Source organism: Sphaerodactylus townsendi, linkage group LG15, assembly GCF_021028975.2.
Source record: "Sphaerodactylus townsendi isolate TG3544 linkage group LG15, MPM_Stown_v2.3, whole genome shotgun sequence".
In the NCBI taxonomy this organism is placed as follows: Eukaryota; Metazoa; Chordata; class Lepidosauria; order Squamata; family Sphaerodactylidae; genus Sphaerodactylus; species Sphaerodactylus townsendi.
This window is the reverse complement of record NC_059439.1, coordinates 9093884-9165972: the sequence shown is the minus strand read 5'-3', so window position 1 is coordinate 9165972 and position 72089 is coordinate 9093884. Positions and strand designations below refer to the sequence as shown.

At 45.7% G+C, this 72089-nt stretch overlaps 1 protein-coding gene across 1 annotated transcript; it reads left to right on the top strand.

Annotated features, from left to right (window-relative positions):
• Positions 1-30072: 30072 nt before the first annotated feature.
• Positions 30073-52168, top strand: LOC125443999 (keratin, type I cuticular Ha6-like). The gene is made up of 13 exons (XM_048516438.1): positions 30073-30525; positions 31728-31810; positions 31899-32055; positions 32435-32596; positions 32753-32848; positions 33413-33479; positions 43357-43676; positions 47010-47092; positions 47995-48151; positions 49616-49777; positions 49867-49992; positions 50387-50607; positions 51860-52168. Exons 1-13 carry the CDS (start codon positions 30073-30075, stop codon positions 52146-52148), a joined length of 2376 nt encoding a protein of 791 aa, XP_048372395.1. The 3' UTR covers positions 52149-52168.
• Positions 52169-72089: the final 19921 nt, after the last annotated feature.

Sequence of the window (72089 nt, the reverse complement as noted above, 5' to 3'; positions counted from 1 at the left end):
GCTGCGTGCGTAAAGAGCCCCACAGGAATATTACGGTTCGCCTGGAAGCGCTGCGGAAGCCGCATGTCGCCACGCTCCGTTGCGGCTGCGCATTCACAAATCCGCGCAGGCCCGACGTCATGGCGGCGCATCAGCGCGATTGGCTGACGTGACTGCCCTGATGTTTTTCCCGCCCCCATCTGTCATTGCCTCCCCTCCCAGCTACTGTCAGTCCCAGTTTATGTCACCTGTGACACCAGAGCTTGTATGGGCAGCCACCATCTGCATAGGCGACATGGATCTGGGAAAGGTGCTTGACCATGCAGTGAAATCACCAGAGACGAACTTGTAGGGGGGGAGGCGACCAAACTTCTCAAAGCTCCAAAGGTGTGGCCATGCTGCCCACTACCCTGGGCCAGCTCCTAAAAAGCATCACTCTGCTGTCAGGAAAGGGAGACTCCCCTGCCCTGCCCCTCCCCCTGGCAGCTGCTGTGTTGCTGCAGCCCACCCTCAAACAGCATCACTGACAATGGTGTGTCAACTGGAGAGTCCAAACTCCTCCACTAAGACCACCTGACAGGCAAAATCCCATGTCCCCAGGTAGAACAACATGGACATTGATGCTGCTTGGGGATGCATTATCCCCCACCCTGAAACAGCATCAATGGCAAAGTGATGTTGTGTTTGACTGAGCTGCACATGCGTATCTGGGAAATTCAGCTTCGGCTGAGCACTCCCACGCATGCCAGCTGGGTGACCTTGGGCTATACACAGCCTCTCTGAGTTCTCTCAGCAACACCTTCCTCACTTGGGGTTTGGTGTGAGGGGGGAAGGGCAAGGAGATTGTAAGCCCCTTTGAGTCTCCTACAGGAGAGAAAGGGGGGATATAAATCCAAACTCCTCCTCCTCCTCCTCTTCTTCTTCTAATTCCTACCGTGATACATTCTCAACTGTGATGGAGATGCATTCTCAACTGTCTCTGGGTCAGACCCGAGAATGTGGACTTCCGGCAGGGCTCCGAGATGGCACGCCGCACCCGAGAGAGGCTGCGGTCCCAACCCTTGTTTATCTACAGTTCTCGAGGTTGTTGACGAGACCCGAGAAAACCTCTGAAGCAGTGCAAGCAGAGGGAAAGAAGGCGAAAAATCGCTGCGGTACCCCAGCGCCCCAACTACCTAGAAGGAACCAGGAAAGGTTTCTATCGGGGGAAAGGGAAGACGCTGGAGAGAAGCGCCATTTGCAAGGCGAGGGAACGGTGCACACAGAAAAAAAAGCCGAGGGGAGCCAACGCTCTTTTTCTCTTTTGAGAGCGGGGATATAGCCAGAAGAGAAACGGAGAAGCGGAGTACGAGTAGAACTAAACGTTACCCATAGCGAGAACTAAACGCAAACCGCAACTGGCAGGAAAAGTCGGGAAAGAACGAAAGGAGCTGCTAAGGCGAAGCCCAAAGATTAAATTCGTTGCGGTGGATCTAACTAATCCGGAAAGGGGTGAGTGAACAAACTTTTAAGTTCAAACAAATAACTAAACGGACGAAATTTGGTGAATGTACTTACCAGATTGAGTAAACAAAGGGGTTAAACTGAAAGAAGATACCCGGAAGCAGTCGGTGTAGAAGGGGAGGAAGTCCATTGCGGTTACTAAGATTGAGCTTTGTTTTGTTTCCGGTTTTGTGACTAAGTAAACGGAATGAGACCATAGAGTTTAAACAGACTAGAGTGGCCAACAAAAAAAGAGGGGAAGAGACTTAAAGGGAAGAGAGGACATAAACGGAATTGAACGAAAATGGCGACTAGAGCCAAGAATGGTAATAATGGAAATAATGGAAAGACCCCAGAAAGGAACAACACTGAAATGAATACAAGATTGGACCAGTTAACAGACCTGATAGTCTCCTTTCAAGAAGATGTGAACGGGAAGTTGAGTAAACTAGACAAATTAGACCAAAGGTTTGAATCATTTGAAAAAGAGATATTAGAGATAAAAAAAGGACATGAACCAGGTCAAAAAAATAGAAACTTCAATGGTGGAACTTACAAAAGAAGTGGGAAATATAAGAAATGAAGTGACAGTGACTGACAGTAAAGTTGAAATAATGAAGAATCAACAAGAACAATTACTAGACCAAATGGCCCTAATGGAATTAAAATTAAAAGAGAATCAACTAAGAATAAGAGGATGTAAGGAAGAAGGAAAGGAAGATGTAAGGAGGAAGTTGATCAACGCATTAGGAGAATTCCTGGAAATGGAGGAGGAGGATTTGGACCAAGATATAGAAAAGATCTTCAGAGCAAATTCCAGATTTGCTAGGAATAATCATACTCCCAGGGATATAGTAATAATTTTTGAAAGGAAAAGAACAAGAGATGAAGTCTTAATGAAACATTCTAAAGAAAGACTGAAAATCCAGGGACAAGAGGTAATAGTACTAAAAGAAGTCCCGAATCACATCTTAAGGAAAAGAAAGGATTATACCCCTTTAAAAAACTGGCTAAAGGAAAATAACATTGTCTTCAGATGGGGATGGTGGAAGGTATGAGCTTTATATGGAACTCTGAAAGAATTTCAATAGAAACAATACAACAGGCACAAGAATTCCTGAAAGAGAAAGTAGGAAATAAGAAAATAGAAGGGAGGAAAAAAAATGTAAGTGATGGAATTATGGTGTGTAGAGAATAGCTTGATCTTTCGCAATTTCCTGTGATTAATTGTATTTTCTGTATTTTATTAATTCAATATGAATAGTTAAAGGGACTATTATTAGTCATGAAAAAATATATGTGTGTGTGTGTGTTGCCTGGGAGAGGGTTCTTTTTCCTTTTGGGAAATTAGAGTCATGACTATTACTTTTACTATTTTATTTTATTTATTTTTTTCAAAGGAAGAAGGGAGGAAAAAAACACTAATTAATTAAAAGTAAAATTAGTTATTTAAGGTCAAGTCTCAAGAGAAAAACATTAAGACTGTAGGCCACTCTATAAATGAACTAATACATTATGTCAACAGACTTGTTATCCATTAATGTAAATGGACTGAATAGTCCTAATAAGAGGAGGAAAATATTTAGTTATTTGTATCAACTTAAACACGAAGTAATTTGTGTTCAAGAAACACACATAAGAAGAATAGACAGGAAGATCATAGAATGTAAAAAATTAGGAGTTTTGTTTCAAGCAACAAATGATAAAAAGAAAAAGGGAGTGGCAGTGTATGTCAAAGAAAGGTTAGATCCAAGATTAGTTTTTGAAGATCAGACAGGAAGGTACATAGGGGTAGAGGTGAGAATAAACAATTTAAAAACGCTGATAGTAGGGGTTTATGCACCCAACAAAAATAAATCACAGTTCTTTAAGGATATACTAAAAGAAACAACACAATTTATGTACGAAAATATAGTCATAATGGGAGACTTTAACGGAATAGTAAATAATGCATTGGATAGAAAAGGAAAGAAAGGTACAACCGGTGGCGTATTACCATTGTCTTTTTTCGACTTAATGAATATTTTAAATTTGAAGGATATATGGCGAGAGAAGGAAGGGGACTCAAAAGAGTTCACTTTCTTCTCAAATAGGCACGCGAGTCATACACGAATCGATATGATCTGGTCTACAGAGTTATTGAAGTTTAAGACAAAAAAAATAAAAATTTTACCCAGATTGGTATCAGATCATAACCCAATTAGTTGGCAGATTATAAATAAAAAGACAGAAAGGAGAGGATATACTATAAAAAATTGGCTATTACAAAACAAACAGGTATTTGAAATAAATGAGGCAAAGATGAAAGAATTTTTTCAAGTAAACAATGGATCAGTAGAGGATAAAAAGATAATCTGGGAGACGAGCAAAGCTTATACCAGAGGCATATTTATAGAACAGGAAGCTAGAATTAAGAAAGAAAAAAACCAAGAACAAAAAGAGATAACAGAAGAATTAGAGAGATTAGAAAAGGATTTAATTAAGAGACCAGAAAATAAGAAGATTAAGAAGAAAATACAGAATTTAAAACAAAAATTAGATCAAAAATACCAAATTGAGATGGTAAAGGCTTTAAAATTCTTGAAACAGAGAGAATTTGAGTGGGGTAATAAACCCGGGAAATGGTTGTCGCAAAAATTAAGGAAAGAAAAAGAATCTAGGATGATAACGCAAATTAGAGACAAAAAGGAGGTTATTACGGAAGAAAAGAAAATAGAAAAAGTGTTTCTAGAATACTACGAGAAATTAAATAAAGGAGGTAAATCTACAAAGTTAATAGAGCAATATTTAAAAGATACGGAAACTCCGAAAATAAGTGAAGAAGATTTGGAAGAATTAAATAAAAACATAACAAAAGAAGAGATTATAAGTGTCATCAATGCCCTACAGGAGGATAAGGCTCCGGGACCGGACGGCCTGACTCCAAAGTATTTTTTAAAAATGAAGGAAATAATATTGCCGAATATGTTAGATTTATTCAATGAGGTACTTGAAGGGAAAGGAATCCCCAAGACATGGGAGGAAGCGTTCATAACGTTGATACCAAAAGTACAACAAAAGGTACTGGAAGTATCAGGCCTATATCCCTTCTCAATGTAGACTATAAGATCTTCACAAAAGTTTTAGCAGAGAGATTGAAAAAGAAATTCATGAGAGAATATATTGGAGAGGATCAAGTAGGATTTATGCCCGGAAGAAATAGTAGGGAGAATATAAGGATAGTAGTCGATATGATAGAATACTTGGGCCTTAAACCAGGGAAGAAAGCAGCTCTAGTTTTTCTAGACGCTGAAAAAGCCTTCGATAACGTTAGTTGGCAATTTATGAAAGACGTCTTAGGAAAAATAGGCATAGAAGGAAAATTTAAGAAGGCGATTGAAGCAATCTATAAAAATCAATGGGCATCTATATTAATAAATGGGAACCCAACAAAACAATTTAGGATAAATAAAGGCACAAGACAGGGTTGTCCACTCTCGCCAATATTATTTATTTTACAATTAGAAATTCTGGGACGTAAAATAAATAATGACAAAACTTGGAAGGGAATTAGAGTAAAAGATTGTGAATACAAATATAGGGCATTTGCAGATGACATAGTTTTATTTGTGGAAGAACCAGAAGAAAATATGCCAATAATACAAAACAAATTAAATGATTTCGGGAAAGTATCAGGATTCAAAGTTAACAACGAGAAAACAAAAATCTTGCCAAAAAATCTGACAATCGAGGAAAAGGAAAAACTTTAGAAATATACTGGATATAAGGTAGAAAAGAAAGTGAAATATTTAGGCATAATATTAGAAAATCAGAATAATGCATTATATGAAAATAACTATAAAAAGAAGTGGACAGAAATTGAACAAGATATAGAAAGATGGAATAAATTAAATCTATCCCTTCTAGGGAGAATAGCAGTGATAAAAAATAATATCATGCCCAAACTGATGTACATTTTACAGAATGTGCCAGTAACGATGTCTTCAAAAACGATAGAAAATTGGAAAAGAAAATTAGTAAAATTTATCTGGAATGGGAAAAGATCAAGGATAAATTATTTAACACTAATAGATGAAAAAGAAAGAGGAGGGTTAAAATTATCAGACATACAAACATATTATGAAACAAATCTGCTGGTTTGGATTACGGACTGGATATTCCTAAAAAACCGTAAGATACTGACGCTGGAAGGATATGGCTTAGTTAAAGGCTGGCATGGATATCTATGGCCAGTAGGAGAAGGGAGTGATAACAAGTCCTTTCAAAATCACTATGTGAGAAAAATACTATGGAATATCTGGGTTAAATATAAAAGAAGATTGTACCAGAAAATACCTAGATGGGTTTCGAGGGCAGAAACACTACAGATAAAAGAATATAATAAGGATTGGAATTGGCCAACATATGAGGATACGCTAAAAATTACGAACAGAGGAATTGAATTAAAAGATAGAGAAGAAATCGTTAATAAAGAAAATATTTGTCACTGGTACACATACCATCAAATCTATGAGACATTTAAAAAAGATAGAGAAAAACTGGACACTCAAGATGAGAAGAATGAATTTGACGACCTGATAAATAAAGGAAATAAAAAATTAATTAGTAGGATATATAGAATGCTGTTAAGGTTTAAAACAGAACAGAATGAAGTTAAGGAGGTGATGTTAAAATGGTCATTTGATTTAAAGAGAAATATAACATTAGATGAGTGGGGAAAAATTTGGAAACGACAAAATACATTTACATTATCAACAAATCTAAAAGAAAACTTTATAAAAGTATACAACAGGTGGTATTATACACCAGTACAACTATCACGGATGGATAGTAAAAAAGAAAATCTATGCTGGAAGTGTAGGAAAAAGAAAGGTTCTTTTATCCATATGTGGTGGAGTTGTAAATGTATAAAAAAATATTGGAAGAAAATAGTAACCCGGATGCGAAAGATACTAAAAACGAAGATAAAGTTAAAACCAGAAATCCTTTTATTGGGACTGACTAAAGATAAGAAAATATTAAGGAATGATATTCTTTTTCTTTATATGATAACGCTGGCCAGAATTGAAATTGCAAAGTGTTGGAAAAAGAAAGAAATACCATCTGTGAGAAAATGGGAAGAAAGACTGTAAGAAATAAGGGATGTGGACTTATTAACTTGGAGATTGAAAGACAACATCAAAAGATTTGAAGAAATCTGGAAGCCATTCAAACAATATTATAAATTTTAGTATTTGTTTAGAAATTAAGAATTAGGAATTAGAATGTTTGAAGCTATGGGAACAGGAGTATAAAAACTCTTGGGGAAAAGGCTTTATTTTTCTGCAACGTGATTCCATGTTTTTTTTTGCCTTTAAGTGAGGAGGAATAGAAATATGATAAAGATTAGAAGAAAGTTTAATTTATTTTATGTAGAAATGGAAAGAAATATAAAAACATGGAAGGAGAAATTTTGTTTAGCAGTTCTTTACGAAAAACAGTACAGAATATTAACCTTTTGAAATTAATTAATCTATAAGATGAAATAGGTTTCGTGATAACTATTGATTCATGTATAATTTGTTTGCTTATTTGTTTTTAAAAATTGTATTTCAAACTCTTAATAAACTATTTTAAAAAAAAAGACCCGAGAATGCCACCTCAATTGTGGCGGCGTGTGTGGTGCTGCACAACCTGTGCGAGAGCCGCGGCCACATAGCTCCGGATCCTCCCCCCAATGAGTGTGCCGCTCCATCCCTAGCTGAAGAAGCAGTGCAGCAGCAGGAAGATGCGGCTGTGCCACCACGTGAGCATCCATACAACCCCCAGAATGACACCCACAGGCGAGAGGGGCAGGCTGTCAGAGATGCCCTAGCCGGGTATCTCTTCAGAGCTGACCCACGGCGACGAAGGGGGAGGGCTGCTGCCATCCCATGAATGGCATTGGGCCAGCCTGATCTCTGCCTGCTGCTCAGCATGCGAGTCAGAGAGTAGGGCCTGGTGGTGCTGTGATCTGTGGGGCGCGCACACCCTGGGCTGTACTGAGTGCAAATAAAAGTTCCTTCAAAGTGCTTCCAGCGTTGTGTGTGTTTCATTGTTTTCGGGAAACAGGGGTGCGTCCGAGCCGAGAGGACCTGTGCGCCTCCGCAGCTGCGCGGCGGAGTAGGGTCGCAGGGTCGTGACTGCATCTCCGCAATGTGGCGAAAATTAGAAAAGGCGTCTCTCTGAGACGCCGTCGCCGCGCACGTCCGTTGGGTTCAAATGGGCCAATTGCTGCAGGTCCAGATCTACTTTTGTAGGTCTCCCTTTCTGCTCCCCAGCCATTTCCCATGCAGCCATGAGTCCACCCAGGCGTGGGGTCTACTGGCAAGCGGAGGAGGTCACCATCCTCCTCCGTACAGTCAGGGATCGTGGCTACGCTTGGCTGCTTATGGCCAGCACGGGATTGCCCAACAGAAGGGCATTCCGGGCGGTGGCAAGGGCCATCCAGCTGGCGGGCTTCCACAGAATGGAGGTGCAGGCCTGCACCAAGTGGAAGGCCCTGAAAAGGGACTTCTTCTCTGCCATGGAGGCCTATGGAGGACACCCTCGCCACTCCGCCTGGCCCCCGCATTTTGCTGTCATGCGCCAGCTGTGGCGGCTGGCTGGTGAGCCCCGTTGGGTGGACCGTCGGCCGGAAGGTGAATGCGCGTTTACCCGAGCTCGCGGCCGTGCGCACATGCGAATGTGTGTAGCCGGTTTCCCCGTGTAGGATCTCATCTTTGATTGCTTGTCGTTTGCTCCCTACAGGCGCCGCCGCTCGACGCCGCGCCCTGGCACCGCCACGAGAGCGGCTTGAAGGCCCCGTTCAGGGCCAGGAGGGAGAAACCTCCTCTGGTGGGGACTCCGTCTCGCCAGCCGAGGAGAGAGGCGAGGCCGCGGCCCCACACCAGAGCTCTTCTGCATCAATGGAAGAGCTTCCAGCGGAGCCCAGCCATGAAGCAGGTAAGCAGGGCGCTTGCGGGGGGATGCGACGTCGTGAGTGTGCGTGTGTGCAGGTGCGGTGATATGCAGCGTCGCACATGCGCACCTTCAGCTTGTGAACTTAGGTAAGGGGGGGGGTTCACGGGTTTGAACCCTCCCCCCTTCATGTCTGGAGCCAGCCTCTCCATTTGGAGGTTTGTGCACCATTAGGGTGCTTTTCTGAAGTGCAGTCTGCAGGGGGCGCATTGTTTGAACCAGCTGCACTAAACTTTCAGGGATTTTTTGGGGGACCCTCCCGATGATGCCAGCCAGATTTGGTGAGGTTTGGTTCAGAGGGTCCACAGTTACTGACTCCCAAAAGGGGTGCCATCGACCTCCATTGTTTCCAATGGGAGCTAATGGAGGATGGTGACAACACCTTTGGGAGTCCATACCTGTGCACCCCCTGAACCAAACTTCACAAAACCTGGGTGGTATCATTAGAAGAGCCCCTCACATATAACCTGGCAGTTTGGTGCTTCTAGCTGACCAATTGCACCCCTGAAAGCAGGCACCCCCCAAATTCACAAGGATTACCTTTGTGCAGACACTCCCATTCCCATGGATTGAAAGTGACAAACCGAGGTCCTCAGTGTACAAGCACAATATTAGTTTGGAGTGACATCCCCCCTTTCTTTCCTTGCCCTTGCTCCCTCACACCACACACCCTGTGAGATGGGTGTGGATGAGAGAACTCCCAGAAGCTGTGACTAGCCCAAGGTCACCCAGCTGGCGTGTGTGGGAGTGCACTGGCTAATGTGCATTCCCCAGATGAGCCTCCACAGCTCAGGCACCAGAGCAGGGAAACAAACCCAGATCCTGCAGCTCAGAGTGCACCTGCCCTTCACCACTACTCCACAGTAGCAATGACTCCCCAGTTGCACAAGCATTGAAAGTGATGCTGTTTGGGGGTGGATGCCAGCCTCACAGTGGCTATCTGGGGGGGGGGGAATGTGCACCAGCTTCCAGCTTCCATCTGTGCTGCTGCCCAGAGGGGAGGGACAGAGGAGGGTAGGGCAAGGGAGTGTGCCATGACTGAGCTCATTGAGCTTCTCATATACCTACTATGGCCAAAACAGGGCTAGGGGAGGTGCAGCCATGACCTAAGGGCAGGTGGGGTTGTGCCCCCTCCCCCAAGCATGGGTACAACCGCATCCCTTCTTCAGCCAGTTGCAGAGGCCATGGCATGGAGGATCTAGTCCCCCCACCCCCCATTTACAAGTACTGCTGGCCACTGAATGTGACATTCAACTTTCTCCCCTCCAGGGCCATCTGGAATGGCAGCACCAGGTCACCAACCTCAGCAGCAGCACTGCAACTGCTTCCATCTGCGTAAGTACAGATTACCTAGATTCCCTCCAACTGCTCTGCTGCAGCCTGCTCTGGGTGTGGCACAGTGATGGCAGTCACATGGGGAAGTGGGGATGACTGTAGGCAATGCCAGCTGGCCAGGACAAGGGCAGCTGGGGAGAGCGGCTGCAGCTAATTATGCTCCTCTTTTGCAGTGGCTCGCATGGATCGGCGGCTGGCACGCATGGATCGGCGGCTGGCAGCAGTAGAGCGGCGGCAGGTGGCAGGGGATCGTTCCCGTCCAGCCACAACAGAGCCACCGATGGTCCTGAGCTCAGGACCAGGCAGTGGGACACACCAGGCTGCCTTGTCCTCCACCAGCTCCTGCGCCCCCCATGTGCCCTCTGACCTGGAGGAGGCCAGCACATTGGGGGCCAGTCCACCCTCCTCTGCTCCAGGGGCGCCGCCAGAGGCCCCACTGAGGGGTGGTACTGCCCCGCACCTGGCAGGTCTGCCATCAAGTTCTGAGGACACCCCATGATGGCTCGCCATCTGGGGTTTTGGACAGAGGGGCATTGGTGCAAGGTCAGGGTTGGAAAGTTCTGGACATTATACAACAGTTGTGGGCAAGTGCTTGTTGTGGGTTAGGGTGTTGTTGTTGCGGGTTGGGGGATGTTGTGGGGGGCATTGTGTGTTGAGGGGATCTTGTTGTGGGCAGGGGGAGGGTGTGAGGGCTTGTTGGGAAAGTTATTTTGTTTCAGTTCCATTTGTTTAATAAAACTTTTGCATCATTCATCTTTTCCTTGTCTTTGTGACCCTGCACTTCATTGGCCCTGCACCCACTCACATGCCCCACAATCAAGTCACGTTTGGAGGGGAAGGAAAGCACAGTAGCCAGGGTGGGGTTTCCAATACAAAACTTTATTTCAGGTTATCTGACCTCACAGGGCTTCTATGCCCACTGCCACACACACCCCTTTAGGAAGTCTAGGAAGTTTAGGAAGATACCCTGAAAGTTTGGTGTAGCTAGCATAAAAATTGCACTCATGACACCAGGCAGCCTCCACATTTCCTTGGATCCTCTTCGTGCATCCACCCCCTGCAGCATGGATGTTAAGTGAGAATCTGAGATCCCAAGTGGAGAAGAAGAAGAAGAGTATGGAGTAACATCACCCCTTTCTCTCCTGTAGGGGACTCAAAGGGGTTTGTCATCTCCTTGCCCTCCCCCCTCGCAACAAACACCCTGTGAGGTGTGTGGGGATGAGAGAGCTCCCAGAAGCTGAGACTAGCCAAAGGTCACCCAGCTGACATCTGTGGAAGTGCACAGGACAATTTGCGTTCCCCAGATCAGCCATCACAGCGCAGGCAGCGGAGCTGGGAATTGAACCTAGTTTTTCTGGATCAGAATGCAACTGCTCTTCACCACTACTCCACATTGACAGTACTGCTGTTTCAGGGTGGGGGAGACTCCACTCCAAAATAGCATCACTGGCAATGCTGTTTGCCTAGGGACCCCCGATTCTCCCTATGAGGTGGATTCCATAGGAGAATTTGGACTCCCTAGTTCAAACACCATTGGAAGTGATGCTGTTTGGGGGTGGATTCCTGCATCACAGTGGCTGGCCAGTGGGGAGAGAGAAGGGAAGGGCAGGGCAGGGGAGTCTGCCATCCCAGACCTTGGTGAGCTGCATGCACACATGCTGGGCCAGGGGCAGGCCTTGGGGTGACTGTGTCCTGAGGGCAGGCGGGCCTGTGCCCCCCCATAACGTTTCCATACCTCCATCCCTGCTCCAGCAAGTTGCCAAGGAAATGGAATGCAGGAATCACCCCCCCCCCCATGCTCCATTGCTGCTGGTCACTGGATGTGACATTTTGCTCTCTCTCCTCCAGGGCCATCTGGTTTGCCATCACCAGCCCAGCCACCTCAGCATCCGCACTGCAGCTGCATCCATGTGCGTGAGTAAAGATTCCCCAGTTCCTCTCAGGCTGCTCTGCTGCAACCTAATCTGGGAGTGGCGCAGCAAGGCCAGTCACGTGGGGAGGTGTGACTAACCATGGGCACTTGCTGCTTTCCAGGACCTGGGGGGCTAGGGGAAGTGCCAGCAGCTAATTTTGTCCTTCTCTTGCAGTGGCTCGGGTGGATCGGTGCCTGGGCCGCATAGAGCGGCGTCTGGCAGCAGTGGAGCGTCGCCAGATGGCAGGGGAACGCCCCCGCCTAGCCACAGCGGATCCCCCAATGGTGCTGAGCTCGGGGACTGCCAGTGCAACACAGCAGGCTGCCTCCTCCTCCTCCAGCAGCTCCAGCACTCCCCATGCGCCCCCACCCTCGAAGAGACCAGCAAATGGGCTCGCAGCCCACCCACCCCTGCTCCAGGGGCACCACCAGAAGGCCCTCTGTGGGGTGGACCTGCCCCACAGCAGGCAGGTCTGCCCTCGAGCTCAGAGGACACCCCCTGATGGCTGGCCATCACTAACTCTGGACTGGAGGGGGTTGGTACTAACTGAGGGATGGGTGGATTGTTCTCTGTTGGAGGGAGTTGTGGATCTGTGTTTGTTGTGGGTTAGGGGGGTCTTGTTGTGGGTTGGGGGTTGTTGAGGGTTAGGGTGGGCTGTTGTGGGCTAGGTGGGACTTGTTGTGGGTTAGGGGGGTCTTGCTGTAGGCTTGGGGGAGGGTATCAGGGATTGTTGGGGGAGTTGTGTTTTTTCCACTCTTTTTTCTAAATAAAACTTTTGTACCCTTTGCATTCGCCTCATCTGTGTGTTCCTGCATCTCATCAGCCCCTGCACACACTCACAAGCCCCACATCCACTCAAGTGGTGGGTGGGGGGAGGGAAAGAACCACATTAGTCAGGGAGGGGGTCCCATACAGTACTTTATTTCAGGATAGGTGCCCTCACAGGTATTCCCTGGTCACCACCACACACACCCCCTCCCTCAGTGATTCATCCCAGCACCCTGGCCTTTGCACCCTGGGCACAGTTGGAGGGTGTTTCCCCAGTTCATCTAGTTTTGTTTGTTGCTGTTTAATAAAGTTTCATTGTTCAAATACATTGTCATGTGTTAGTTGTGTTTTTCGGAGTAGGGAGTGAGTGTGCCGCATCATTGCTACCGAGTTTCCTTCTGTCCGCTGTGCCCCATCAACACAACCCGCGCTCCATGGAACCAGGACAGTGGGAGTAGGTGGTAACACATACATTATCTGGTTCTCACAAACACTCATACGCACAAGTAGGGACGTAGGTATAGATTGCACATGGGCTGGTTTTGGGGGGGGAGCACGCCCCCACCCTCCCCCAGTCCCTGGGTACACCTCCCCAACGACCGTCCCTAACCTAGCACTTATAAAGGCAGCTGTCTGAAGGCAGGGATGTCAAACGCCCCTGTCCGGCCCTTCCCAGCCCCTTTCCTCTGGCCAGAGGCAGAGAGGGGAACAGGAGCCAGGTGCAAAATATGAGTTTGCCCCCCCTTCCCCAACAACCACCCACAAACATCATCACTGCCACTGGAGTGACAAGTGGAGAGGCCAAAAATCTCCTTCAACATCCACCTTGACAGGAGCAGCTAGGGTTCCCACTTCAAAAGCAGTGAATGTGATGCTGTTTTGCGGTGGATTTCCCCCACGAATACACATCATCATTTTCCATGTCACACAGTGGTGAAGAGCTGGTGCATTCTAACCTGGAGGATCTGGGTTTGATTCACTGCTCTGCCGCTTGAGCTGTGGAGGCTTATCTGGGGAATTCACAATAGTCCATGCACTCCCATGCGTGCCAGCTGGGTGACCTTGGACTAGTCACAGCTTCTGGGAGCTCTCCTAGCCCCACCCACCTCACAGGGTGTTGGTTGTGAGGGAGCAAGGGCAAGGAGGTTGTCTGCCCTTTTGGGTCTCCTACATGGAAGATAGAGGGGATGTAAATCCAATCGCTTCGTCTGCAACACTGAGGACCTTACATTCTACCTTTAAATCCATGCCTGGATTTAAAAGGAGAATCTGGAGAAAGTCGGAGTGTGCCTGCTGTCAGGGGCACAGTCGTTCAGCTGAAAGCACCAAGCTATCAGAACATCACCAGGAGACCCCGAAGTGGGGTCGCGCATATGAGGCCACGCAGGCATGCAATTATGCGGTGGTTTGCCCTTGCAGGGGACCCCTGAACACCCCACTTTTGGGGGATCTCAGCCTAGACTGTGCACTCCCACACATGCCAGCTGGGGGACCTTGGGCTAGTCACAGTTCCTCGGAGCTCTCCCAGTCCCACCCACCTCACAGGGTGTTTATTGCTAGGGGGGCAGGGCAAGGAGATTGTAAGCCCCACTGAATCTCCCACAGGAGAGAAAGGGGGGTACATAAATCCTAGCTCATATTCTTCTACAATGAGGACCTCAGATTATCCCTTTAAATTCGTGCCTGGATTTAATAGGGGAAGCGGGAGAAAGTTGGAGTGTGCATGCTATCAGGTGTGCAATTGTTAGGCTAGCAACACCAAACGCTCAGGGTATCCATCTGAGACTCTCTGTATGATACAATCCAGGGTTGGGGACGTTTGATTTAGGGTATCCGAAGTTATGGACTCTCATCCCCCATCTTCTATTAGCTCCCATTGGAAACAATGGAAGATGGGGCCAACACCTTTGGGAGTGCATAACTTCGGATACCCTAAATCAAACCTCACCAAACGCAGGTCGTATTATCAGGAGGGTCCCCCAAACAATCACTAGAAGTTTGGTGCTGCTTGGTCAAAAAACGCGCTGCGGGAGTGGCGTGTCGTTTTGCCCTGTCGGAGCTGCACATTCGCGAAGCCGCTTCAGCCAGACGTCACGGCCGTTCAGCAGCATGATTGGCCGAGGGGAGTGTCCTGCTGGCTCGACTGCTCCCCCGATCTGTCATCCGCTCTCCCCACAGCTGTTTTCCGTCCCTGGTCATGTGGCCATTGGCACCAGGGATCGTATGGGCAGTTGCCATCCGGATGGGCGACATGAATCTGGGAGAGGTGCTCGAGCAGCCAGGGATCGCAGGCGTGCAGGAGCAGGATGAAGTGCAGGTGGCCATGGACACCTTCATGGCACACAGCGGCCAGCTGATGAGCCTTATGTGGGGGAGGCTGCACCGCCTCTCTGTCGGAGGGGCGGTCACCTGATCCTCCCCCGCTGCGTGCCGGAGACCATGCAGGCGCACAATATTGTGCTGGTTCACTCTTGCAAGTGCCCCCAGCACCCCCCGCTATTGGGTGGGTGCCCAGAGCAGGACCTGGTGGGAAGTGCTCGTCCTGACAGTCTGGACAGATGAGGAGTGGGTGCGAAACTTCAGGATGACCAAGGCAATGGTCATGTACCTTGCAGAAGCCCTGCGTCCACACTTGAATGCCAAGACACCAACATGCGCCCTGCCATTCCCATGGTGATGCGTGTGGCCATGGCCTTGTGGTACCTAGCGAGTGCCAACAGCTACCGTGAAGTGGCCCAACAGTTTGGAGTGGGATTGGCCACCGTGGCAGACAGTGTCCTGGAGTTTTCCATGGCTGTGGAAGTGCACCTATACTCAAGACTGGTGTGCTGCCAGAGGCCGATGGACCAGGTGAGTGCACTGTTGGCAAGGGGGACAGTGTGTGTGTGTGTGTGTGTGTGTGTGTGTGTGCATGATTACCTGGATTCCCTACAGCACCTGCAGAGCCCCCCTCCCCCCCACATAACTGCCCTACCTCCTCAACCCATCTGTCAACTTCTGTCTCCCTGCAGGTGATGGCTGGTTTTGCTGCCCTTGGCTTTCCACACTGCATCGGGGCCGTAGATGGGTGTCATATCCGGATCTGTCACCCGGGCGGAGCACCAGGGCAGCACATTAATCGTAAAAACGTGTCCTCCAAACTCCTGCTGGCAACCTGTGACGACACGGGAATGTTCATCAACGCTGAAACAGGCTACTCTGGTCGTCACAATGATGCATATGTGTTTCATGAAACACACTTCTGCCAAGCCATGGACATGGGCATTTACTTGTCCGACAGCCCCATGCTGATGATCGATGGCGTGTCCATACCCCCTGTGGTATTGGGGGATGGTGCTTTCCCAACGCACAAGTGGCTGATCACACCTTACCGGGTTCCTGTCAATGCAATGGTGGAGCGAGCTTTCGGCCGCCTGAAGGCGCGATGGAGATGCATTCTCAACTGTCTCTGGGTCAGGCCCGAGAATGCCACATCAATTGTGGCGGCGTGTGTGGTGCTGCACAACCTGTGCGAGAGCCGCGGCCACATAGCTCCGGATCTCCCCCCCCAATGAGTGCGCCGCTCCATCCCTAGCTGAAGAAGCAGGGCAGCAGCAGGAAGAAGGGGCTGTGCCACCACGTGGGCGCCCGTACAACCCCCAGGATGACACCCACAGGCGAGAGGGGCAGGCTGTCAGAGATGCCCTAGCTGGGTATCTCTTCAGAGCTGGCCCACGGTGCCGAAGGGGGAGGGCTGCTGCCATCCCATGAATGGCATTGGGCCAGCCTGATCTCTGCCTGCTCAGCATGCGAGTCAGAGAGTAGGGCCTGGTGGTGCTTTGATCTGTGGGGCAAACAAAAGTTTCTTCAAAGTGCTTGTAGCGTTGTGTGTGTTTCTTTGTGTTTGGGAAAAAGGGGTGCATCTGAGCCAAGATGACATGTGCGCCTCCGCAGCTGCGTGGTGGAGTAGAGTCGCAGGGTCGCGACCGCGTCCCCGCGCCGGTGTGAAAATTGGAAAAGGGGTCCCTCTGAGGCGCCGTTGCTGCGCACGTCCGTTAGGTTCAAATGGGCCAATTGCTACAGGGCCAGATCTACTTTTATAGAGGGCCCCTTCCTTTTCCCAGCCATTTCTCCTGCCAACATGGGCCCACCAAGGCGTGGAGTGTATTGGCAGGCGGAGGAAGTCACCATTCTCCTCTGCACAATCCGGGACCGCGGGCATGCCTTGCTGCTCATGGTCAGCATGGGCTTGCCCAATAAACGGGCATACCGGGCGGTGGCAAGGGCCCTCCAACAAGCGGGCTTCCATCGCAATGAGGTCCAGGCCTGCACCAAATGGAAGGCCCTGAAGAGAGATTTCTTCGCGGCAATGGAGGCAAGCGGAGGGCACCCTTGACGCTCTGCGTGGCCTCCACACTTTGCAGCCATGCGCCAGCTGTGGCGCTTGGCTGGAGAGCCTCGATGGGTGGACCATCACCCGGAAGGTGAGTGCACGTTTTCCTGAGGTTGCGCCCGTGCGCACATGCGAGTGTGTGCAGCCAATGTCCCCGTGTAGGGTCTCATAGGTGGCTGGTTTTCGTTTTGTCATGACAGGCGCAGCTGCTCGTTGCCGCTCCCTCGCACCGCCGAGGGAGCAGCTGGACGAGCCGGTAGAGGGACGGGGAGGGGACACCGGCGGAGAGGAGAGCCGGCCCTGCGGGCCCACTTCAGAGCTCCTCCACTTCCTCCATGGAGGGTGCACCAGGGCAGCCTCCAGTCCATGGCGTGCCCACCCAGGAAGCAGGTAAGCTGCGTGCACATGGGGGCCAGTGGTTTGCTGTGGATTTGCGTGTGGCAGTGCAGAGCACTGGTATGTACTGCTGCACATGGGCACCTCTAACCAGTTGTACAGGCTGTGCCTGGACGACTGAAGCCCCCCTTTCATTTCTGCAAGTTGCTGTATATGACAGTCTGCTTTCTCTTCCCCAGGACCATCTGGAATGGCAGCCGTGCAGCAGCTGCCACCGCATCCCCATTGCAACTGCCACCGAATGTGTAAGTATAGATCAGGGGTGGGTAACCTGCACAGTCAAAGCGTCAGTTAGACCCACTCTCTATGCAGGAAGAAACAGTTGGAGCTTCAAATAATTGCTGCCATTGAAGATACCAATAACACGTATTTATTTGCCTTTGGTATCTTTCACTCCACTTATTCTGAGCAGCGCATGGATGCAACCGCCCTGCTGCCTGCAGGGCGCCCAAGAATGGGGCCAGCAGCTCGGCCATGCTGGTTGCCAGGAAAGCACCTGCCCCACTCGAACAAGCCAGGTGAGAAGGGAAGTTGCCAGTGTGGGCCAGGCGGCTGTGGGCATTTGTTGCACCCGCTGTTCTGCCTGCAGGGCAGGCACAGCTGAAGCTGCCAGCTCAGCCTTGCCTGCCTCCAGGAAAGCGCCTGCCTTTCTCCAACAGGGCAAGCGAGACGGGAAGCCTGTAGCGTGGGCCAGCCGGCTGCAGGCAATTGGCTTACCTGTCCTGCTGCCTGCAGGGTGGGCAAGGATGAAGCTGGCTGCTCGCCTCTCGCAGCCACAATGCAAGGGCAGACGAACTGCATGCGACCCTCGAGCTGCAGGTTCCCTACCCCTGGTGTAGATGGAGGTGGTATGCTCCCATGATGCCACTGCAGCCTGCTCTGTGGGTGGCCATACAAGGGCAGCCACATGGGGTGGTGGGAGTGACCATGTTCAGTAGCTGCTGCCAGGGGCATTGGTACCCTTGGGGAGTGGATGCAAATGATCCTGCTCTTCTCTTGCAGGGGCTCGCATCGAATGGCGGCTTCTCACAATGGAGCGGCGGCTCACAGCACTTGAGCGACGGCAGGGGGCAGAAGGACACCCCCGCCCAACTACCACTGAGCTGACGGTGATCCTCAGCTCTGGCACGGCCAGTGCCACCCAGCACCCTGGCACCTCCTCATCCAGCTCCAGTTCCCCCCCTTGATGTCTGAGCTGGAGGCAGCAAGCACCTTGGCTGCCAGTCCGCCCTCACCAGCACCAGGTGCACCTCCGGAGGCACTTGTGTGGGGTGGCCCTGCCCCACACCTTGCAGGTCTGCCCTCCAGCTCGGAGGACACACCCTGACGGCTGGCCTGGGGCAACTCCAGACTGAAGGGGGCTGGTGGCAGCAATGCAATGGGCAGGTTCTTGGCCCAATGGCACTGTTGCAGGCAGTGCCTTGTTGGGGGAGGGGAGCATTGCTGGGGAACTGTTGATGCGGGTCGTGGGGGAGGGTGTGGGGCTTGTTGGGGTTGGGGATTTCTTGGGGGGGGGGGTTGTTGTGGGCCAGGGGGGAGGGGTTGGGGCTTGTTGGGGGAGTTTTGTATTTTTTTACTATTTACAGAATAAAATTTATCAAGCATTCACAGGTGCCTCATCTTTGTGTCCCTGCACCACACCAGCCCCAGTGCTCACTCACATGGCCCACATCCAGTCTTTTGATGGGGGGAAGGAAACCACAGTAGACAGGGTGGGGCATCCCATAGACACCTTTCTCCCAGGTCCACTGCCCTCACAGGAATCCTATGCCCACTGTCACACCCACCCTCTCCTTAAGGAACTTGTCCCCTGACCCTAGACTGTGGCCTGCCTGGCCCAGCGTCCAGCCTTCCCACGAGAAACCAGCCCATTAAGAGTGGTGGGGTGGTCCGGGCCCACTTGGGGGGTGGGGACTGGCCCTCCCTCCCCTCCATTGCATGCTGCCCCTTTCAAGAAGGTTTGGGCCCAAGACACATTGAAATCATAACACCTTTGATGGCTTACAAGCACCACACAGAAGCCTTACCAAATGTGCCCTCTGGAAAGGGGCAAATTGGCCAATGTGACATGATCAAGGGGATATCAATGCAAGGACCCCCAATCTCGACCCTCCTGGATCTGAGATTGCAAGTGCCTCAGCAGACCAGGTACTTGGGAGCAGCAGCAGCAGCAGCAGCAGCACCAGCACCAGCACCAGCACCAGCACCACCACCAGCAGCCCATGGATTTCACAGTCTTCATGTGCGCTTCCAAATGCATCAGGTGGCCCACTGCAAGCAGCTGAGAACTGGATCAAAAGGACTGTGGTCTGATACAGTAGACTCTTTGTTACGTCCTTGCCCTCAACAGTGTTTCACCTTTCGAACACCATTGCAGAACATGGGCTTCAAAGGAAGCATCTCTGTGTCACATTGCACTGTTCAGACAGGGTTCCAGCCCTGGACTGTCAGAATCATCTGGAGATGCAACACAGCATGAGTGATAGACTAGTCCACCTTACCCTGCTCCAGGGGCATCAGCGGAAGGCCCTCTGTGGGGTGGTCCTGCCCCACACCTGGCAGATATGCCCTCGAGCTCTGAGGCCAGCCCATGATCTCAGACCATCTGGGAGTATGGACTGAGAGGAAGTGGTGCTTGGTGAGGGTTGGGGGGTTGTGGACATTGCACTGCAGTTGTGGCCAAAGATTTCTGTGGGTTAGGGGGTTGTTGTTGTGGGTTGGAGGATGGTGTGGGTTAGGGGGGCCCTGTTGTGCATTGAGTGGATCTTGATGTGGGCAGGGGGGATGCTGTGAGGCCTTGTTGGGGGAGTTGTGTTGTTACCATTCCTTGTGTTTCATGGAACTTTGTCACCATTTGTAGGTGCCTCATCTGACTATCCCTGCACTTCACTGGCTCCTGCAGCCATTCACATGCCCCACATCAATTCACATTGTGGTGTGACAGTAACCACAGTAGCCAGGGTGGGGGTTCTGTAGAAAACTTTATTTCAGTTTCAGTGCCCTCACTGGGATTTTCTGGCCACTGCCACAACCCCCCTCTTCACATACTCATCCCATCACCCTGGCCTTTGGGCCGACTGCCCCGGCGGGCAGCCTTGCCACGGGCAGAGCCCCTAGTGAGGGGTGGGGTGCTCCATGCTTGCTTGGGGGGTGGGGAGCGGGTCCATGGTTCCTCTGGTTTCCCTGTCACTAGGGGCAGCTGAGTAGAAGGGCAGCTACCTCATGGGACTGGCTGCGCCGAGCCCGCACTGGGGGAGGTGGCGTGGCTGCCTTCATGAGCTGGCTGCTGGTAACCAGGACAGGGGATGGCGGCTGGACTGCCTCCTGCAGCTGACTGTGGGTGGGCAGCAAGGAGGGAGCTGGCCCAGCTGCTCCCCCTGTCTGGGCATGCCTGCCGCGCGTGGGGGGAGGGGGTGTGGCAGGGTCCTGGAACAAGCTGCAGGTGAGGAGCGCAGGGGAAGTGGCCCGAGCAGCCTCCTTCAGCTGGCTGTGGGTGCACAGCGTGGAGGAAGCAGACCCGGGCGCCCCATCCTCTGAGCGCGCTTGCCTCGCACAGGGGGTGGGGCAGCAGGCAGCTCCAGGGGCTGGCTGCAGGTGAGTAGCTCAGGGGAAGTAGGCTGAGCTGCCTCCAGGAGGTGGCTGTGGGCTGCCTGCATGAGCTGGCTGTGGGTGGCCACTGCAGAGAAAGCAGGTCCAGCTGCCCCCCCTCCTCTGAGCATGTCTGCCTCGCACAGGGGGTGGGGGACTGACTGGCACCAGGAGCTGGCTGCAAGTGAGGAGATCAGTTGAAGGGGGCCCCACTGCTCCTTGGCATCGCACACACACAGGGCTTTCTGGGAGATTGCCCAGCTGGGGTGGCACATCCGGCAAGGCACCTTGCCGCTGGATTCTGAGGTCAGTCTCCTCACGACTTCTGTGTGCTCAGCCATGAGCTCGTGGGTGCGGGATGCAAAAGTGATGAACGCCTCTCGATCCAGGCGCATTTGCTCAGAAATGTCCCGCCGCCACTCCTGCTCTGCTTCCTGAGCCAGCCTCTGGTTCTCGGCTTCAGCTGCACATTGCTCGAGCAAACTTCGCCCAGATCTGCCATGACAGTAGCACTCCTTTCTCGGATTCCCGAACAAATCTAATTCTTTGGGGCCAAGCTGCCTTCTGGGGAGTCTTCCCTTGGTGGTGGTGATTGCGATTGCTGCCGCCTAGGACGGCCTATGGATGAGACACACAGGGCTGTTGGTTGGCTCCTCCCCCCCTGTATTCGGACCCACCGATGCTGACATCTGTGGAGATTTACCTCGCTGAGGGGGCCGTCTGAATGGCCCTTCCCCAGAATCATCATCTCCCTCCTCATCTCTCTGTAGCTCCTCCCCCTCCTGGTCTCTGTCCTCCACCTGGGTGGGTGACTCTGACGCAGTTGCTGACAGATGAAGGGAAAAAGTGCATCTGACCCCCTTGGAGTACTTACAGGCACACGCCAGCAGCCCATCACCCCTCCTCAGCTACAGCCAGGTGGGGTGGTCACTTACCTGAGGCAGCTGAGAGTGGCCGTGGAGCTGGTCCTTCACCAGGGTCTGTGTCTTGGGTGGCAGTAATGTCTGTGGGACACAATGGTTGTCTTTCATACATGGGGGTTGGTGGAGGGATGGAGTGCCGCACCTCTGTGTGGCACAGCCTGGCGGCTTGCCAGTGGCCTTGATGCTGACCCTGATGTGCTCCGTTCCTCCCTGTTTCCCTGCACATATTTGCACTTATCAGCTGGCCCAGCTGTGTTGTGGGGGAGCAGCACTGACTGGATCTCAGTGTGGCTTCTGCTTCCCACGATTTATGCATTAGAGGGGAGGGATGGGTAGGCAGCCATTTCAGGATGCCAGTTTGTGTTTAACAAGGTGGAGGGATCAACCTCCTATCTCACCTGAGTATGAGGGGCTGCTGGGTGCTGGAGTGCCTGTGGCGCCTGAGGGTTCCTCCTCTGAATTGTCCTCTTGCGCTGTGGCGCTGGAGTGGTGGCTTGGTGCGCCTCTGCCCACCCGTGGGGCTGGCATGGTGTAGGTTCTGGCCACTTGCCCTGGCTGAATGCTCACATCCACTCTCAGTATACGCTGCAACTCATCAAAGTAGGGACAAGTGGCTCTCTCGTTACCTGTCCCTCGGTTGTGCTGTTGCACACACTTGAATTCATACCGCATGGCTTTTGTTTTTGTGCGGCATTCAACGGCTGTCCGGTGGTGACCCTGAGCTGTCATCTGCCGGGCTATCCGCTGAAAGACATCTATGTTGCGAGGGCATGCTGCACCTGTGGGTCTCCCCATATGTCCAACAGGTCACAGGTCTCCCTGTCTCTCCAAGCGACTCCTCTCCCAGGCTGCCGCCCTGCAGCTTCCCTGTCATTGGGCATTGCTGCGGTGGCCACACACACAGAGCCACCAGCCAACTCCACCTGATGCTGTGGTGTCACATGTGAGTCTCCAACAGTGTCTAATGGGTCAGATTTCTGCACTTCCTTCCCACCGGCAGCCTGCCCTCACTTGACAGTGGGATGGGCGGCTGCTTTCCCCCCTCCCCATTGGTCACAGAGAAACTGCCTCAGAAGGGCTCCACCATTGTGTCCTGTTATGGGCGATCGCAATCATTTCAGCTGTACTGTCTGCACGGTCGATGCCTCGCTGCCCTGCAGGCACAAGGTTGTGTAGGTGTGAAACAATGCAGCTGCACAGCTGCGAGAGTGCGTGACTCTCAACGCCACACAGGCGGACTTCAAGCGGAGCTATGTCAAAATTTCGCTGCTGACCTCGCCATCATGGCCGCTATAGCAGTTCTCCCTCCCCAATATGGCCGCTGCTAGTGAGGGCGGCCTTATGGCAGTCGCCGTTTTTGAGAACGGCGCTGTGGCGGCGGTTCGCACGAGTGCGGCATCGGTGCGTCGCATGTGGAAAAACAGCAGTTCGGAGCGTTTTTTGAATACGGCGTCTTCGCGCCGATTCAGTGTTTTCGCGACGGCGCAACTGCGCACCTCCGCCGCTGCGTGTGCGAACGCTCTCGCTGTGACGTTTCTATTTCCGTTTCCATGACGTCATTATTCGTCCGTGCGGAAATGGCCTCAGTGTGTTTGTTGTGGAGGGGGGAAGGGAAAAGAGATTTTAAGCCACTAAGTTTCCTTACAGGAGAGAAAGGGGGAAATGTAAATCCAACTCCTCCTCCTCCTCCTCCTCCTCCTCCTCCACTACTTCTTCTTCTTCTTCTTCTTCTTCTTCTTCTTCTTCTTCTTCTTCTTCTTCTTCTTCTTCTTCTTCTTCTTCTTCTTCTTCTTCTTCTTCTTCTTCTTCTTCTTCTTCTTCTTCTTCTTCTTCTTCTTCTTCTTCTTCTTCTTCTTCTTCTTCTTCTTCTTCCTCTTCCTCTTCCTCTTGTCTTGTGCATGTGTCATTTTTCTTTTTTGTTTTTAGGAGGCTGTCTGCAAAGCTATGGAAAACCAAATATGTACATATTGCAGCTTCTCTATGTACATATTGCAGTTGTGTCCCTGTAGTTTCGCAGACAACCCCCTCAAAACAAAACAAAAAAGGAAAAACAACATGTGCACAGAATCACTTGGCAAAACAAATTTCATCTACTTTTTATAGCGGAATAGCAAATGGATGAGCATCAAGCAGAGGAAACCTCCATGAGGAATCTGCACTGAGAATTTGCTGCAGCACACAAAATGATGGGTGCCAGTGATGGAAGAGGCTTGGGTGGGAGAAATAAAGCGTGTTCTGCCTGCTGTAGTTGGTTCTGCAGGCAGAAATCATCCCCTACAAGGGTTGGGGGAAAGATTTCTAGTTTAGCGATTTAAAAAAAACGGTTGAGAGAAATAAAATGAACTGAACTCGTTTTGAGGAACTCGTTCTGCAAAGTTCTCCCCCAAAACACTTTTTATAACATCCTAAAGATGTTATATTTGTGGTGTGTGGAATTACTGTTGGTTTCTGAAGCCAGAGGTTTCTGAAGCAGAACCATACCACACTCATAATCTACTAGGTTCCATAAACAAACATGAGGTCTTAATTAAACATAATTAAAGTCTGCAGTGGATTAGACTATGGGATTACATGCAGTCCAGTTTTTTTTCTTTTCAGTAGTTGAAACAGATCATTTAAAAAAATTAAGACATTGAATGACAATAAAAAGTCAACATCCTAAAAAAAGAAAGCAAATCACATTACAAAAAACATGAAAAGAAAATCACACACCAATTTCATCAGAGCCAAGTTCAGCCACATTTAAAATGTTTACAATTTGTTCCTTACTTACAGTCAAAATAGGATTTAACACATAACATATATTTTAAAACAATTAATACTTTTCTATCTTATATCCTTTCCCCTGATTTTCTACTTCTGTTACCTCCCAAGAAAATAGCCAAAATATTTTCTTGGTCAAGTTACATGACTACACTGGTTCCATGTCATGACGCAGAGACTTGTGTAGTTCAGGAGCCTCCACGAGGCTCACAAGGAACGTATATATGTGATTGTGCCGATGTTATATGATTTCCCTCTGCCCTTTTTGGATATAATGAAAGCCCCTTTTGTGTTGAATTTATGATTTGCTTGCTGTTTAGGATTATAGTTTTAGGTTTAATGTTTTGGTATTGTCAATTTAGGAGATTCTTATGTGTTTGTACTGTATTGAAGGCTCTCTAAGGTTTTCCCTAATGTTTAAGTTTAGAAATGTTATTTTTTATATTTGTGTTTGTTAATAAAAACAGTAGCATGTAGAAGTTGATATTAAGGGACAAGGAAGTTAGCCCTGGAATTCAGCTTAGACCAACACCCAGCCGACTCCTTAGCAAAGACCCTCTTTGGTTTTGCAAATTAAATCTGATAGCAGCACCCAGAGGTTCCAGCCATTGGAGAACGTGTCGGAACCACCATTGGAAAGTTTGAACTCTCCTTTGTTGTGGAGCTGGCGCGGAAGCCTCAGGTCATAACTGAAGGGAACAGCCATCTGATAACGCAGATAGCTGGGTGCGGTAGCAAGCCCACCCAGATTCTCTGAATGGACCTTCTCTGCTCTCCTTTCAGCACCATTGCGAAATCTCGCAGGAAGACGCTTGACAGCGGGATTTCGTGATCCCATTCACAAAAGCTGTAATTGTATCTTCCTTTTGTATTGTTTCCTTATTGGTGTTCGGTGAGGGACTTGCCCCCTTACCTGCCCCCTTTACCTGCCCCTTTGCCCCTTTGATGCTTGTGTATAAAAGTTATTGTGCTTGGTTGCAAGGGCGCGATTCTCCTGCCCGAGCTGTGACCATCACCTCCGCATAAAATACTTTGCTTTGAAGAACATCGGCTTCCTGCGCTTCAATACGTTGCTGAGCTGAAATCACTTATTGTTACCCGAGCAGCAGCGGTAACACTTCTGAAAACCACTATTCATTTTTTCTGTTCTACACAAAAAGTCTATCAAGTGTTTCCAATTATCAGTGCATTTGAGGTTTTTTTCTCTAATGAAAAAGGTAAATTTCGCTATCTTGGCCAGCTCCAACAAAGCCAATATTCTTGTAGGAACAGATGAAGTTTCCCACTTTTTGCACACATAATATTCTCATAGCTAATGCCATACATAAAAACAAAGTTCCTTCCCGCCCCCCCCATAGGTCATAAAACCCAAAAGACAGAACCAAACAACTTTGATTAGGAATTCTGTAAAACTTCTGATTTCTCCCTGAAAGTGGAGAGCATTTGCATTTCCAGAGTGTGTGCCCACATTTTATTATACTCTCCCAGTGCTCCCAGTGAATGGTAAAATATCAGTGTGTGTTGAAAAATTGGAAATCTAGTGTACAGGGAACAATGGGTTGGATGCTACCAAATTTTCTGCTTGATCTTTCCTTTTTTCACTTCTGACTGTCTTTTTGTCAGGCTGGAGCCTGGCAACTAGCAGAGAGGCCCGGGGGGGGGGGGGGGGGGAAGCTCCGCAGAATTGCCCAACACAGTTTCCTGAGAAGAGGCTCTCACAGATAAAGACTTTATCTCATTCTTCTGACCTTGGGTTCATCCTGCATTCCTGCTTTTCGTGCCTTCTATAGTGTGGGATAGTTTTATGGGCTAGGGATGGGAGAGGGATGGGAGAGAGGTAACAGGGTTTGAAGGTTCTGGCAGAACCAGCTTTTTCCCTCTTACCCATGTATCTACCAATAAAGGCTTCTTAATCTTCAAGTTACAAAGTCTGATTTGGATCATAGATCTAGGGTTTGACACTTTTCTCCATATGCATGATTACGATCCAGTGGTTAAAACTGGCCTCCTTTCCCCTTTTCACAAGTGGAAAAGCAGTCAGGGAATACTGTTGCATACACAACAGGGAATGGCTGACAAATATCCGAATTCAAAAAGCAACTAATTCAGCTGAGCTGAAGCTACATCTGACATGGTGATCCCAGCATGGGTCTTCCAAGGCTAGCTAGAAGCAGAGGTGAATTGCCATTGTCTTCCTTGGTAGACCCTTCCTTGGTGGTCTTCCATCCAAGTATTGACCCTGTTTCCAAGATCCAAGGAGACTGGCCTATACCATATCATTCCTCATCCCTTCTCAAATGTCCAAGTATTTAAATTCATGATTATTGCCACTTTCATTGGAATGGAATGTTTTGTTCTTCCAGTTACTGATGTATAAAGAAGTTATTACATCCTGTTATTTTTAGGTAACTTAAAAACTATAATTAAATGTTAGGATTCACATCCATTCCATATTCCAGGAGCGGTTCATTCATATCAGAAATATTCATGAAAACAAAACAAATGCACCATAATGCACCATAATGAAATATTTGTACTGTAGTGACACATGTAAGCAATCAATTTTCTTATTTTCAAGGTGCCAACTCACCTTGGCATATTCCAAAATAAGAAGACATTTGTTGGGAGGTAATGAAAATTAATGGCATGCCCTCCATCTTCAATTCCAGCTCATACAAGGTGATTACTAAGATACATCTTCATAGCTATCAAAGTACTTGGTTTAACCTCCCTGACTCAGCACAGACTGTCCACTGCAAATTATCCTTCATGAAGATAATAAAGCACTTCACCAATCTAAATTGACAGCAAGTCAAGTGACCTATAATAGCAAGTGAACAGCTACAACAATCATAAAAAAATAATACAGTGACGGGCAAGAAAGAAAAAGGGGAAGAGCATAGCCTCTTAGATTTTAAGAGGCAGATGTCTGACTATAAACAGAGATTACTTAGTTGTTGGAAGTCAAGGAAGCCAACTTTTATAACAGTCCAACAAAAGAAAAAATAGCAACAGATGAAGAATACTATGGGCTAGTGGAATTATCACTGAATTTTCAGCGCAAAAGGTTTTGATTGATTCAAAAGACTGCAGACCTATTACTTGCCTTGAGTATGATCCAGTTGCCTTTCTTCATATATAAAAGAAGGTTGGTGAGGTACTGTTTTTAAAGAAGTCTGATGAATTGTTTGAAAATGCCATCAATGTTGGATGGTCATCTGTTGGGAGTGCTTTGATTGTGGGTTCCTGCATTGCAGGGGGTTGGATTTGATGGCTCTTGGGGTCTCTTCCAATTCTATATCAAATAATCAACATGAAAAGAAAATTGTGGTGGGATAATACTTTTTTTGGGAATTTATTTCAGCTGAGCATGCTGAAAATGCTGACAGTCACCCTGTGGGTACCACTGGAGAAGACCATTTTCATTATTTTTCCTGCCCTTTTATCACAATATAACCACTGTGGAGTATATCTGTGGACACTGGAAAGCTGGAAGTGATCAAATGTACCTAAAACGAAGTTCCTGCAGAATGTTAAATGGAAGAAAGCCTGAAGAATGTTGAATGGAAGTTTGAATTTATTTGGTAACACAATAACAGGTAAGTGAAAATTTTGAACAGGATTCATGTTGAATACATTCAGGGCCTGGATTGAACCACCCACTGTACCAGAATGTTCATTGCTAGGCTCTTTTTTTATGTGATAAACTTATGCCTGGATTCTACTGCATAAAAATGCCAGCGAAGGTTGCATTAAATATTCCCCTATTTTAAAACATCATAACAGAAACTGGTCAGAGACAAGCACATCTTCTTGATACCTGTTTTTCTTTGTGATTTTTTTTGTATGCATGTACTTGCATTCTATCACTTGAGCCTCAAGCAGCCTGATGGACTGCCCAATCACAGGCTCACCGTTTCGGTGAGAATTATTTAGAAGACTGGTTAATTCAACAAATCTGTCCCTATAGGGAATCACAGCAAAAATACAAGAGTGTTCAATGGCAAACTGCTTTGAAGATTTAGGTGTCCATCAATCAAGGTATTTCCCCCCCAATTCCTTTGATTTTGGTTCTCAGTGTTTTTTTCAACAGACAACAAGAAATGAATTTGCACATTTGCAATGCAAGGGTGAAGCGTATAAAGATTCAATTAAATGAGAAGCACATAAAACACTTATAAAAGCAGCATTTCACTACCATTGGTCCCATCTCTCCTTGCCTTTGTTAGTTGACAATGCCAGAATCCCCAAAAACATTTTATTAACCGTGTTTTTAAATAGTCCAGGTTTTGTAAATAAGCCTCCATTGGTTTCTTTTGCTGCCTGACAGAAGTGACTAACTACCCTTCCACATGTTAAACCATAATTAATAAAACGGAAACCTAGTTTTGTGTGGTAAAATAGGTTGTCCATAGGTTGTTATTAACATATTGGTTCAAGGTGCAGCATGTGGGTCTGATCTGTTGCTGGGCTGTCCGTGCAATCCCCTAGCAACCTAAATTTTCCTCCAGCCTGCCTGCTGAAGTTACTTTATTGCAAAGGCATGGCATATTTGTTAAGTAGACTTATGTTTATACAATACACATCTGAGTTGCATATCTATGGCTTCTTTTGGTGTGGTCATGTATTGACATTCAAGACTTCTTGCGCAGTTAAACAAAGCACCACACGAAACTATAAACCCTGACTCCCCAAGGCCTCGTCCCAAAGCCTCCTGGAGAAATGTGCAGATCTTATGCTTCTCTTGTTTCCTTTTAATCTGTTAATGTCCTAGTTGCAAAGAAACAAAACCCCCACAATAAGTCTTTTGACTCAAAGGAAGCATAAATTGCTCCTTTCTCCCCTTTGGAGAAGACTCACCAAATTGACATTTGCAAGCTTCCAACTAGGACTGCTGCAGGTCCTTTCCAAAGTCTGTTATTCTATCCAGGTTGCCCTTCCTGCACAAGGCTAGTCCATGCCTGCTAAGTTCAGTGGAAATGCAGGTTTTGCACCTGAAATGGCTTCAAACCAATGCAAGCTGCCTATTTTACCTCCATAATGAAGTATTGGGGGTGGAAAATATGGCTCTGATAATGTCTACTTAACAAACATGCCATGAAACACAGTAGGACTTACTTCTTTGCAAAAATACTTAAAGCTTTTAGCGTAACCTAGACACATCTAGACAACACACAAGCAGACATACAGAGGTGTGCAATTGTTAATTCCAGTTCCCCAAGCCCTGTTCAAAAAACCTGTTGCTTTATTACGAAGCAAGTCCCTTTGATGGTACTATGAAATGAATGTTATAGGTGGCGAAGAATAACTAAAGATGAGTCTCAACTTATCTAAGCTTTTAATTTTTTTATGAGGACATAGCCCTCTGATGGGTAATTAAAGAACAACCGATGAGCTGCCCAAAGGAAAGCGGGCATAAACTTTCCCAAGAGAAACAGCCAAGGTAATCTGCCCACACCCAGAGAGTGGCGTATAAAAACGGTGTAGCGGGGAACGACAGGTTTACTCCACAATAATTTGGCCTTCACCAGTCGTTTTGGAAACCTGCTGAAGTAAAGTGTTATCATCTGGCACTATGGCTTCTAAGTACTATGCTCATACAATCTCTTCTAGCTCCGTCAAGGGGTTGAGTGTCCCCAGTAGGGGTTATGCTCAAATTTCTTCCGTCCATTCTGGTGGCTCATGCAGAGCTCCCAGCCACTCCTTTGGCAGCAGAAGTGTGTCATCTTCCATTAAGCTGGGATCTGGAAGCTGCATGCCCAGCATTTGCCAACCAAGCAGTACTTTTAGGCCTGTGTTTGCTGAAAGCTATGGATGGCATGATGAAAGGATCCTCAGTTGCAATGAAAAAGAATTGATGCAGTGTCTAAATGACCGCCTGGCGAGCTACCTGGAAAGAGTGCACTGCCTGGAGCAGGAAAATGCCAATCTGGAATGCAAGATCCGGGAGTGGTACGAATGCCAGGTCCCCTATGTATGCATTGACTTCCAGTCTTACTACAAGATAATTGAGGAGCACCAGCACCAGGTAATAATTTTTTCTTTTCCTTAGAAAGCACAAATAAGCCACATCATATTTTCTACAACATCAACAACCAACATAGATGCTTAATCTAACTGTATGAAATGTCATAGTGAAGAACACATAGAAAAGGAAGCTAACAAAGAATGAACATGAGCAAGCATACCTACTCGTATCAATCAGTCAATCAATCAATCAGACCTTTATTAGGCATCAAAAATACAGACAAAATAACTTCAGAACATTTGTGCTCCAATAGTTAGCTAAAAGTATGGTTAAAATTCAGCTATTCTCCACTGATCGATTATCCAGCAGAAAGTATACCCATATGGTTGGAATATATTGGAAAAATCAGGTCTATAATAAGCATTTTTAGGACAAGAGTATAAAATATGTTCCACAGTTTCAACAGCATTAGTAGGGGAACATCCACTCTTAGGAGGGTATCCTTAAAAATCGCCCATAAGGAGAGCAGAGGGAAAGGAATTGCCACTTGCCCTGGCATAAGCCCTTCTTTGTTTCAAATTTATCAACACTTTCAGAAACCTACATTACAGGTCCAGTTGGGGCAGGGTTATAAGTGCTTCACTGAAACATTGAGGTTTATTTCTCTTGAAAGTATTTATGACTATCTTTTTGATTTGCTTCACCCTTTCATATCTTTGTCACCTTGAACCTTTTGATTTGCTGGACCATTTCAACTCTTCATTTTTTTAATCAGCCTCTTTTGTATCATCTTCCACATCTTGCTTTTGCATGCTACTTTCTGAGCACATCACAAACTGGCTATCCATCAATTATCCTATTTCTCTTAAAACACTCTTTCTGTTGCTGCTTTCTCACTGAAGGTGGCTGCACATGTGAAGGGGCTCAGGAATGATAGAGTTACACCCTAATCAGAATTCTGAAATCTATTGATGCCAGTGGGTTTACCAGGGTACAACTCTGCTCAGGGCTGCGCAGCAAATTTTGAACAATGCATTGTGCAATGGACTTACTGGGTAATGATGGGCAAGGTACTCAGCATTATTTGCTGCTGCCAGGAAGTGATGCTTCATTTCAGAGGTATTATGCCACATCTAGCTTAGCAATCTTCCTTGAACTTTAGGAAAGGACATCTAACATTTAAAAAGTTGATGTCTAGCTTTGTAATATGTTTTCCCCACCACGCTTAAAACCATTTCACAGCTCTGTGGTCTCTTATCCAGATCCTGTGTGCTAAGACAGACAATGCCAGGCTGGTCTTGGAAATTGACAATGCTCGTCTGGCTGCTGATGACTTCAGGACTAAGTAAGGCCATCTTAGAGTGATAACTCTGGTGATGGTTTCTTCACCCAAAAGCAGCTTCTTATTGATTTATCCTTTTCTGTCCCTAAAGGTATGAGACAGAACTTGCTCTCCGTCAAAGCGTTGAGGCTGATATCAATGGGCTGCGTAGAATTCTGGATGAACTGACATTATGCAGGTCTGACCTGGAAGCTCAGCTAGAATCCCTCAAGGAGGAACTTATTTGCCTCAAGAAGAACCATGAGGAGGTAAGAACAATATTCAAAATTTTGCAGCTGTTGCATTTGAAAAGATGCATATGCTCCAAGTAGAGGAGTACCTTCACCATTTCTCCATGAATATCCTGTTTGCCTTTGCAAGATACAGGTACACAAATCACCTACACATGTATTTTTCATCTCTTCCTGTAAAGTGTAAGGCTGCCTGCATTCTCTCTGATCATTTCACACAGCTCAAGACTTAAGCTCTTACTTGAAAAGGTTGCTGTTTTGGACCCTCATTCAAATCAAGCCTATATGGATCTGTAGTAATCGATCATAAGTCTTGGGAATAAGGCTTCAAAACTAACAAACACAGCCAAACCCACAAATCAATCTGCATTGTGCCACATGGGTTCTCTTCCTGCAGGAAGCAAATGGTCTGCGTTCAAAACTTGGAGCCAGAGTTAATGTGGAGATGGATGCTGCCCCATCATGTGACCTCAACAAGATCCTGGATGAGATCAGAAGCCAATATGAATGCCTGGCTGAAAAAAATCGCAAAGATGTTGAGACTTGGTTCACTTCCAAGGTGACACTTCCAAGAATATTGAAAGGCCATCTTCAGGTGGCCACACAAATAATTCCTCTGAAAATGTGGGTGCTTGGTCTCATTACTTCTGTTTACCTCTCTCTCTCTCTCTCTCTCTCTCTCTCTCTCTCTCTCTCTCTCTCTGCTGTAATTCAGATGGAAGAACTGAACCAACAAGTAGTCTCCAGTGGTGAAGAGAGAGCGCAGTCTTGTTTGTCCCAGATCATAGAGTTTGGCCACACTGTTCTGGCAGTCTCTTGTCTAGACCCTGGTTTTCCACACATAACATGGTATATGACAAAACAGTACTTCTTAGAGGGATATCATATCAAAATAACTTTCATTATGGTCTCAGTCCTATCTAAAGAGCCCTCATAGTCCATACAGTCTTTTTGGGGAGGAATTGTCCATTGAAAAATTTTGTATTACATCTGTTGAGTTTTGTAAAGATGGGTTGGGGGGGGGAAGTCCTATAATATTTTAATGCAATTCTGACCCTCCTAAACCCACATTTCAGGCCCTATCTACTTAAATCACATTGTCCAAATGAGACCTGAGGTCCTGGTTCTGCAGGCTTCTAGCCCTAAGCTTTTAATGAACATTGCCTGTGTTCTCGCCAACAACTCTCCAAACATGCCTATTTCTCAGCGAAGTGCCTCGGGAAGGCACCTGTAAAGAAACCATGCCCGCTATGTCTTAGTCAGTTAGCACAACTCCAGTGTGTGACCAAAGCAAAGGAACAACAGTCTAGTTTTGATCCTTCCATGTGAAATGGAACGTCAAAGCCTAAACCACAAGATCCCTCCTGATGTCAAGATCCGGCTTCTGGAATCCCGAGATTGCCAGCACCGCATCGCCTTCTGCTGGAGGGAGAAGATTGCAAGTATGTATAACCTCAAATGAGCACTGGGTGAATCCTAGCTTAGTATTAAAAACCCTAGTTGTCAGTGAGCTGGTGAACATGTGTCTGGAATGCCTCATTTAAGGCTCACAACGTCTAATGCTCCATCACCATTGTTTCCTTTCCTCAGTCTTGAGCAGTGTCTTCCCAACAGCTGGTTTGCCACCCTTCCAGACAATATTATATTGCCCCTCTCTGCCTCAGGATGGAGAAGAAACCCCAATCCTTGGCTAAAGGGAAGCAGGCCTTTTTAGCCCAGGATTGGGGTTTCAACAAACTCCGCCCCCATTTATATTAAAAATTAGATGTCAGGAAGAAGAAATCGAGCCTAGGCTTTCTCCTGACATCTATATGCTGGATGTATGTCTATGTTTTTATGTAAGCGTATTTAATCATGTTAAACCCCAACCTGAGAAGGGGTTGCCAACATTTTTGAAGCTGTGGAATTCTCAGTGGATGATGGGCACAAGCAAAAAATGGCTGCCACAAAAGTCTGAGCCAGCTACAAAATCTTAGGAGGTGATCTTCAGTCATACAGTGATAACCATGGTGCTGAACCAACGTAAAAACTCTGAAAAAACCAATCAGGCCTCTAAGGACTGCTGGACAAAATTCCCACTTGGCTCCACCCACTTTCTAAAAGCACTTGGCAGGAGCCAGGAAATTTATCCGTGAATACCATGGCACCCACAGGCACCATGTTGGGGAACCCTGGTCTAGAGAGGTACAATCCAAATACATGTTTAACAGAGAAACCTAGATGCTACTGAATTTCACCTATTTCAAAGAAAATTTCATATTTCTTGCTCACGCGCACACACAGACAAAAGCTTTAGTGTGATTAGTGAAATTTTCTGCAGGAAAATTTTCTGCAGATAAATATCCCTGAACATCCCTGGGAACACAGATAACATTAATGCAGTATGTATCTGCTTCTCAACGATGAGATGGATTAACTCTTTTAAGCACGCCAGTTTGCAAGAACATGAGCAAGGCTGCTAATGATAGGACGTTTTGGAGGACATAGATTCATACAGTTGCCATGAGTTGGAAGCATCTTGACAGCAGTGCACACATCTGCCTCTTATCCCAAGATGCCCCACTGAAAAGGGTTTCTCCATAGTACAGCAACAGAAGTTACCAAAAGTGAAACCTTTAGATGAATTTGAAGGTCCCTGCTTGGGAGAAGAGCTCTGACTAAATCAAGAAGAATTTTTTCTAATATTAGAAAATATATTGAGGGTATTCTAATTTAGTCTCACCTTAGTGCAGTGTGAAAAAAGCAAGATACGAAGCCATGCATTTAGACTATACATTGTAGTAATTGGTGTACAGGTCTCCTGGGGAATGGTCACCTTTAAAAAATGGATACCCAGGAGAATCCATTTGTGTTAGACACACCTTGGTTTTGCAAGATCTGTTTCTTGAATGTAATGGAACATTTGGGACCTGTGTGTGTGTGGAGAGAATGAACATGTGTGTGTGTGGAGAGAATGAAGGCTAGTTACTGGGCTAATCTACTGGGCTAATCTACAATATCACCCCAAATTACTTTGTACCTTTAGGTATCCCAGGACTCCATGTGTACCAGAATGTCCCTCTCCAGTCTCCCAGATCAGTAAAAAAATTCGCACCATCACAGAGGAGATTAAGGATGGAAAGGTCATTTCCTCTCGAGAACAAGTCCAGCATTTAGCCCTCTAAAAATCTGCAGCACTGAAATATCGAAACAAAAAACCCATCCAGCATGACAGAAAAAAGAAATCAACATTCAGCTGTACTGTTACAAATACTACTGGGATCTTGCAGTCATAGTATGGTGGCTTTGACCAGTTTCAGTTCTTGAGCATTTTCAACTTTTAAATGGCCTTATAATAATAATAAAAAAATAAAGTTCTTTGGACAGCATTCTCAATAAAGACTTCTTTTGTTTATTTCCAATCGCATGGAGAAAATTAGGTTTGTGCTGCAGTTCATTTGTGCTGGCTTTCTTCAGTTCTTGTGTAGAATCCACTACTAGATACTCGATTGGTTGACAAGAGGACCGTGTTTGCCAGTTATAGCACCATCAAACCTTAATAACTTCCCTTTTCATGGTCATTCTATTTCCCCTCATGCAAACATTGGTCCACAGCATCTACTTCTTTGCTGCTCTCGAACCTTAGCTAAACTGAGGTATGATTTTGATTCTCCTAATGTAACTGGACAATATGCTACCCATAAATCTCCCATTATATGTAGCTGCCATTTTGTGTAAAGCAATGAGCACATTTTCCAGCTTTGGTAAGCACACCCTCAAAAAGATGTTGTAATCACGTGTTTCCAATCTGTAAAATAAAGGTGTTCCTTTATTCACACAAAATGACAACTGCAGATAGTGTGATCTCCCCTTTTGTATGTTTGAAAATTGTGAAAATAATCCTACGTTCTTTGATTCTTTTCATAAAAAAAGCCTGCTCATTCTCTTAAAAGGCAAGTGTACCCCATGAAAAACAGGAGGGAGGTGAAAAGACAAGGCTCTAGGAATCCCTTGGCATGCAGGCAACTAGGTTTTCTACTGCCTGCAGAAATGTCTCAATTTTTTCTGATTATCCCTGAAACTTACAAGTTCCCTGAACTGGTCTCACTCGATCTGTAACATGGTCCTCACAAATGAGTGATCCTAGTGAAGGTTATTTTCCCACTGAGATGGTTAACATTATTTGGCAATGAATATAGGCAAATAGTTAAGTTACCCTGCATGAAGTATTTGTATGCATTAGGGGAGCATGGAGAATTTTAACACCTGAACATGCCTGTACACTGCAATGGGGGATTTGGTACTGGGCAGATAGTCCACCTTCTTGTATTTTATTTTTTTCTGTATGGTTTTAGTTCAATTGCTTCAGAGGGCAGTGGATTCAGGATCTAGGGTTGTAGAATTTAGTATGGCTTCTTGCCACTGCAGTAGAAATTATGCAAAATCAGTAATATTCATATTTTTTACACTTTTTTGTGTATATATGTAACCTCTAACTGTGGGTTCTGTGGGGCAGTACTTGGAATGAGTTACCCTGGTCTAGAGAGGTACAATCCAAATACATGTTTAGCTAACAGAAACCTTAGATGCTACTGCGTTTCACCTATTTTCAAGAAAATTTCATATTTCTTGCTCCGGCACACTACAGACCAGCTTTGGTGTGATTAGTGGGGCTTCGCAGGAAAATTTTACCGCAGATAAATATCCCTAGGTATCCCTGGAACACAGAGAACATTATTACAGCATGTATCTGCTCCGCTCAGCGATGAGATGGATTAACTCTTTTTAAAATACGCCTAGTTTGCAGAGTACTTCGTGGGCATACTTTAATGATAGGGCGTTTTGGGAGGACATAGATTCATACAGTTGCCATGAGTTGGAAGCATCTTGACAGCAGTGCACACATCTGCCTCTTATCCCAAGATGCCCCACTGAAAAGGGTTTCTCCATAGTACAGCAACAGAAGTTACCAAAAGTGAAACCTTTAGATGAATTTGAAGGTCCCTGCTTGGGAGAAGAGCTCTGACTAAATCCAGAAAATTTTTTTCTAATATTAGAAAATATATTGAGGGGTATTCTAATTTAGTCTCACCTTAGTGCAGTAGTGTGAAAAAAGCAAGAATCTGAGAAGCCATGCATTTAGACTATACATTGTAGTAGTTGGGTGTACTGGGTCTCCTGGGGAATGGTCACCTTTAAAAAAATGGATACCCAGGAGGAATCCATTTTGTGTTAGACACACCTTTGGTTTTGCAAGATCTGTTTCTTGGAATGTAATGGAACATTTGGGGACCTGTGTGTGTGTGTGGAGAGAATGAACATGTGTGTGTGTGGAGAGAATGAGAGGCTAGTTACTGGGCTACAATCTTACTGGGCTGGGCTAATCTACAATATCACCCCCAAATTACTTTGTAAATTCCTTTGTGGTATCCCAGGGACTCCATGTGTACCAGAATGTCCCTCCTCCAGTCTCCCCAGATCAACAGTAAAAATTAAGCACCATCACAGAGGAGATTAAGGATGGAAAGGGAATGAACATCTCGAGAACAAGTCCAGCATTTGGCCACTCCCTACAAAATCTACCCAGCACTGGAAATATCGAAACAAAAAACCCATCCAGCATGACACAGAAAAGAAATCAGCAATTCAGCTTGTTACTGTTACAAATACTACTGGGATCTTGCAGTCATAGTATGGTGGCTTTGACCAGTTTCAGTTCTTGAGCATTTTCAACTTTTAAATGGCCTTATAATAATAATAAAAAAATAAAGTTCTTTGGACAGCATTCTCAATAAAGACTTCTTTTGTTTATTTCCAATCGCATGGAGAAAATTAGGTTTGTGCTGCAGGTTATACATTTGTACTTTAGCTTTTCTTCAGTTCTTGTGCTTAGAAGTCACTACTAGATACTTTCGGGATTGGTTGACAAGAGGACCGTGTTTGCCAGTTATAGCACCATCAAACCTTAATAACTTCCCTTTTCATGGTCATTCTATTTCCCCTCATGCAAACATTGGTCCACAGCATCTACTTCTTTGCTGCTCTCGAACCTTAGCTAAACTGAGGTATGATTTTGATTCTCCTAATGTAACTGGACAATATGCTACCCATAAATCTCCCGTATATGTAGCTGCCATTTTGTGTAAAGCAATGAGCACATTTTCCAGCTTTGGTAAGCACACCCTCAAAAAGATGTTGTAATCACGTGTTTCCAATCTGTAAAATAAAGGTGTTCCTTTATTCACACAAAATGACAACTGCAGATAGTGTGATCTCCCCTTTTGTATGTTTGAAAATTGTGAAAATAATCCTACGTTCTTTGATTCTTTTCATAAAAAAAGCCTGCTCATTCTCTTAAAAGGCAAGTGTACCCCATGAAAAACAGGAGGGAGGTGAAAAGACAAGGCTCTAGGAATCCCTTGGCATGCAGGCAACTAGGTTTTCTACTGCCTGCAGAAATGTCTCAATTTTTTCTGATTATCCCTGAAACTTACAAGAGTTCCTGAACTGGTCTCACTTCCGAATCTGTAACATGGTCACTGCAGTAAGGTGCATCCTAGTGGGGTTATTTTCCCACTGAGATGGATTTAACATTGTTGGCTTGTGAATATAGGCAAATAGTTAAGTTACCCTGCATGAAGTATTTGTATGCATTAGGGGAGCATGGAGAATTTTAACACCTGAACATGCCTGTACACTGTTGGGTCATAGGTACGTCAGGGCTTTGTGTATTTCACCATCCCATAATGGCAATGGGGGATTTGGTACTGGGCAGATAGTCCACCTTCTTGTATTTTATTTTTTTCTGTATGGTTTTAGTTCAATTGCTTCAGAGGGCAGTGGATTCAGGATCTAGGGTTGTAGAATTTAGTATGGCTTCTTGCCACTGCAGTAGAAATTATGCAAAATCAGTAATATTCATATTTTTTACACTTTTTTGTGTATATATGTAACCTCTAACTGTGGGTTCTGTGGGGCAGTACTTGGAATGAGTTGCAACAACAATTTTTAAACAACAAAATGGTTTACTTTTCTTTACAATTAACACTTTTAAAACATCAACATTTAACGTTACAATTCAAGGTCCTGTTCAGGTTGCATTTCAAGTCCTTCTATTTACAGTCTACTAATATTGCCAAGTCCAAATTCTTCTTTGCAAGTTGGCTGGCTCCTGAAGACTCCAAGGGCTTGATGAACAGGTTGCAACATGATGAAAGGTCTCCAGGAGGAACTCTCACCCGGTACAACCACAAAAAGAAACCCTGGAAACAATAAGCTCCAACACATTTACAACATAGCAAAACAACAACTACCTTCCCAGTAGTTCCCAACAATATTGCAATTACCTTAACAAGGTGTTAAGGGCTTATAGAAATCAAGGTCCGAGTCTGGTACCCTTGCCTTCTGCAAAGAGCTCTTTCAGCCTTTCTGCTGCTCTGAGTCTCCACCCCTTACTGGGTCAACCCATTCTGGGCCAACTCCATTCTGGGCATGGGGGTTTACATTCTCCCCACTAAAATTCACATCGTCCCGACGAAGTAATTACAATGCAACTTTTGAAATCATTAAACAATGATTTCCCCAGGGGCTCCCTGTACTTGGAGGAACCACATTTTGGTGCATCTGAATGCAAAACATTGTCTTTCCCTTGCAAGGATTTCCAGCTGTTCCAAACTTAGCTGCACTGGAAGTTTGCAAAACTTTCCAGCAAATGTTAAGCGATTCAGCCATGATTAGTTTGCAAGAGGGATGGGGGGGGTTGCAACTGGAATCCCCTCCTCCTTCATGCAACTACTTAAACAGAATCATGTACTTCAAATTCACATAGCAAACATCTCTTGAACTTACATCACATAACAAAACAGTTATATGGGGATCAAGCCCCAACTTGCTGCACACTTCCATTACCAAGCAATTTTATATTTGCAATTCACTTCCAAGCCCCACGCTTGGTTGGGAAGCCATTTGTATTTCCTCTAACTGTGGGTTCTGTGGGGCAGTACTTGGAATGAGTTGCAACAACAATTTTTAAACAACAAAATGGTTTACTTTTCTTTACAATTAACACTTTTAAAACATCAACATTTAACGTTACAATTCAAGGTCCTGTTCAGGTTGCATTTCAAGTCCTTCTATTTACAGGTCTTCTAATATTGCCAAGTCCAAATTCTTCTTTTCCAAGTTGGCTGGCTCCTGAAGACTCCAAGGGCTTGATGAACAGGTTGCAACATGATGAAGGTCTCCAGGAGAACTCTCACCCATTACAACCACAAAAGAAAACCCTGAAACAATAAACTCCAACATTTACAACATAGCAAAAACAACAACTACCTTCCCAGTAGTTCCCAACAATATTGCAATTACCTTAACAAGGTGTTAAGGGCTTATAGAAATCAAGGTCCGAGTCGGGTACCCTTGTCTTCTGCAAAGAGCTCTTTCAGCCTTTCTGCTGCTCTGAGTCTCCACGCCCTTACTGGGTCAACCCATTCTGGGCCAACCCATTCTGGGCATTGGGGTTACATATACAACCTGGATGACACTAGTATGTGTATGTTGAAAGAAGGAATAGGTGACTGACTGTCACATAAGCATTAAGAGTGCAAAACAACAACAACAAAAACCAGACTTGAATTACTGTTTTAAAATAATCAGATCATAAGCAGTAATTTTTAGGAGTGGACAAACTATCGTAGACCAGATTTTGGGGAGTACAGCACACCAGAGACTGCCAATATCTGTGGCTGGAGATACATTTTTTAAAAGAACTGAGATAATTGGAAAGACACACAGCAGTTGTACACTGCCCTACATATTCTACATTTTCCTTGGGCTCTGCTTACAAAAGCCTTGCAGTTGAAGAAAATATTTTTCACCAAGCAGGCTATAAAATGCTCACATTTTTAAAAAATTGATCTTCTGTGCTATTTTTTTTTGTTATGGCTACTGGATCTTCTTCTCCCAGGAAATAACCAAGCCTAGCCAATAAGGGACCATACAGTAAAGGGAAGTGTGTCATCGACCCTTTCTGTACGAGCCAATAAAGCTTTAAATGCAGGCTAAAACACGAGTTGGGGGGAACTTCACATGGATGCCCTTCCTAATGTGGATCGGCCCCGTGTTCTCCCTTACACCCAAGCTATTCAAGCATCACATGCCTTTTTAACATGCCTTGCAGTCATGGCCAAATGAATGGCCAGGCAGGAGGCGGATTAATACAAAAGCTTGGGGGTATTTGCTGTTCCCTGGCTCCTGTCTGCACAGCCACGAAGGCACATAGGGCCTTATTGTGGCTCTGGGGGATCCGCCATGCCTGCCAGTGGAGCTACACATTGGAGGTAGATAAGAACAACAACAAAAAAAGATGCACCTTAGTACAAAGCGTGCACCCTGGCCAATGTGCTCTCTATCCACAGGACAGCCAACCATGTGAACAGGCTGGGGCAAGGATGGGTTCATGTGTTTCACTCGTGTTTATTGGCCTGTCAGGAAAGGGTCATCGTGATACAGTGTATCATGTCTGGTTTCATGCTGAGATCACTAAGGGGAAGGTAAAGCAGCCATCAGGAGCCATTGCATTCACTGCAGATGGACAAGAATTTTGCCCTCTTTCAAGCTTAGCCAGTAAGGGGAAAACACAGTAAAGAGAAAGGTGACTCACACCTGGCTATGTGCTGAGACCACTAAGGGAAAGCAGCTCTCAGAGGCATTGCCTTAACTTTAGATGGGCAAGCATTTTGTCTGATATTTTGTTTGATATATATTACTGATTTATACAGTAGGGATTCAGCCGGTTCACACCATTAGACAGAACTGGTTGCTAATCCCACCACTTGTTCTGCTCTTAACCACTTGTTCTTGCTCTTAACCACTGCATCACTTGTTCTGCTCTTAACCACTGCACCATACAGGTTCTCTGAATTCCCAGCACTCATTTTTAAAAAGTCTCTACCCTCTTTCATGAGATAAAAGGAATATATCGATTTACTGATATTTTAGTGCGGGGGGGGGGGGAGTGTTTTATTGACCTGCCATTCATGGTACCTTTCACAGTAAACAGATTTGGATATACAGTTTGAGAATCTGTATTTAACTGTATTAATTGAGAGACAAAGTTCTCAGTGAATCAGAACTGCAAGCTTCGGCTATTAGCGTTAATATCCATGAGATTCCAAGCAATAAACCATCCAATGTTGTCACACACAAACTCTATCCAGCAACATCTCAGCCTATAAATGTTTATATGAAACCCAAGCAAAGGTTGTAAAAGCAGCATCCCCTTTGTCAACAGATGATGAGTAGGAAAGCCTACGTGGATGTGGGTGTAAGTTGTTTGGGAGGGTGCAAAGCCTTAATGAACAGTACAGAGGACTGTTGAATGGGGAGTCCATCATCAAATGAGCCAAGTGAGAATTTGTTACGTGGAAGGTTGGAGTCCAGGGTGTAGAAAGGAAGGGATTGTGATTTCTGATCACAATCACTGAGTCTGATATTGGTTCAGATCCAGCGCTTGACAAATCACAGGACAAAATTTTCTTTCATGTCCTCAAATATGGCAGACACTTGTGCCCAGAGAATTAAATTAAAGCAATCCATAACATCTCCTCTATGGAAATGTATTGGTGGGGGGAATCTACACATCCTTGATGAAGCTGTTCAGGGACACAAGATAGATGTTATCCATTCTAAGAAATTTCATCCCTTCACACCATCTCCTTTGTGCATTGCAGCCAAGGAAAGCAGTTTGACATGTCAGCTTTTTGGTTTGGTCTAAGTAGGCCAGAGGAAGGGATGTGAGGAGAGACCATGCTATTGCAAAATGCCAATCCCCAAATGTCACCCAATGCACCCACACCCAGCTATTGAAGGCTGGTGCCTCATGCCGAGAGCTGCTTTGATGGTGCATAGTAACAATTCTAGGGAAAGCCATAAAGAGGAGACCTGATTTTGCAAGCCAAGTGTGAAAGGGAGGGGGAATTTATGAGAAAATAAATGCTTTTAAAGCAAGCACAGAGCAGAATAATGACAGGACCAGACACAAATCGCCTCAAATTTTAATAAGGGTAAAGCCTTGTAAAGGGGCTAACACCCAGCATTCATGGTATAAAAAAGATTCAGCAACTTAAGTATCTTTCAGATTTGGATGCCTTGGGGTTTCGAGTCGAATTGGAAATCTTGGTGTCCTCTCTGATATGGCAGCGACTTCAGTTCACACTTGTGGGTCCACCAGGGGTCCCTGCAGGGTAACAACAAACTGCCGGCCAAACAGTGCTGCCTCTGCCAGATGCTGTCCTGGAAGCTGCCTTCCTCCTCGACGATCCAGCGTGTGCCTGCCCACTCCAGGTCGCACAACTCCAGCAATGTCCAACAGCACCCGAACTAGCTTTCCCCTTTCTGGTCTGGGCTCCACCTGTGTTCCATCTGCTCGCCCTCTGAACTTCTACCCACTTGGCCATGATCAAGGGATCCTCAACTGCAATGAAAAGGAAACCATGGAGTTCCTGAACAGCCGTCTGGGGAACTACTTGGAAAGGGTGCGCTGCCTGGAACAAGAGAATGCTGAGCTGGAATGTAAGGTCCGGGACTGGTATGAACGTGAAAACTCTTATGTCTGTACCGATTTTAAGCCTTTCTACGGCAGCATCGATGAACTCCAGCAGCAGGTAATGGCTGTTAAGGGCCGTCAATAATCCTACATAGTTCCAAAGCAAATGTTTTTGAAAACAGACAAGAAAAGTAGGAGAATGCTTACTGTTTGAATTTCCATTACTGTTTTCCTTTGAGTTTTCCGACAGGAAAGAAAGGGGGGGGGGTATACATTCAAACCCTTCTAAAATTAAACAGCGATGATCTGAAAGGGCCTTTCAAACTTCTTCCCCTTCCTCTCCCCACAACAGATACCTTGTGGAGAGAGTTCTGAGAGAACTGTGACTGGCCCAAGGTCACCCACCAGGTGCACATGTGGGGAGTCAAACCAGATTCTCCAGATAAGAGTCTGCCGTTTAGGTAGAGCTCCAAATTAGAGTCCACCTGCTTGCTCTTAACCATTACACCATGTTTTATTTATATGCTTTTTCACTGTCAGGGCGGTTTCCAATTCATAAAACACAATATAATACATAAATACTGTCAGGGAGTTGTTCCTAATTTTTTGGTGGAATCTCTTTTCTTGCACCTTGAATACATTATTCCTTGTCTTAGGGCGTTTCCTCACTTAAAAAAAAAGCTGAGGCTAACTGGTCTCATTTGAATCGCTGTTTTTGAGTGTGAGGTTGTACTCCCCATCGCAGCTTCTGTCCCTCAAACAATCCTCGGCCAGCAGCCACCAGGATTCCCCACTTTGAAGCTATGGAATGCATGTTGAGCTCAGGGGCTATCCTAATTGGCTGCTGCTGCTGGGCGGAACTTTTTAAAAACTTTTATCCAAGTCTGTGCGAGCATGCGCACAACCATAACTAGAAATGGGGAAACAGGCGATTAAGGGCAACCTGCATGCCTTTGTGTTTTCATATCTATTCCACCTGAAGCATTCACATGAAGCACTGTCCCATTACTAGCACATCCTGCTGGGGTGAAAATACATAGCACTTAGACGTTCTTCTCCATGCCATGACCATTCATAGTTCTATGAAACACACACACACAAATCATCCCTGGGCGGGCTCAAACTGGCAAGCTCTTACACACTAGCACCACCACTTAACAAACTGAGCCGCAGCTCCCCTTCTAAATGAAGGTGGGGAAAAAGGCATGCCAAGGAAGAACTGACTAACACAGTGAAATGGGGAGATGAAGCTCCGCTTCCACATCCTGTCGTGTTTAATGCTGCCTCAGTAATTCATTCACTGCTGCCTCTTCATTCACAAATTCATTCATTCACCAGTCAGATGTTGCTTTGAATAGTGGATATCAGCTCCACGTTTTGTAAAAAACAGTGAATGGAAGGTGTTTAAACTGTGCTGGGGACAGAAACTGTGGGGATTCATGGTGGTGTGTTTTGAGTAAACCCGAATGACAGTGGGACCAGTTGCTTTCATGCTGCTTTCAACCCAGAAGAAATTTGTCTGGTTCAAAAATCAGCCACAATTCCTACATACACGTTTAAAAAAAAATACTCATCCCCAGTGGGACTAGAACTAGCGAGCTTTCACATTGCAGCACAAGCAAACAGAAGGCTGCATTAACTAGTTAAGCCACAGAAACTCTAATAGCAAATAGGGAAAAATACTAGGCTTTCAGTGAGTGCTCCCTTGCAGTGCTATATAACTGACCCTACATTGCAACGTAAGGTCAAATACATGTCAATCTCTGTTCCCCGAACTTTAAAAAAAGGGTGCGTGCTTGCGCACAGCCCACTGCTTCCTTATTGGACAAAAGGCTCCACGTCACTGCCAGGGGCAGGAAACTCAAACCCGCAGTCACACCCCCCCCCCGGCTTCCCCACCGCCCCGCGCTCCCCGGGCGTTTTTCCAAAAGGCTCTGTTCCAAGCAGTGCCAAAAATGACGCGCGGTGAGGGAGCACGAGAGCAGCAGAATCAGGGCTGCTGCATTGTCACTGCCCCTGTAGTGGGGAGTACTGTTGGACCCCGCGTTACTTGGCGAGAGTAGCGCGCACCAAAAGGTAAATGGGGAAACGACCAGAGTCTCTAGAGCAGCAGAAAACAAGCTTGCTCCCAACATGACATCTCTTCAAATATTTAAACATAGCTTAACCTTCTCTTCTCCAGACTAAACATACCCAGCTCCCTGAGCTGCTCCTGATAGGGCATGGAATCCAGACCTTTTACCATTTTGGTTTCCTTCCTCCCAACAGATGGTCACCCAGTCATCTGTTTAAAAACCTCCGAAGAAGAAAACTCCATTGCCCTCCAAGGCAGCGTATTCCACTGTCAAATAGCCCTTATCATCAGGAAGTTCTTCCTAATGGTTAGGCGGAATCTCTTTAACCTGGCTTTTTGCAATATAGACCGATTACATCATAAGCCATTTGTCCAGTATTAAAATTGAACTGTTGTAGACCAGAGGTGTCCGACTCTGGCGCTTCAGATGTTCATGAACTACAGCCCCTGGAGTAGACCAATGGATGTATCCTCCAAGCACCTCTTTCTTCTGTTCAGTGGCTAGAGGATGATGGAAATGTGGGTCGCTGCTGGGCCAAATAAGGCAGCAGAAAAGCTTTACAACCTCTCCATCTCTTTCTGCAGTATGGTTGGCCAGGACAGTGAGAGGAAAGGGATAAAACACCCCTTTTGATCCTACATTGCAAGTATAAAAAAGGAATAGAGTACTGGTACTTGTAATACTTTGTACTGTTTGTAATTAACATATGAACTACAAATGGTAAAAAAACCCTATTATTACATTATTGTACTGGTTGTACATAACCAGGAAAATTTACACTTCAGACTTGGTTGACAATACTGTTTCCACTGGGAGACTGGGAGACTGGGCAGTACATTTGAGCAAAATGCTGTGGATTTGTTTTAAAAAAGCAGATACACGAATTATATATCAAGGCCGGGGTCTGCAGTGTGGTGCCTGGAGGTGCTGTGGTGCCAGGGGACACCTTTTCTAGTGCTTATCAAGTGTTTTGAAGATGTGGGTGGAGCAGGTAAGGTGGAGCCAGGTGAGTGGAGCCAGATGTGGGTGCAGCCCAGCAAGGCTTCTGATTTACTATTAGATTTGATTGGCTGGGCAGATTTTAAAAAAATGTTACTTTGGCAGTAAGTGCCACCATTCACAAAGAGCTGCACTGTGTTAGGATAGCTAAGTTGTGGCAATCATTTTGTGGGGTAGCTCCGCCTCTTGCGGTAGCCATTTTGTTCCTGTGTGACACTATGATGTGTCAGAATTCCAAATACACATGCAGGCTCAAAAAAGTTGGAGACACCAGTATTAAGGTATATTCAAATGCTGACTCCTTTGTCCCTCAAGATGCCTTCCTGTCTTCACCTTATGGGTGGATTAAAGTTACGTTTTATTTTCTTGCTTTTCAGATTTGCTGCACTAAGGCTGAAAATGCAAGGATGTGCCTGGATATTGACAATCTCAAAATGGCTTCAGATGACTACTGTACCAAGTAAGTCTGTCCATGGGGAAGATCTAGCTCTCTGTTATCAGCCCTGTATGTTGCAATCCCCTGTCCTAGTTCACATTAATATCAGAATGCACAACTATGATTCCCAAGCCAATCACCAGCATAGAAACAGAGTTAGTGGGAAAATCAGGATGAAAAGTGAGGGCGCTACTAAGCCCCTTCCCACACAAATCCCCTTAAATGTTTCTAAAATGTTTTCAGTCTGCACCCCACCCCTTTTTTCCCAGTTCTGATGGCCTATTTACAAGATGTTTCACTCCCATGAAATGATTCTTGGCAGCCAATGCTTCTACACCTCAAAGCCTGATGCAGCATTCTGTACTTCGCATATCTTTGATGCTTCAAATATTAGCCCTCCCCCACAAATTGAAAGAAGACACAATGGTAGCTTTGTCAACAGTGGTGAAAGGGATGGGCCTAGCGTCCCAGTAAACATACATTAATGGATGAGCTCAGGGCAAAAAGTCATTTTAATGAAAACCCCCCCCCCTCAGATCCATACCTGATCAGGGATTTAAGCCCAGTTCTCTCTTTTCAGGCTTCACATTTTGCGGTCTCAACTGCCAGAGTGGTGTAGTGGTTAAGAGCAGGGGGATTCTAATCTGGAGAACTGGGTTTGATTCCTCTCCACCTCAGTGGCAGAGGCTTATCTGGTGAACCAGATGTTCCACACTCCTAAATTCCTGCTGGGTGACCTTGTCTAGTCACAGTTCTTCAGAACTCTCTCAGCCCCACCTACCTCACAAGGTGTCTTTTGTGGGAATAGGAAAGGAAAAGAGGTAAGCCACCTTGAGTCTCCTTCAGGAGAGGAAGGTGGGATATAAATCCAAACTCCTCCTCCTCTTCTATAATTATCTATCCACCATTTCTTCATCTCTTCACAGGTATGACTACGAGCTCAGTCTTCGTCAGCGGGATGAGGCCGACATCACTGGCCTCCGCAGAGTTCTGGATGACCTCACTCTGTGCAGAGCTGACCTGGAAGCTCAACTCGAGTCCCTGACTGAGGAGATGATGTGCCTGAAGAAAAACCATGAGGAGGTATGGATGAAACACTACCAGTACCATGGCCAGAAGAGCTGCTACAACACACATTTAGGCAGATCATGAGAAGGGCAGGAAGGGATGAGTCAGTGCTCAGCTCTCATTACCCTTTCTTAGGTGCTCAGGCACCTTTGGGGTAAGAAGGAATTTCCTCCAGACCATATTGGTTAGGGATCGTGGAGGGGTTGTTGTGCCCAGTCTTATACCCAACCTGACCATAATTCTCCTCCTGACGGGAGGTGCACAGTCTCTCCCCACCCCCTTTCAAAAACTATCCTGAGAAGCCACATTCAATTTTTGCTGTTAAGCACCTGGGGTTGTTTCCTTTCATGGCAGAGTGGTAGAAGATGAGGGGCCCCAGCCGCAGTCCGTTCTAGCTAAGAGAGAAGGTTTGGGTTTCTCTCGAAGGGTGTGTGGCTTGGAGTGGGGCAGGTAGTCAATGGGGCTTTCCGCACTACAGAAGGGAGCTAAGGTCGACTCGGTTCCCTTCAGTGGGGGGCGATTCCAGGCTGTCCGCACAGCAACTTACTTGGCCCCCTGGAACTGAGCTAAGTGGGCAGGATCATCTTGGTGTCTGTTTCGCTCCTCGATCGTGATTGAAGCTTGTGTTACCATGGGAAACAGGAGCGTTCTTTTTTTTTTTTTACAGTTTTTACAGTTTACAGTTTACAGTTATATGCCCGCCACGACTCTCCCGTTCTGCGCATGCCACAAAAGCGGCTCCTGATTGGTTGAACGGATGAGGTGTCGTTTCGATGTGTCCACACTTCGAAGCTTCAAAGCGGTATCGACCTTGTTCCAGCAGAAAGGTGCAGTTCATAACTGCGACAGGGATGTCGCAGTTCTGAGGGGGGAAACTGAGACAAAACAACGTTGAGCTCAGTTGCAGTGCGGATACACTGAGGTGAACCTAGATAGAAACCAGTACAACTCTGTCAGTGCGGAAAGCCCCAATGCTTTCTGGGTTTTTTGAGGGATTTTGGCAGGTTTTTTCCCAGTTCTGATGGCCTATTTTACCTGAACTGCTGTTTCTGAATAAAGATTTTTGCTAAAACAGAAGTGCTTTCCCTGATCAGTCCAGGGGTCTTGACAGGGGTTTTCCTTCCTTTGGGTGTGGAGCAGGGATCATTGAAGGAAGGTAGTTGTGAATTCCCTACTTTGTGCAAGGGGTTGCATTTAATGAGGTCCCTTCCAGCTCTGTTTCTATGGGGGCACGACCACCCTCTGTTCACCGGCTCCACTACATATAGATCAAGCTACATGATCTTTACCTTACAGAGCATGAAGCAATGGCCTAAATAACAAAATTCCTCAAAACAAAATTTTGCCAGTGTCAAAGTGTACTCAGCCATGATTAGCGGCAGAAACAAGTCCAGCATTTCCTTTCCTTTATGAAGCTGATTTGCAATATGAAGGACAGTCCCTTGTGCCCATCACTTCTCCTTCTCACCCCTTCTCTAGGAGTCCTGTGCCCTTCGCTCGCAGCTTGGCGATCGCATCAATGTAGAAGTAGATGCTGCCCCATCATGCAACCTCAACAAGGTCCTGGATGAGATGCGATGCCAGTATGAGGCTGATCTGGAAAAGAATCGTCGAGAAGTTGAGGACTGGTACTGTACACAGGTGGGTCCCTGGAGTCAATGCAAACCAGTCCGGTTTCTCTCAGTGGCAGTAATGCTGTTTTCTCATTTCTTGTTTTGCGGTTTTCTTAGATGGAAGAACTAAACAGGGAGGTGATCTCCAGTGGAGAACAGCTGCAGAGTTGCCAGTCAGAGATTATCGACACCAGACGCTGTGTTCAAGCCCTGGAGATTGACATGCAGGCTCAGCAGAGTATGGTGAGTATGAAGTCAGAACAGTCAAACCATCTTTGTTTTATTAAATAGTTGTGTGTTTGCACAGAACATGTATCTTGCTTCTGAACGTGTCTCTTGCTTCTCTATTTTCTATGATGCAGAATTTAGATTTGCTCACTTCTGATAATCTGGATTTCGAAATAAATGCATAAGGAAATTAATAGCTGTTTCACAAATTAAAAACAAGGTCTCTTTTGAGATTTTTTTCTTTCCAAATCTGGGGCTCACTTACATCTGGCAACCACCATTATCAACCATCTCAAAGACACTAACTAACCATTACAAACAGTATAGCCTTTTAAACAATTATTTTTGTGCACTGGTATGACTGTTTTTGATAGATCACTTTGCCCTCTTTTCCCTTTACTACCCCCAGAAAGCTGCTTTGGAAGACACATTGCAAGAAACTGAATCCCGCTACTGCATGCAACTCTCACAGCTCCAATGCATGATCAGTAATGTGGAGGCCCAACTTAGTGAAATCCGCTGTGATATAGAGCGGCAGAACTGCGAGTATAAGACTCTCCTTGATGAGAAGGCCCGCCTGGATTGTGAGATCACCACTTACCGCAACATGCTGGAAGGGGAAGATTGCAAGTATGTACGGAAATGCATAGCTGGGGGCACAGCTGCTCCATAGTTTAATGAAGTCTTCTCAAAGTATATCTGTCAGTATTTTTAATGCCACCATGTCCATTTGCATACAATTCCATGTGTATGTACCAGAGTTCAGTTGTGTCTGCCTGCCTCTTCCTAGAGATATAACTTCTGGAGGGGTAAGGATGGGATCTGCAATCTTTAGGGCACATCAACAATTTTGTTTTTAAAAAGACATCTTATACTTCTCCCCCCAAAGGGACAGTGTTTGACTAGGGAGACATACCAAATAAATAGATGATTGGTAAAAACAGGAAGTAGTTGGGGAAAGTGAGCTGTGTGGTTTCCGGGCTGTATGGCCGTGTTCTAGCAGCATTCTCTCCTGACGTTTCACCTGCATCTGTGGCTGGCATCTTCAGAGGATCATGCTTCAGAGAGAATGCTGCTAGAACACGGCCATACAGCCCGGAAACCACACAGCTCCCAAGTGATTCTGGCCGTGAAAGCCTTCGACAATACAGTTGGGGAAAGTGCTTGAGATGGATGCTTAGTTGGAATAATTTTATATCCTGCATTAAATGAGTGAACAATTTTTTGAAGTGCTACAAAGGCTTCTTCTGCACAAGTAGAATAATGCACTTTCAATCCACTTTCAATCCACTTTGCAGCTGGATTTTACTGTGCAGAATAGCAGAAACCACTTGCAAACAATTGTGAAAGTGGATTGAAAGTGCATTGTGGAGGCAACAGTGTAGGGTTGCTAGATGCGGGCTGCTGGCGGAGGGGGGCAGGGTTGCCAGATCCAAGCTGGGAATCTCTTGGAGATTTGGGTGAGGACAAAGCCCTCAGTGGGGTATAATGCCATAGAGTCTAAAGCATCCCTCTAAAGCAGGGGTGGGAAACATCTGGCCCTATAAGGCCCACAAAATCATTTGGTCTGGCCCTGCCAAGATAACCGCAGGCAAGATTCAAACCTGGAAAAGCAGCTGCAAGTAGCAACATCATCAATACCAGCTAATATCACTCTTCTTAATATCAGGGTCCAAAATCCCCCCTCTCCAACGTTTTAATATTCAGCCTGATAAACAATTCTGGAGAACTCAGAAAAGCTCCCACAGTTTTATATTATTTGAGTTGGTCCTAATAAAAGGTATTTTTATGGTCAGTGTTTTTGGAATTTACTATCTCATTTTTATATTGACCTTCCCTTTGCCTGTTTTGCTCACCTAAACTGATGTTTGTTTCTCTCAAGGCTCCCCAATCGACCATGTGACCCCGAGGGTCCAACCACTGCTCGTTCTTCTGTCTGCCTGCCGGTTTGTATGCCAGAGACAACCTGTATCCCAGTCTTTCCGCCAGAATGCCAACCCTGTGTGCAGCTGATTGAACCCAATATGGCACCACCTTGCATCAATCCCTGTGGGCCAGTCTGTGCCCCGTGTGGTCCTATGCCCTGTCCCCCCCATGGTCCAGTCTGCCCACCGCCTTGTGGGCCATGCCCACCTGGCCCACGGATCAGCACAAAGATCTGTCGCATGTGAAATCTCAGTAGTCAGATTTTTAAAAAAACCAGAACGCATCAAGCACGTGAACTTGAGTAATAAGAGACCATATGCTCCAATCCTGTTATTAGAAACATTGCTAAGAGCCATGCTAAGGTGTCTGCTAGGTGGCTCTGATAAGGAAATCCCCCTTTGCTGTGGTGCTTTCTAGATTTTAGGAAGATTCTTTGGTTCTTTCTAATAAATGTTTGTTTTCTGGCATAATAGTTAAAAATGCAGTGTCTGCAGTGTGATTTAAATAAACATTCATTTTATGACAACTGATTTAATGTTTGTACAGGTGGATGAGGATCTCAAATCATTCAGCCTGAACAAAGGCTTAGTCTCGAAGCCAGTTTCCTGTGTCTGAACCCAGTTGTTGAACATTTGCGATATTTGTAGAGGTGTGTGCCCGTAGCTCATAATCTGATTCAAATGGTAGCCACACAGGCTACATTTACAACTACATTTCAACATTCCTCCCCTTTACAGTGGAGGTGTGATACCAGTGACAAAGATATCACATCTGTTTGAAAAAAAATCAATCCCTTATATCCTTAGATGGTGGTGCCACCTGCTGTTGAAAAGAGTTTTTTGGAAAGAAATTGGATGCGCTTCTGGGAAAGTCCATGCAAAAACCTAGATGGGTCTCTATCTTTCCAATGCCACGATCGATGTGCTGGAGGGGCCCCATAACATGTTCCACAGATTATTATATTATTTCCCCCTGCCCAGTCAACTGTATACCTTGCCTCATGCATAAACGCAAAGGATCATAAATGTACCCCCCATTCAGAATCTGCATAAAACCATGTATTTTATGCATGTATGGCCAACACAGTAGAAAGAAATCAGAATCTAATCCCCCAACCCTACGTTCACGTGCCTGCTGCTGTTCCGTGGCATCCCACCCTAGAGCGCCACACCAAATAGTTTTTAAATTTATAATCTGATGGGTGACAGCCAGCCTGGTGTAGTGGTTAAGGCATTACACTTTGCCATGGAAACTTGCTGGGTGATCTTGGGCCAGACACACACCGGTCATGACACAGAGGCAGGCAATGGCAAACCACCTTTGAATGTCACGCCTTGAAAACCCCATCAGGGGTCACCTTAAGGCAGCTTTGACTTGATGGTAAATATGATGTACATGTCAGGGCATCATGAAATCTGAATGTCACCAAGAAAAATAATTTGAAGCACAATTTTTCACTGGCTCTTGTGGGTTTCCCAGGCTGTGTGGCAGCCGTCTGCTAATATTTCACCTCCTCCTGTGGCCAGTTGATTCTGACTGCAAAGGCCTTCGATAATGCATAAAATTTCAGTGGATCTTGTTCCTAACCTTTTACTGCATCTGGCTGGCATCTTCAGAGGTGTATCACAGAGTGTAGCAGACTTCCCTCTGTGATACACCTCTGAAGATGCCAGCCACAGATGCAGGTGAAACATTAGGAACAAGATCCACCAGATCATGACCACACAGCCCGGAAAACCCACCACAACCAGCTGAATCCAGCCGTGAAAGCTTTCGACATTAACCATGTGTACTTTCACACATACTGAGCAGTGCACTATCAATCCACTTTCAAATGCACTTTAACCATTATTTGCAAGAGGATTTTGCCATTTCACCCAGCTGCAAAGTACATTGAAAGTGGATTGAAAATTCATTATTCAGTATGTCAGAAAAATTCCAATGTATAAGCACAAGGGGGAGCAAAAGAGCTGTTCAGCTTTTTGCCTCACTACACCAGAACTACTACTATATTTTCAACCAGTCTCAGACTACTGGTCAACTCAGCGATAAGTATTCTGACTGGCAATGGATCACACCACCTGCTACCTGATCCTTTCTAGCCCATTCCCTCTCTATTGCACTAAATACAAAGGAATTGGGGGAAAATATGGAAATGCTCTTTTTTTGAACTATGATAGGATGTTTAACTGTGTTAAATAATTCTGACCTTGCAGTTTGTAAATTGGTGGCCAAGTTTTTATTAGAAATCATACATTTTAAAGGATAGCTCTATTCTTTCTAATTTTGTAGTGTCACTCTGTTATTAAGAGACTATATTGTCAACGGCTTTCACGGCCGGAATCACTGAAGTGTTGTGGGATTTCTGGCTAGAGGGCAAAACACATAAATCCCAGGTTAGGGACAGAGTATACAAGTGTCTCTATGCTAATAGTAGAAGCATTCGACCCAAAATGGGGGAGCTGGAGTACAGAGTTTTGAAGGAGGACATTGATATGGTGGGCATCACAGAGACAAGGTGGAATGAGGAGAACCAGTGGGATGCTGTTATCCCAGGTTACAGGCTCTACAGGAAGGATAGGACAGGGCGTATTGGGGGTGGGGTGGCCCTCTACATCAAAGAGAGCATAGTGTCACATAAAATAGACAATGCAGGGGGAGCTGATTCCTCTACAGAAGCACTGTGGATATCAATACCAGGGGTGAAGCATAGTTTAACATTAGGGAATATATTATCGTCCCCCTGACCAAAGTGCACAAGAAGGATTCTGAGATGGAAAAAAAAGAAATTAGAGAGGCCAACAAAAGCAAAAAAAATGTAAAGGTGGTAATGGGCGCATTTTAACTATCCCCACACATAAACTGGAAAAATGCATGTTCAGGCCATAGTAAGGGGAGAACAGTCCTGGAGATGCTAAATGACTGTGGCTTAGAGCAGATGGTTGTAGAAAACCAACCAGGGGAGATGTGATCCTATAGATCTAATTCTATGTGGGACCCAGAGGGACCTGGAAAGCGGGAAGTCAGTGTTGTTGAGCCGATGAGGGGAACAGCGACCATGTAATGCTTAAGTCAGATTCGAGTATCTCTGCATGCGAACAAGTGACAACTACTAATGTAGTTACATTTGCCTTCAGAAAGGGAAATTTCTCAAAGATGAGGGGATAGTGCTTGAGGAAGCTGAAAGGGAAGAAAATTAAGAGAGTCAAAAATGTCCAAGGTGCTTGGAGGGTTATTTAAAAACACAGTCTTAAAAAGCTCAGCTGGAATGTGTTCCGCTTGAGGTTAGGAAAGGCAGCGCCCAGTCCAAAAGAAAGCCACCATGGTTAACAAGGAGAGGTTGGAGGGAAATTATTAGGAAAAAGAAGATGTCTTTTAGAAAATGGAAGTCCTAAACTTTTAACCCTGATGAAAGAGAAATATGGAGAGGGAAACACAAATGGTGGCAAAAGAGAAGCTTCAGTTAGCTGTAAAGGGAGGCAAAAGGATTATGAGGAACGCATGGCTGCGTAACATCAAGACTAGCAACAAAAAACAATTCTTCAAGTACATCAAAAAAGCAGGGAAGCCAGCTAGGAAGCGGTAGGCCCGTTAGATGATGAAGGAACAAAAGGTGTAAAAGCTAAAAGATGACAGGGAGATTGCAGAGAAGCTGAATGAATTCTTTGCATCTGTCTTCCACCTCCAAGAGGGAGGTATGAGGAAAATTCCTGCACCTGAACCAGGAAGCTTCTTAGGAGGTGAATCCGAGGAACTAGCTAAGATAGTGGTAGACAAAGTAGAGCTGAAGAAGTTCTGGCAGCCATTGATAAACTAAATGCTACCAAATCCCCTGGCCTCCAGATTGCATTCATCCAAGAGTTCTTAAAGAGCTCAAGCATGAAATTTGCTGATGTTCTCACATTAATATGCAACTTATCCCTGAAATCAGGCTCCATCCCTGAAGACTGGAAGTACAAGATTGGGCCAATGTCACACCAATCTTTAAGAAAGGGTCTAGGGGGGACTCCAGGAAATTACAAGGCCAGTCAGTTTGACATACTGTTCCTGGTAAATTAGTAGAATCTATCATTAAAGATAAAAAATTATTAAACATGTAGAAAAGCAAGACTCTGCTGAGGAAGAGTCAGCATGGCTTTTGTAGAGGCAGAGTCCTGTCTTACAAACTTTACTAGAGTTCTTTGAGGGGTGTAAACAGACATGTGGATAAGAGGAACAAAGGAACCAGTGGGACACTCGTCTACTTGTAAGGATTTCCAAAAGGCTTTTGACAAAGTTCCTCACCAGAGACTGTTGAGAAAACTCGGCAATGAAGGAATAAGAGGGGAAGTCCTCCTATGGATTAAAAACTGGTTGAGGAACAGGAAACAAAGGGTGGGTATAAATGGGAAGTTCTCACAATGGAGAGATGTAGAGTGGTGGTGTCCCCAAGGATCCGTGATTGGGACCAGTGCTCTTTAACTTAATATTTCATAAAATGACCTGGAAGTAGGGGTGGAGTAGTGTGGTGGCCAAGCTTCTGCAGATGATACTCAAATTATGTAGGGTGGGTGGAGAACCACAAAGGATTGGCGAAGAGCTCCCCGCGGACCTTGATCAATTAGGGGATTGGGCTAAGAAATGGCCGCAAATGCAGTTCAATGTAGCAAAATGTAAAAGAGTGATACACATAGGGGCAAAAAATCCAAACTTCACATTAACAGCTTACAGGGGTCAGTGCTATCCAGTCACAGACCAGGAAAGGGATTTGGGCGTCTTAGTTGATAGTTCCATGGGAATGTCAACTCAATGCATGGCAGCTGTGAAAAAGGCAAACTCTATGCTGGGGATAATTAGGAAAGGAGTTGATAATAAAACTGCAAGGATTGTCATGCCCTTATATAAAGCAGTGGTGCGACCGCACTTGGAGTACTGTGTTCAGTTCTGGTCGCCACATCTCAAAAAGGATATCGAAGAGATAGAAAAAGTGCAGAGAAGGGCAACGAGGATGATTGAAGGATTGGAGCACCTTCCTTATGAGGAGAGGCTGCAGCGTTTGGGACTCTTTAGTTTGGAGAGGAGACGTCTGAGGGGGGATATGATTGAAGTCTATAAAATTATGCATGGGGTAGAAAATGTTGACAGAGAGAAATTTTTCTCTCTTTCTCACAATACTAGAACCAGGGGCATTCATTGAAAATGCTGGGGGGAAGAATTAGGACTAATAAAAGGAAACACTTCTTCACGCAACGTGTGATTGGTGTTTGGAATATGCTGCCACAGGAGGTGGTGATGGCCACTAACCTGGATAGCTTTAAAACGGGCTTGGATAGATTTATGGAGGAGAAGTCAATCTATGGCTACCAATCTTGATCCTCCTTGATCTGAGATTGCAAATGCCTTAGCAGACCAGGTGCTCAGGAGCAGCAGCAGCAGCAGAAGGCCATTGCTTTCACATCCTGCATGTGAGCTCCCGAAGGCACCTGGTGGGCCACTGCGAGTAGCAGAATGCTGGACTAGATGGACTCTGGTCTGATCCAGCAGGCTAGTTCTTATGTTCTTATGTTCTGGGCTGTGTGGTCGTGTTCCGTATTAAGAGATCCTTTGTTACTGTTTTCTTTGGGAAATGTATTATAATTATTCCAATAAAGGCTCTTGCATTGAATTGAACCTGATCCTTTTAACTAGAAAGACTGAGGATGGAAGGAAAGATCTTTGGTATTCAAAGCAGATGTTTTGCAGCTAAGATATGGCCCTATCTTGAAGTAGCTTGCAAAGAAATCCTGACCTCTCCTTGTGACTATTAAAAGAAAATCTGGTCTTGGGATCAATGGTTAATGGTTAACACACTGCCTAACCAATCAGACTGGGCCACAAAAACTTCCCCTTGAACATGACCAGATAGGAAATAGTTTGTGCTTCAGCAGAATCACAGCCAGCACTTCTTACTGTGCCCCAGTTATTTCAATTTCAGCCTTAGCTGAAAATGCTACAAAGATATTATTTCTTTTATAATTTCTTGTGTATTTCCAAGGTTTTATTCACAAACCACCCCACCCCCACCCCAAGATCTCCTCACACACAGTAAACCTGGACACCTGGTACAGCAAGTCTGCATAGGTTTCTGCATAGGTTGGAGCACTGGCTGTGGCGTAAGATTCTCAGCTATTGTTGGGTGCCAAAGAATCAAGGAAAGAATCAAGGAAAGCATTCAGGAAAGTCCTTAGACAGCCCCAGTTCTTGCGGTTTGCATGCCAAAAGCATTCCACACTGAATTCTGCATGGGATGTTTCACACACATAGCTCTGCCCATAGCTGCATGTCCACAAGTCAGTATGGGCCAATAAAAACTGTAATTCCAGAGTGTCAAATATGCAGCCTGGGGGCCAGATGCAGCACCTTGAGAGGGTTTATTAAGTTCTGGCAATCCCACGGCAAGCTCACCAGTGCAGGCCAACCACCCAGTGGTGAGATTCAAATAATTTAACAACCGGTTCCAATGGTTGGATTCAAATAATTTAACAACTGATTGTTTACAAGCACCATTTTAACAACCAGTTCTGCCAAAGTGGTGTGAACCTGCTGAATCCCACCACTGCAACCACCCCACTCCATAGTGCTGACTCCTTTTCCTGGTACTGTTCAGGGCTGGGGAGCTTGCTGCAGGGTCACCAGCTGAGGCAGACACTCTTTCCCAGTGCTAGATTGGCACCCACTTTGGGCTCAACAGCTAAGGTAGTGCTAATCTGGGCTGGTGAGCCTAATATAGGATTAGCTATGAAGAAAAGCCAGAGTGTCTCGAGATTTTATGACCACAAGTCAAAATTTTGGAAGATCAACTGCTACAAAATGTCAGAAGAGATATGAAAGATGACTAGGACGAGTCTGAGGCCCCTTCTGCACAGCAAATGTATAACGGATTGCATTCAAGATAAAGTCACCTGTTTTCCCGTTTTCGCACTCACATGCATCCATGCAGCAGCAATTGGAGGCCACAGAAACAATCCAGGTTGCTGTTGTGCCTCCCCGCAGAGTCACACCTCTCTTTTAAATTTACTTCCCACCAATGTGTAGCTATGCAGGCATGTACAAATGAACCCCCACGGTCATGCTGATGTCTCACAATGTGACCATCTGCACCAGCGTAGCTAATCAGATGGAAGCTGCAAAATTTAAAAAGGGAAAACGGAAGCTAACAAAGCATCTCCTGCCCAGCCATTCACTCTTGAGCAGCTGCAACCTGGGATTTTTTTTAAAGACTTGCTAATTGTGTGATTAAAAAAAACTAGTTTGGGGGAAATCACTGGGCAGACTCGTTTTAAGGTCAGGATCTGTGTGAAGTCCGTCCCCCCCCCCCCCCATGGGTTTTTTACCTTTATCCATCCACGTTTATTGGCCTGTGACATGGGCACTAAAACAAGCCAGAAATGGACACTAAAACAAGAGCAATCCTAAGCAGATCTATTTAGAAGTATTCAATGGGGTTTGAATTCAGGAAAGTCCTTAGACTTGCAACCAATGTCAGACAGATGAGAAACTGGACTGGCAGGGGAACCAATTCTGGAAAAGAAATAATTGACAGACTCACAGCAGGGAGTGAAAGGGAATTGTGCAAGGTGGAGGTTTTGTTTAGAGATTCATTAAACCAGGCATTTACGCTACTGAAAATATTCCATTAAAGTGATTGATCTTGTTTCTATGCTGCTCTTCCCCAACAGGTTCAGGGCTGGCTAACAACAAGGTAGTCACAGTAGATAATAAAATGCATACAAAACATTCTAAAGATGCCTTAGCGCTGCTTGTAAATTTGAAAGATAAACTACACACCACCCACCACCCTCTACACTCAACAATCATCTTGAAGGGACAGAAGAAGAGGGAAGGGGAAAAGGAAAGGGGGAAAGGGTCTGAGGAGGGCAGGGACCTCACTGGGATATAATGCCATATAGTCTATTTTACAAAGCAGAACTCTCTTAGGCTGATTCCGCATGGACCAAAAACAGTGGTGTGAAAACGGTGTGAAAATGGTGTAAGAGGGTTTAAAACAGTGTAAAAGGGTTTATACCATTTTCACACTGTTTTCACATTGCTGTTTTTGACCCATGCAGAATCAGCATAAGAGAGTTCTGAGAGAGCCATGATTAGCCCAAGGTCACAGCAGACTATGTGGAATGGTAAGGAAACAAATCCAGTTCTCCAGATTAGAATCTGCAGCTCATGTGGTGTAGTGAGGAATCAAACCTGATTCTCCAGATTAGAGTCCACTGCTCTTAACCACTAAGCTCTTAACAATATGCCATGGCCATTTAGTGATGACTTTTGATCTGAATCCTCGATTTGTGCCAATGCAGGCATAGGGAGAATCAGCAATGGGCATAGGGAGAATCAGCAATGGGCATAGGGAGAATCAGCAATTCAACCCACAGTGAACAGTCCACATTTTTCTAGTGCATCTACTAGTCCAAGGTGACGGTGTCTGCCTGAATAGCATCGACAAAAAGACATGATATATTTCAGTCCAGTGGCAAATGAGGCAATTAGTTCACTTGCTGACTCTGCGGTATCCCTGAATAACTCTGCATGCACTTAAGCCCTTTATTTGGACTAAAAATGTTTGCAGTTATGCTATAGATTATATAAATAGATCTTGCACAACAGCATTAAAAACTTCTATAACACACCTGCATCCCACCCTGGGGCCACACACTCTCCAAAAACAAGGAGCAAATAGCTTTAATGCACAATGGTGAGATTTTGTGTGCTGACATTTTACAAGGTGGTCTGTTTTATTTGACACACAATTTGTGGTTTCAGCTCCTTTCACTAGAGGCCAATTATCATGATGGTTTTAAAGCACGTTATTCAAATAGTCTTGAACAACGACAAAAAAACCCCAAAACTTTTAAATACCTTCCAATAGACAAAGAAAACAGATCTTTAAAATGAAGACATAATGAATAGCAACTATCATAACAAAACCTAACACTGGAGCCTGATATTACTCTCCCAGACTGTGACCTGGTACTTGGTAGAATTATGTCTGTGCTAAGAAAAACTGTGTGCATGGCTTGGGATAAAAGAAGATTCCGCTGTTTAGGGTCTCAAATATAAACTCCTGAAGTTTTCAGATCTGATAGGCTTTTCAGTCAAAAATAAGATGTTGCCAGCAGCATTTTACCTCTGAAATAAGTTGACCTTAACTAAGACGTGATGTCTGAGATGGGCTGTTACTGAGTTAACTTTATAAATGCTGGACAGAATTACTTTTGATAGTGAATCAAATCCTTAGAATTTCTTTAATATTGAATAGATTCATATCCTAACTTCCTCACAGTTGAAAGTACATTTGTGGATACAGAAGAATGGGTTCTAGGGAAAGAACCATCAGGCTATAAAAGTAAATTATTGTAGCGAATAGCTACCAAACTACAGGATTTAGGTCCAGTTCGCACATTACAGAGTCCCTGTGTCCCCACATGTCTATCCTAATACTGTCAATCAGACAGCTGCTGGGAGGTCTATGCTTAGTATGTAATGCCCAAGGAGTATGCAGGCTAGGGTTCCCAAGTTCCTGCTAATGGCAGTCAATCGCTCACCAATTCCTGTCGCTACTCACCAACACTCACCAACACTCAACAGTGGGGGGAAGCAGACCAGCTGAAACGGGAGGAGCAATCGGCATGCGCAAGGATGTCATTTCTGGTGTGATGTGGAAATACCAGTGTTGCATCAAGGGACACTCTATCCCTTTCCCCAAAACTCTATAAAAGCCATAAAGGGCACATACTAGTGTCCCTCTGGTGCCGGGCTGGCACTTTGCATCACACCAGAAATAACAACATCAGAAACACACTGATTACCTCTTCCTATATCACCCCCCTCCAGATCATCTGCCAGTGTGGTGTAGTGGTTAAGAGCAGGTGCACTAATCTGGAGAAACCAGGTTTGATTCCCGCTCTGTCACTTGAGCTGTGGAGGCTTATCTGGTGAATTAGATTAGCTTGTGCACTCCAACACATGCCAGCTGGGTGACCTTGGGCTAGTCACAACATTTCGGAGCTCTCTCATCCCCACCTATCTCACAGGGGGGAAGGGAAAGGAGTTTGTAAGCCCATTTGAGTCTCCTTGCAGGAGAGAAAGGGGGGATATAAATCCAACTATTCTTCAGTCGCCAGGAGGGACCTGGCAAAGCTAGTGCACACCCAATTTGTCATACAAGGAGAGGGGGCTTAAGCTCCCCTTCTGTTTTTCAAATCTTCAGGGACGCTTTTTGCCCCACTGAAGGAACTATATGTGTACTGAAGGAATACTTTGATGAGCTACAAGGCAAATAGGGTTTCAGGTTGGGAAAACAAGACTTGGGTGTGGGGGGAGGCTGTCCCACATGACATGAAACTAGTACTAATCAGGTCCAAACAGCTAATAATTAAGTTATGAACATAGAACACCAGTGCATGGCTGAACAACATAATCCTTGTGGAACACAAGGACTTTGTCATGCAATGGCTCGCAAAAGCATCATAAAATTACCAAAGTGAGAATTATCTGTGAGGAAAAGAACCTGGGGGGGGGGGGGGGCAGAAGGTTGGGAACGGCTGAGTGATTGGAATATTCTCATTATATAACATCTGAGTTACAGCTATGACCATCTGGGTACCTCTCAATGCACCAGATCTGCTCACAGCACCCACCTTGGAAAGATACAGTGGAACACACTGACCTAATCCATGGATCTACACTACCGGAAACAATCCTGAAATGTGTGAACTTGTTCATGGAACAACTATTTTAGTTGACATTCAGGTTTGAACATCACCTACTATGACATTCTCATGTCATCATGTCTCAGAGTAATTAAAGGCTTATCTTGGACTCATATGCTATGCTGGTTGTTTGGACTTGTGGAGGAGGATTCAAAACCTAATTTGTGTTTATCTGGTGTGGAGACAACACCTAATTAAGGAACGAGAATACACCCTCTATCTTCAAGAGTTGTCATTTTTCTTCTCTTCAATTCTGACTTGATCCCTTAAATCTCTGAAATGTTTGATGAAACACTATGTGTTTTCCATATACTTACTCTGGGACAGGACAGGTTCCTGGGCAAAGCAGTGATTAGTAAAATGCACTCCACTTACAGTGTACATACCAGGGCATATAAACATGCGGAAAAAGAGCAGCAGGGAGGGTGAACCATTCCAAGGAGGGCGACATATAAATTGAACCAAATAAATAAATACATTTGGATCTGGAAAATGGAGAAAAATGGAGAAAAAGTTCTCACTAAGCTTGAGCACCAAAATATCATTAAATTTCAGGTTCAAGATTTTTTAACCTGGATTTTTTTCAGTAACGCCGAATAAAGCTGAATAAAGCTAATATTGAGCTATTACTGAAAACATTCGGGTTAAAAAACCCAAACCTGAAATTTTTCACTTCTTCCCCTGCTCTGCTCCTTGGAGGCTTGGGAAACAGTGGGAGGGGGAGAAAAACTATCCCCTGGTGCTTTCCCAGAATGCTTGGAAAGTAAGGTGCTGGATAGATACTCCATGTAGCACTGAACTTGCTCCATACTACACAGAGAGCTCTCTCTCCTCCCACCTCCACTGGCTCGCTAGCCCATGTGAGTTTGGGAAATGGTGACAGAAGGGAGGGATATTTAAAAAACTGAATAACAAGTGTATGTGGCTTTTCAAATACATCTGTGTTTTTTTAACGGTACAAGAAAACCCCCCAAAAGTCAATATGGCTTTTTTCAGGTTTGTCTGGTATTCCATGGTCCCCACTGCAGCTTGTGGCCCCCAAATAACCCTTGGTCCCGGCAACGCAGCAGCAACACAAAATTCCCCACTGTTGGCAGATCTAACGCGTGATCCGCACAGGGGCTTTCCTGATTGGCTGTTGCATTGTGCTGGGGCGTGATCTTTTTATTCCTACCATGCAGATCCACGTCTGCGCAAGCATGCACAGAACATCTATACAAGGAAACGCAGAAATGGGCGATTAATGCAAAGCCCTGTTTCCTTGCTGCTTTGTCCCTTCATATCCACGTGGATACGATGTTTAGTGCCTCATTGCATTGCCTTTTACTCAGTGAAACATTCAAAACCGGCCCTGCATTGCCTCATATTTATGTCGATCTTGGGTATGGGAAATGAAAAAGGGATGCACGAGCATGCATAGAGCAACTCTACGAGGAGAAGGGCAATTAAGGGCAAGCTCTGTTCCTGTTCTGCTTTGTCCCTTCATATCCAACATAGTGCTACTTTGTACTGCCTTTTACTCAGTGAAGCATTCAAACTGGTCCCATGTTGTTTCATGTAGATGTGGATCTTAGCTCCACAAATTTTTTTAAAGGGCTGCGCGCACATCGTGCACAGCCCACTGCACCCTGATTGGATGGGAGACTCCATGTCAATCACAGGGGTGGGAGATTCGAACCCCGATCTTACCCACTGCTCCCTTTCATCTCAATTGATCATGGCGTTTTTGAAAAGTCTACTTTTTTCCAGGTTCTAAAACATGCCAGGAAACAGGATGAATGCGTGTTCGGCGCTGGTGTGTGGGGAGTTCTGCTGGAAACTTGGATATTTGGAGTTACGAGCATGCATATAATCGTGACTGGGGAATCGACCATATAGATAGATGTTCTTTCATAGTTTGGTGCTGTTTTCTGCCATATTATAAACAAAGGGGGGGGGGGAGGATCTAATTAATATTTCCCAATCTATCAAAGTAACAAAGGGGTGATTCCGCAGCTACAATAGTTTAAAACAATAGTTTAAATATATAACTATGATGTTTTTGTGTGGTTTTAAATACATCTTGCTTTTGACTTAGTTAAGACACACATGAAATCTGAGAATAGGTTAGAATAGTCTATCCTAGATTGATATATCATTTTTTGTATATATGATGTGGGGATATGGAATGGCAGGACATAGCCTGATCTCATTAGATCTTGAAAACTAAGCAGGGTTGGTACTTAGATGGGGGGCCCACTAAGATTGCCAACCTCTAGGGTGTGAATAGAGATCTCCTAAAATAACCGATCTCTCGGGGACATAGATCAGTTCCATGGAAGAAAATGGTCATTTTGGAAGGGTGGACTGAATGCCATTATACCACACTGACCCCCCTCCCCTCCCCAAACCTCATCATTCCCAGACTCCACCTGCAAAATTACTAAAAATGTCACAGCCCGGACCTTGTCAACCCTAGAAACTACCAAGGAAGACTTTGCAAAAGGTGGCCATGGCAAACCACCTCTGAATCTTACTGGCCTTGAAAACCCTACATGGTCAATGTACATCAGCTGGGTGGCTCTTCATATAGACATATATGATATATCAAATATTGGTAAATTGACATATATAAAAGAAGGTTTTTATACACCACTTTTCTGTCCTGGAGTCCTGGAAGGTCTCAAAGTTACTTACAATTGACCTTCCCTTCCCCTCCCCCCAACAGGCACCCTGTGAGGTAGGTGAGGTTGAGAGAGTTCTGAGAGAACTGTGACTAGTCTAAGGTCACCCAGCAGGTTTATGTGTAGAAGCAGGGAAACCATCCAGTTCACCAGATAAGAGTGGAGGAGTGGGGAATCGAACCTGGTTCTCCAAATTAGAGTCTACCACACTGGCTTTCTACCCATTATGGCCCATGGGATCATGTCAATCAAAACATTTACTAAACAGACTATGTTTAAGAGGTGGTTTGTCATCGCCTTTGACATATATGTATATGAGTAAATTTAAAATTGCAAAATTAGACTTTGGTCAGGGAGGGCAGGATATAAATGTAATAAAATGAAATAAAGAAACTTAGAAAGAAATTCTGATTGGCACCAGCTGCACAAACTGAGTAGATCATATAAGGAATCCTCTAAACAAAGAGAACAGGACAGTTTTCAGAATCTTTAATAAACAGAAAAGTGAGAAAAGCTGCTCTTTTACAAAATTATGAACGCTTATTCTGGTAGCAATAACAAGTATGAATTAAGATGGTTGCTAATGGGAGTAGATCTTAATATTATATTAATCTTAATATGCTTCTATCTTTGTAAACTGAAGAAATCTGAAAAAAGAATTAAAGGGTCTAGTGATTCTATTTAAATAGACTCTGACAATTGCCATCATAAGTTCTTGCAATATTGGTTGTACTCTGCTGCTGAAATGTAATATAGAAAAATTAATGTTTTAACTGTATTTTATATTAGTTATTTAAGATAGATTTTTTAAAATTTAAATTGTATTTTAAATGTTTGGTCTAAGACCATAAATAAACTTGATTGATTGACGAACACTTATATAGATATATAAACTATATAAAGGTTTATACATTACTGAATTATGTGAAATAAAATCTATGCTTTAGTAATCCTGTCTCTGTTCCCTTAATGTCATCTTGTCCTTGATCTGTTAATGGTGTATTGGTTGAGAGCAGTGGACTGTAATCTGGAGAACCAGGGTTGATTCCTCACTTCCTCCACATGAGTGGTGAACTTTTATCTGATGAGCCAATTTGTTTCCCTCCTCCTCCACATGAGGCCTGCTGGGTAACCTTCAGTTAGTCACAGGTGTCTTAAAACTCCCTCAACCCAACCCACCCCAAAATTTGTCTGTTGTGGGGAGAGGAGGGAAAGGTGTTTGTAAGCTGTTTTGAGACTCCTTACAGGACAGAAAGGTGGGTATAAATCTAAACTGTCCATCTCCATCTTCATCTTCTTCTACTTCACATACTGTACTATTTTTTCACAGCAACAAAAAGTCAACTGGGGTTTTTTTTGTTATGATATTTGCTTGTGGGACCCATGGTGGTTCTCACACACTCCTGCAGTGTGTGAGCTGTTTCTTCAGAGCATTCAGAAATAGTTGGCCACTCTGCTCTAAAATTTATTAAAAGAAACTGGCCATCCGTCCCCTTGGAAATGTTTGATTTTCTTTTCTCTGATGAAAGAAATTGCTCCACTGCCAGAGGGGCACTGCAACAAAGATCATAACAGGAAGGGAGTTTTCCAAGGCAATTTCTTCATTAAGTGGAGGCTCACTGCCACAGGAAAGCTCACGAGCAGCTTCCTTAAAGGCATTTTCTGTTTGGCTGTTGATAAGCGTGGGTGTTTCATCCTCTTTCATTTAGGTGAGCTCAATGGAGAAAACTCTTGAAAATGCAGCAACCTTACAGGTGTCCCGATCCAGTGAAACTTCCTGGCAAAAGATCGTACTATGAACAAGGCTGTTTCATGTGGGTGATCCTCCACAACTGAGGCCAATTAACTTGAAGGATGATTTAGTTGAGACAATCTGAGCAGACAATCTGAGTACCTCAAAATGTAATTCTAGATTACTGTGCCCTTTCACAGGAGGAGGAATGCTGTTTTTTGATGGCCATTTATGCATCCACGTCTTACTGCATTGCTGTTCGCTTTGCAGTGGGGTTTTCTGTAGTTTTTTGTTTGCACATGGATTCTCCTCCTGCATAGTGTCCCTAGCTGAGTCGAGCTGCCATTTTGTCTACCCCACTCCCTTGCTTCCTCATTTTTAGCATGCAGCCTCCATTTGGGAAGATTGCCTGCCACCATATTTTCCTGCCAGTTTTAGTCTGGCATCAGTTTGCTGGACCATGTCAATTTTTTGTCAAAAATAATAAAGCCTTCTGAAAAACGTGGCCTGAAGATTGAAAGGAACAGCTGTGGTGTGGGCAGGGCAGGAGGAATGCAAAAACCTGAAGAAAGCTAAACACACTTTCAGAACTTTTGGAAACTGGAGGGATTCCCTGATCTGAAGGCAGGGTGACTGCCAAAGAGGGGAAAACGTGCCCAAAGGGAATGTAAGCTCAGTGTGAAAGAGACCAAAAGTGTATAAATGTGACTGACGACTTCTTTACAAACTCAGGTCCCAGTTTGTCAGTGATTGGATACACATTATTTTCTGACCAGAGGTTTATGTTACCTCAGCAGCGCAAAAGCATAACAATATGTGAGCATGCACTGCAAAACAAAACACACTTGTTAAAGTGATCATAAAACGACTCGTCTTGGCAAGACACCAGCAAGGAGTGATCCAGCATTGCCAGCATTTCACCTTGAAGCTACGACTCCTATGAATCAGTCCCTCTGAGATAAGTAATGGGAAACAGAGGTCCTTTATCAAGGCATTAATGGGAAACAGAGGCCCTTTATCAAGGCATTTACTGGACAGACCAGATAAGCAGCAAATGGTACAGGAAGGAGCGTTGCAAGATTTAACTTCAGGCTTCTGTAAAGCTTTTGTCTCAAACAACTCATCTGGAATGGGCTTACTAAGACTGTAACCTTAAGCACATTTTCCTAACAAGCAGTTCTCGCTGAATGTTGTGAAGACTTGCTTTCAAATAAAGATGCATAGGATTGGGTGGAATGCACCATCCCACTTATTCCACCCCAGTTTCCCAAACACCCCATTTATTTCATACCTTAATTTTATTTAGGAAATGTCCCTGCCACTTCTTCAGAGACCTGCTTCAAATGGGTCACAAAATAAAACAATAAAGGTATAAAATAATTAGGAAACCATGATTAACAGTTCCGGTTCCAGGAATTTTTGGGGTGGGGGCTGGGCAGAGAGAGCCCAGGTCCTTGCCTATGCCCACTACTAGGTCCTTGTCCACCTTCCTGCCTGTGGATCCTTCCTCTACCCACTAACAAACTCTCCCAACGCTTGCAATCAATGCTGCCTGCACACCCTTTTTTGATGCTGCTGGGTGGTGGGTGCTGCCAGGACTGGCCACTGCCATAGACACCAGGAGCGCTGATGCTTTGTGCATCACCCACGTGTCCTTCTTCAGCAGCGCTAAGAGCATCTGCAGCTAAGAGTATGTGAAAAACTGCTCCAAGCAGGCAGTGGAAGGATGTGAGTACAGGCAACAGAGGAGATGCATGAGTAGGGAGTCATCAGCCATGGGCCCTGGCAGTTTCCCAAACACAAACCCAGCCAATAAAAAAATCAGCAATGGTCAGATGTATTTGTTTTTCACTCAAGCTGCTCTTGCATCATGAAGGCACATTCAGTTGCAGCTTCCTGCCAATTGTACTTCTGCAGCCATACGTAATAGCTTCAACCAGGGTGGCTAACCTACAGCAAGCTGAGCATGGTGCTCCACTTCGTGGTAGGCACATCACCCTGTGGCCCTTTGTGCACTTACAGTTTTTGGCATAGCTGTGTGATTCGCAACAGGCTCTCCCTGCATTTCCTTGTTAACACATGAGGAGCTGCCCCGCTGCTTCCCCTAAGCTCTGCTGCCATTTTGCCTGCCCTCTTAGGAGAATGCTTCTGGGTTCAGGTAATTGTTTGATGCCTGTTTCTTAATTTAAAGAAAACATTGTAATGACATGCTTTAAAAAAGTATTCAGACTGATCTAGAAGATCGCCTAAACAACTGGGACTAATATGCCTCACCCACCCTGTGAGGTGGACAAAACATATACCCCACTACACTGTGAAACACATCTCACCATGACATGCCTGAGGGAAGAGCCTGTTGATCCCCCAGAAATGCCAGCGGAACTGCTCCAGCATGGGTGGGGGAAGGTGGGGAGGAGCAGAAAAGCTGAAGGAAGCAAATTCATACCACTGTGCTCTGCTTTTTCTGAATACTTTGCTTGCTCTTGGTATGGTAACTGCAGAGCTTCTCTGATCTGTGACGCAGTGAGCTTCAAAGAGCAGGAAACACATGAGCAATTGAGAATCTGATTTGAAGGTAACGTATGCTTGACCCAAAGAAAACAAACATTCACAAAAGGCCACAGTCAGCTTCCCCCTTCTTATCACATTTAGTAACACTTTGTTGTACCACAATCAATCACAATATGACACATTTTCACTCTGGCATAATGTAAGGGTCTAGTACCCCAGTCAATAGCAAGACTCAAGAATAGCTTCAGGAGTTTATTAGAACTGTGTCAGTACCCTATGGCCAGGTAGCTGAGACTGAAGTCCCAGCTACCTGACCCCCAGTATAAACCTTGAGATTACAGTGTGGTTGGAGTGGGATAGCCCCCACATTTGCATTCCCCCAATATCAGGATGTGAAAGGACAGTTGAAGACAGTTGCAGTAGTTACATTGTTTTGGGAATGGCCTGGCTACTCCCTGAGAAAGATAGATAGGGAGAGCCAGGAAGCTCTATTCACTACGTTACAGCAGAAACAAAAGACAGAGGCCTCTGGCCTTGAGCAAGGATGTTACGAGTCCAGCTGCAGCCAGACATGCCCAGGCATGTTACGTGCATTTTGGCAGGCCCACGGTGGCAGGGCCTGAAACATAAGAAGAAACCAGTGTGGGAGAACACACAATGTACTTACTTCAGGGTACGGGAAATTATACTACAAGCTGTGGGTGGAGGGGGGATTCCACATGGGGCTGTCATTTGTGGAAGGGTGATGTCAGACTCTCGAACGTGGAAATAACAGAGATCGTAGGAAAGTCCAAAAGCAGTTTATTGCAGGTGATGCGAAGAGTAACAATGTATAGCAGGATCTGAGATAGAGAGCTCAGATCCAGGACTTCTATCTTTTAATCCCCTCCCGTTTCGCCCCACACCAAATGTTCATTACAGTTTCTACTACAAAGCTACAAAGGACCTGGGAACCTTTCACACCTCTTTGAGGATGGGCTGGCGCCAGGAGATTGCTAACAGTAGATTGCTAGGAAGGGAAGAGGGAAACAGGAAAACAATTGCAAATCACACACAGCAAGACATCAAGATACTTGATGTCAGGCATGGTCCTGACATTCCACCCCCCTTAAGACCTCCCCCCCATTTCGGCTGATCGGGGTAAGCCCAGTGAAATGCCTTCACCAAGCAAGGGGTTTGGACACGTATGGAATCGACCCATTCATTGTCCCCAGCTGGGAAATGGGTCCAAGCGATCAAATACTGTAGCCGTCCAAGATGCACCTGGGAATCCAACACCTCTTTCACCTCGTGGTGAGGCTCGCCCCTCACCTCAACAGGGGCGGACGCCGCCGGACGAGGGTGCCAGTCATCCGGGGGAAGCGCCTTCTTGTGGAGGCTGCATTGGAAAACAGGATATACAGACTTCAAGTTTTTAGGCAACTGTAACTCGGCTGTCACACCATTAATCACTCTGAGCACCTGAAAAAGTCCTATATTTCCCCCCCAGTTTTCTACACCCCTGCAGACCCTGCAAGTTCTTGGTGGACAAATACACCCAATACCCAACCACAAGGGTGAACGGCTGCCATTTTTAATCGGCCTGCCACTTGCCACCCTGCTTAAGCCTTCTCCAGGGCTAACTGCATCGTGCCCCACACTTGCCGGATGGCCTGCACCCATTCCTGCAGTTCCACGGGCCCTGATGGACCTCCCCCGGGAAAGGAAACTGCTTAGCCGACTGTCCTGAAACAACCTCAAAGGGTTTTTTCCCCATGCTGCTATGCATCACATTGTTGTAGGCAAACTCAACGAAAGGCAGCAGGTCAACCCGATCATCTTGATGGAAATTAATGTAGCACCGTAAATATTGTTCAAGAATCGCGTTTGTACGTTCGCTCTGACCGTCGGTTGCTGTGTGAAACGCTGAGGAAAGAGCCTGTTTGGTGCCCAGCAACTTCAGAAAGTGCCGCCAGAACTGCGAAATAAACTGTCCGCCGTGGTCCGATACTATCTTATCAGGGGCAGCATGTAGCTGGTAGACGTGGGTCACAAGCAGACGAGCCAACTTGCTTGCTGTCGGCTGCAATTCGCAAGGGACGAAGTGTGCCTGCTTTGAAAACAAGTCCACGATCATCCAGATCACCAACTTCCCTCTGCTGGAAGGGAGATCGTTAATCCATGGAGAGGATGCGGAGGATGCTGGCAGGGGCTGGAGGAGGCCAGGCACCTTCCCTTGTACCCTCTTGGCCATCGCACATGTGGGGCAACCTTTAACATAAGCTTCCACATCCCCCCTCAGTGTCCTCCACCAAAACTGTCTACGGGCCAAATGCAATGTTTTCACAAACCCAAAGCGTCCTGCCGATTTTACATCATGACATCCCTACAAGGCTAGCAGGCGCGCCACCGGAGGCACAAAGAGTCGATCCCACTTTCACCAGAACTCCCCCCATTTCTCCAGTTGGTCACCACCCTCATCCTGCGGCACTTCAAGGGCCCCCGCCCCCCTGAGGGCCTCCTCCAGCGAAGCGGGCACGGCGGGGGGACTGGAGCGAC

Bases quoted from the DNA above. Each gene is read 5' to 3' on its own strand.
- LOC125443999 (XM_048516438.1), top strand. From the start codon at position 30,073: ATGGCTTCTAAGTACTATGCTCATACAATCTCTTCTAGCTCCGTCAAG. The intron at 43,677-47,009 runs GTAATGGCTGTT...CTTGCTTTTCAG, and splicing joins TCGATGAACTCCAGCAGCAG to ATTTGCTGCACTAAGGCTGA. The intron at 47,093-47,994 runs GTAAGTCTGTCC...ATCTCTTCACAG, and splicing joins TCAGATGACTACTGTACCAA to GTATGACTACGAGCTCAGTC.